General features: G+C 48.5%; 1 protein-coding gene across 1 annotated transcript; it reads left to right on the top strand.

Annotated features, from left to right (window-relative positions):
- Positions 1-23,772: 23,772 nt before the first annotated feature.
- Positions 23,773-56,782, top strand: Marco (macrophage receptor with collagenous structure). The gene is given in 18 exon segments (XM_037211473.1): positions 23,773-23,957; positions 34,578-34,679; positions 35,307-35,519; positions 35,920-35,955; positions 39,079-39,123; positions 41,947-41,991; positions 42,489-42,563; positions 42,566-42,595; positions 44,791-44,889; positions 44,991-45,026; positions 45,664-45,762; positions 45,848-45,865; positions 45,868-45,909; positions 51,603-51,647; positions 53,338-53,436; positions 53,881-53,925; positions 54,757-54,933; positions 56,535-56,782. Coding segments are annotated over 18 exon segments (1,446 nt in total). The 5' UTR covers positions 23,773-23,848; the 3' UTR covers positions 56,666-56,782.
- The last annotated feature ends 15,100 nt before the right edge of the window (positions 56,783-71,882 follow it).

Genomic DNA, 71,882 nt, shown 5'->3' on the forward strand with positions numbered 1-71,882 from the left:
GAGAGTGGAGGGGGGTGCTGTGAAATGTTGTCTTCTGGATGTGGCGTGCCTGCTGTATTCACAAACGCACAGCTCTCTGCTGAAGACCAGCATGTGAGTGTGAGCCCGTGTGCATGCACATGGAGAGCAGGGATTTACTGGGAAGACAGGAGTCGGCGAGAGTGGAGAGGGTTAGGAGAGGGTAAGAGGGTGGATACAATCATGATACAGTCTAGACACGTATGCAATGGTCAAACAATCAAGAAGGGTGGGCGAGACGGCACCGCAGATAAAGGTCATGTCTGATGACCTGAATTTGATCTCTGGAACCCACATACAGGGTAGAACCAACACCACAAGGTTCTCCTTCGGCCACTACAAACACCACGGCACATACACTCCTCACACACATCATGCACACAGACACAAAAAAAAATCAAATAACAATAAATTCATTCAAAATTTTAAAATACTTTAGGAGGGAGTTCTCTAAGCAAAACAAAAATCTTGAATTTTTTTTTTTTTAGCATGTCTGATTAGTTGAATGCTAGTATTTGTTATTTAAAAACATTTGGCAGAACATCCTGTCAAACTTAGGGGGTGGATTCGTAGAAATGAAAGTGATGGGGGGAAAACAAGCCAAGTATTACAGGAAAACTTGTGCGAGAGAGGAGAGACCGTCCCAGCAAACACTCGCCCCGGGCTGAGCTGTGTACACAGGTGTGTGGCGAGCGTAACCTCGGCGCTGACTGCAGATTTATAAACGAGTCACCCGTTGGTAAAGCAGGAAAAGGAGAAGTGAGTGGTCCACAGCTTCATCTTCCATCACTTTCTCTTTTTACCACAAAGGGACCAGGAATGGAACTTTACCTGCCTCCTTGTTTTTTGAGACAATCTCTCACTAGCCTGGCGCTCACATGGTAGGCTCGGCTGGCAGACGAGTGAGCTCAGGAATCTGCCCGTCTGCACATCCCCAGCACTGGGATTACATGTGTGCATCACCTCTTCAGGCTTTTTTACGTGGGTGCTGGGGACGGAACTCAGTTCTCCATGCTCGATCACATGAGCAATCACCTCAGCTGCTGTGGACGTTTCTTCCTCTGCAAACCAGTGACATCCCAGGGCGTAGGTTTGCAGTGAAGAATCTGGGTCCGGCCTGGCCCCCGCCAGTGCTGACTTGTAGCTGCCCCCTTCCTTGTCCTGGGGGACTGACTCTCAAACCGTGTTTCAGAATGAGCACACGGAAACGCACTGACTTCAGCTCCCTCCACCCAGCTCTTCAAAAGTCTGCATCAGGACTTTCTGCTTCCCTCCTTATCTGCAGCCAGTTTGCACAACCGCCGTCAACTCACTCCATTCTGCCATCGGAGATGGCACAAGAGAGATAATAATAGCCTGGGAACTTTGTAGACTAGCAACAACAGAACTCTTTGCTTGTGGGTTTTCCATGGTTTCGCCATCCTCAGTGCAGTTCCCAGAATGGTGAGTCTCCAGACTTCAGTCTCATACAAGAGAAAGCAGGGTCAGGCCAGATGATGGAAGGGATCAAGCCGGTGTGTGTGTGTGTGGTGTGTGTGTGTGTGTGTGTGTGTGGTGTGTACGCAGGTGCATGCATGCATTCATGTGGAAGCAGACAACAGCCTTGGGGAGTCTCTTCAGATGCCGTTCATCTTGTTTCTTTGAATCAGTGGCTCTCACTGGCCTGAGTTTGCCCAAGACTAAGGCTGGCTGGTTACTAACCCCCAGTGACCTGCCTCCTCTGCTTCCCCAGTGCTTGGATTGCAGGGACACATGCTACACCCGGCATTTTTATGTGTGCTCTGGGGATTGAACTCAGGGCCTTGTGCTTGCAAGAGAAGCGCTTTACCAACTGAGCCATTTCTCTAGCTCCCTTGGTTGTTTATTGTACATTTCCCACTCAGAAATGTTTAAAATGGGGAGTCAAGGGTGCGGGCTGGCTTTGAATGGCTGTAAGAGCCTGTCTGTATGTATTTGATTTCCCTACAGGGCAGAGGAGTGAGGAGGTATATCCTCTGTCATGGCTGTCAGACCCTCATCCTTCTCCTGCATTAATTTAATGAGTTGATAGTCCAGGTTCCCTATGAAAGTGTGCGATTCTTGTGTGTATGTCTGTGTATGTCGGTGTGTGTGTGTGTGGGGGGGGTGCCCGCACATGTGTGCATGTGTGTGGAGGTCAGAGGACAATTCAGCGGTCGTTCCTCAGGTGCCAGCCACCTTGCGTTTCCAGACAGCATCTCTCCTAAACCTTGAGCTTACATTTTCCAGCTAAAATGTCTGGTCAGCAAGCCCAGGAGATGTTCCTATCTCCAGTTCCCCAGTCCTGGGGTTACAAATGCTCACCTACACCCAGGAGTTTTTTTGGTTTTGGTTTTGGTTTTTGTTTTTATAAACACTGGTTCTGGGTCGAACTTGGGTCCTCCTGTTCATGCAGCGAGTACTTTACTGACTCAGCCATCCCTTACAGCCAGGGAAAGTATGTGGTTTTGAGCCACCACATGTTTCCTTACAGTCTTCAAGAGATCACATTTTCTTCAACTTAGAAAAAAGGTTTTTATTTATTTATTTGAGTGTCTATGTGTCTGTGTGAGGATATGTACTTATGTGTGTGTGTGGGGGGGGGTGCTACTCTCCCCAAAAGAGGACGACAAACCTCCTCCTCTACCACACTCTGCCTAGTCCTTTGAGGCAGAAAACCTTGGGCTTGGGTTTTCTTAACTAGTCTGGAAGCTTATAACCCCTAATGGTCCTCCAGCTCTGCTCCCCATCAGAGCTGAGGTTACAGGCATTTTCAGGACCACCTGGATTGTTGTGTAAGTGCAGAGACCTGAACCCCAGTCCTCAGGGTGGTGGAGCAATCACTCTTAACTGCTGAGTGTCTCCCCAGCCCTGGGGATCATCTTTGTGTTGGACTAAAACAGAGCTCAGGTCTCCGGAATGCCCATCTGTTTTTCTCTGTGAGACTGGCTTTTTTTTTCTTGTTTTTTTTGACAAAGTCTCACTATTTAGACAAGATTGGCCTCAAATCGTCCTCCCCAGTGCTGGCATTAAAGGTGAATGTTATCACACCCAGCCCAGAACACCCTTCTGGTTTGTCTCAGCAGTCGGTAAGAGACTAAGTGGGACTCCCCTTTCCTCCTCCTGCCCTTTACACCGGGCATACACAATCTGGGGCCACTAGAAAGTTTCATGGTGGCTGCTTCTTGGAACTTGGATATTTCTCAATTATTTCTTAGCTCTGCAGTTCTGCCTGAACTAGAGTAAAGTCCTGAAGTTTGTACTTCAGCTTGTCTGTGGGGAGCTCACAGTTTAGTAGGGAGCCCTGAAAATACCAGCACAGGGTTGCTTGTCCTGAGGAATCTGGGCACAGCACACACATCTGAGCAGGTCAGGGCACAGAGCTGCTCCTACTATGAGGTGGGTGGCATGCAAGAGGCCTTGGAATGAGGCTTAAAGATTATATGATAGATCTAATCTTCTGACATTGAAAAAGACTTTATCTTCCACAACACTGACTTGAGACATGCAATTGAGCTTAAAAAAAAAATCACACAGAGTCTCACTGTCTTAAGTAAATTTACGGTTTTGCACTAAGGAGAAATTCTTAGCTCTCTCAAGGTACAAGTGCCTTGGGGCAGTGGCTGGACATGCATGTAAGACTGAGGAATGGAGTCTTTGTGCTGGTTAGTTTCTGTCCACTTGACACAAACCTAGACAAACCTGGGAAGAGGGAGTCTCAGCTCAGGAACCGCTGCATCAGATTGGCCTGTCACCATGTCTGTGGGGAGTTTTCTTGATTAATGATTGATGTGGGGGGGGTTCTCCCCTCCCCTCTCCTTTATTTCCCTCTGTTGCAAGATATTTTGTTATACTATGGAGATATGTCACTGTGATTGGTTTAATAAAAAGCTAAATGGCCAATAGGTAGGCAGGGGGAGGTTAGGCAGGACTTCCAGGCAGAGAGAAGAAGAGATGAATCTAGGCATGGGAGAGACACCAGAGGACAGGAAACAGGAAACAGGAAGTGTAAGATGGAAGAGAGGTGTAAAAAAAAGCCCACAAGGCAAAACATAGATTAATATAAATGGGTTAATTTAAATTATAAGAGCTAATGAGACAAGCTTAAGCTTTCGTGATTAGTAGTAAGTCTTCATGTCATTTTTTTGTGAACTGGCAGCTGAAAGAAAAAAACATCTACACATGGCATCCAACATAGGGGTTCAAATATCCAAACATAAGACCCGAGGAAGCTAAGAAAGGTTCTGGACAAGGAGCAGATGTAGCTTCCTAGTCCTGCAGTCTCTCAGGTGGGTTGGTGCTCAGAGGCATACAGAGGCATGGCTACTGGTGGCTACCTGCAGGCTGGAGTTAGCTGCCAGTGCCATTCACTAAGCTGATATTGTTTCACATAGTCAGAGAACGCTGCAGGTACTTAGTAAAGAGGTTCAGACCAAGAAAACCTTTAAACAGATACAGTAAAAAAAAAATGAGTACAGATAATCAAAGAAAAGTAAATAGTTTAAAAATAATAGTAAATTCTTTAAAGAGACAATAAAGTAATAAAAACAATAAGCCACACAAAGACGGGAAATACACAGAGTACCTGGACCCTGGATGGTGCTTTGTTGACTTTGAATTTTTTGAACGCTAATGAGCAAATGGCAGCTGCTGAGAGACATTGTATTATGATGGGACTGCTGAATTAAATCAGCCTATATTCTTTAGAGATGTCTAGGCTTCAAATTGGAAGAAAAAAAATCTTGTGTTGGGAGAGAGGTTGTGCTTTTGTTTTCGTAAGAAATGAAAAGCTGTGGACTCCTTCAAAGTTAACCAAAATTAGATTTGACTGGAGTAGACCTCCTGAAAATCTAGGCTACATACATTAAAAGAAAAGAAAGGAAAAGAAAAAAAGAAAAACTACAAGACAGGTGATGTATATTTTACCTGCTCAAACATAAAACAAACAAAAAAAATCATCTTTGACCAGCTTGTGTACAATGCACAGTCTGTACTTGTGTTAATGCAGATTATGTATGTTACCTTTGAAAGCTTGTGTGTTTTCAGAGCAAGGGGACCAGACACCAATGAAAATGGGTGGCCCAGGTGATCCAGCCTCTCAGAGTGCCTTTGTTGCAGTTTCCTCAGAGTTCTGTATCCAGAACAGCTTCACAGCTGCTGACTGAGATGGTCCAGCCTTACAGACTATTCTAGACAGGACTGCAGAAAAGCCTTGTGCTTTCCCATTGAACAGAGACTGGACGACAAATATTATGGCTAACTCTCCCAGGATGTGACCATTATCCTAATTTTCTCAGGGTTCCCCTGTGGGAGCCCATTCTCGGGTTCCTCGTGGCTTTACCCAGCAGGTCCACATAGAGGATGATTAGGACCACAGGCCTGAGTGCAGGTGTCTGAGATGGTCTGCACTTGGCTGTGCTGGGGGAGGAGGTCTTTTGCTCCACCCCTTGGTGTCTCTATAAAAACCCTGGGGCAGAGACAGTCGGGCCGTTGGAATAGGTTCCAGGCCCTCTTGAGGCTATCTTTATTTTCTATCTGTTTCTCTCCGCAATATTCTCCACAATAAATCCTTCTATCTAATATTTCTTGCTGCTCACACTCAAGAAAACTCTGGGAAGCTGTGGGGTTGGTGGGTAAACGCCCCACAGAATGGCGCCATGAACAGGGACTAAAGAAAAAAGAAAACTCTGGGAAGCTGTGGGGTTGGTGGGTAAACGCCCACATTCCCCAAAGATGCCATTGCCCCCAGACAACAGGAAACAATCTAGAGAACTCAAGGCTCACATTCCCAAGAGATGGGGTGGATGATTTTTGGTTATTCGATAGGTTATGAATGTTTGCCATCATTTAGGGGGGTTGGTTACAAATTGTTACTGGTCATGGTCAGGGAGAAAGCTGAACAAAGGAGATTAGATTCAGGGATCTCTTTCTAAAGAGAAAAGGGGAGAATATAGTACAGAAATGATGGGATAAAAGAGTGGATTGTCAACTCTACTTTTGAACAACAACTATTCTCACATTTTACATTGGTATGGATTTTTTTATATTGATATAAATTTAAGGTTATTTTTGTTATACTGTATATATGTTTCTATTCCTGTTTAAGGTATTATTACTTAAAAATGTAATGTATAATTAAGAAATACAGGTTAGTAGTCAGTCATCTATAATAATCAAACCTGTAGTCATGGTAGGTATGTTTTCAGGGTCAAACAGATGTATTTTAAATAGATGGTCTTCAAACACTTCAAAGACCTACAGAATATGGCATTTAAAATGTTTTAATAACATAAGACTTTTCATAACAGTGAGACATGTCTGCTCCTGGTAGCACCAATTTACCTCAAAAAAAGGATGGTGGGCATTGAAGAATCTCCACATGGAGTTTGCTTTTATTGTGGCAAAGTTAGTCACTGGGCAAAGAAACTGCCCTTGCCTTGACTGCTGACAGGATGCTGTCCAAACTGAACAAGCAAGACACAAAAAAAGTGACTGCCAAGACAAGGTGGGACAGTCCTTCAAAGTTCCTGCTTTACAGAAAAGTCTGCCAGATATTCTAGGCCCATAGGCCAAAGATGGATGTCCCAATGTCACAGAGGAACCTTGGGTGACTGTCTAGGCAGCCAGCTGTTTCAGTCATTTCTATAGTTTTGGAAGTTGTTTGCTCTGCACTTTCTGTTTACTCAGGTACATCCTTCTCAGGTCTCTGATGGAGATGAAGATGAGATACTTATAGTTACAGTTTTCTTCATTACCAAATTCAAAAAAGAAACTCACATAATAGGTATAAAGTGTATAAGGTTAAGAGACATAAAAGCTTAAGTTGTTTATCTAGAAAATGTTTTGAGGTCTTAAAAGATAGTTTTGGGTTGGTAATACAAGTTATGATAAAAAAAATGGTTTACATGTAAAACTTAGAAAGATAAGATAGATAATAGAGCAATTTCTTCAAATTTGCCAAATACAAATGGACTGGATATTAAAAATGTAATTTTCACCTAATAACTGTTCTTATTGTATATAGTTTTACTATGTTAGAGCTAAAACCATTTCCTTTTTATTTAGACAAAAAGAGAAATGTTGCGAGATATTTTATTATACTGTGTAAAGATATGTCACTGTGATTGGTTTAATAAAAAGCTAAATGGCCAATAGCTAGGCAGGAGGTATCGACGGGACTTCCAGGCAGAGGGAGAGGAAGAGGAAATGAACCTAGGCACAGAGGCACCAGAGGACACAGAGAAAACAGATTCCAGTACAAAATGGAAGAAAGGGGAAAAAAAAACACGAGGCAAAACAGATTAATATAAATGGGCTGATTTAAGTTATAAGAGCTAGTGGGACAAGCCTAAGCTTTAGGCTGAGCTTTCATAATTAATAAGTCTCTGTGTCATTTTTTTTGTGAGCTGGCAGTCAAAAGAAAAATTCATCTACACTCCTCCTCTCCTCTCCTCTCCTCTCCTCTCCCCTCCCCTCCTCTTCTCTTCCTCCCTCCTCTCCCCTCCTCTCCTCTCCTCTCTCCTGATTGCCTCTCCTCTTTCTCCCACCCTCTCCTCTCCTCCTCTCCCCTCCCTCCTCTCCTCTCCCCTCCTCTCCCTCCCCTCCTCTTCTCTTCCTCCCCTCCTCTCCCCTCTCTCCTCTCCTTCTCTCCCTCTCCTCTCCCTCCCTCCTCTCCCCCTCCCTCCCCTCCTCCCCCTCCCCTCCCCTCCCCTTCCTCCCCTCCCTCCCTCCCTCCCCTCCTCTCCTTCCTCTCCTCCCCTCCCCTCCCCTCCTCTCCTCCCTCCTCTCCCTCCTCTCCTCCTCCCTCCTCCTCTCTCCCCTCCCTCCTCTCCCTCTCCTCCCTCCTCCCTCCCCTCCTCTCCCTCCCCTCCTCTCCTTCCTCCTCCTCTCTCCCTCCTTCCCTCCCCTCCTCTCCTCCTCCCCTCCCCTCCCCTCCTCTCCCCTCCTCCCTCCCTCCTCTCCTCTCCTCCCCTCCCCTCCCCTCCTCTCCTCTCCTCCCCTCCCCTCCCTCCTCTCCTCTCCTCTCCTTCTCCCCTCCCTCCGTTCCCCTCCATTCTCCTTTCCTCTTGCCCTTTTCTTTCTGCAGTGCTAAAGACAGAAGCCAGGTTCTCACCTGCCTGGGGCAAGCACTCTACCACCACACTATACCTTCCAGTCTTACTCGCTGTGGCTCTCATGTGCTGGTCTGCAAGACATTGTGAATAACATCTGCAGGAATTAATATGAGAAGGAAATGACCAGAAGATCATTGGGAACTCTCAGAAATTCCAGTCAAATTGGGAAACAGGCATGGGAAAAGGTGCCAAAAGCATGCAGGACCCACATTCTGTGGCTGCCATTCCCACTACCTGTGCCTGAGGAGTGGATGGGACCCCCTGAGGAGTGGATGGACCCCCTGAGGAGTGGATGGACCCCCTGAGGAGTGGATGGGACCCTGAGGAGTGGATGGACCCCTGAGGAGTGGATGGACCCCCTGAGGAGTGGATGGACCCCCCTGAGGGGTGGATGGGACCAATCTGCTGCCCCCTTTCTTGGTGTGTGGCAATTCCTGCTTCTCCTTTAAAGGAGCAGGATGTTTCTAGTGGCAACAGGCCCCACTTATTAACAAGGGATGCTGGGAACAACATTCCTTTTGCTTCTATTGGCCCTCCAGAGGTGAGGAAGATCCAAGATATAGGAATGTGTCTTAATGATTATCTATCTATCTATCTATTTATTTATTTATTTATTTATTTATTTATTTATTTATGAGAACACTCTCTGTATGTCTTCATGCATGCCAGAAGAAGGAATCAGATTCCATTTATTTATGTATTTATTTGTTTATTGGTTGATTTATTTATTTATGAGAGCACTGTCTAAATGTCTTCATGCAGGCCAAAAGAAGGAATCAGTTTCCCATTATAGATGATTGTGAGCCACCATGTAGTTGCTGGGAATTGAACTTAGGACCTTTGGAAGAGCAGCCAGTGCTCTTAACCACTGAGCCATCTCTCCAGCCTTAGGAATGGGACTTAAATCCAGGTCAGTCACCCCTAATGCCCACCTATTGTGGAAACAAGCAGAAAAAAACCCATTGGGGACCTTTGGAGTATTCTTGGCTTGACACATCTCTGAAGAGAGAAAGGGGGCTGTCTTTGAAGCTCGCCTCAGGGTTCTTGGGGAGGTGACCCTTCATCCATCCCCCTTTGATATTTGTTCCTGATATTGTTGTCTTCTTAAAAGGTTTGTGTTGTTGTTGTTAACTGTTCTACTATTAGAACAAAACGAAAAACCTTACTAGGCTAAGAGACGGCTTGGCTGATAAAGTGCTTGCCTTGCAAGCGTGAGGACCTGAGTTCAGTTCCCCAGAGCCCACATTTGAAAATTGGCGCATGCTTGTAATCCTGCTGCTGAGGAAGAAGAGAAAAGCAGATCCCTGGGCTTGCTGGCCAGCCAGCCTAGCCCACGTGGTAAGCTCCAAGCCAGTGAGAGATGCTGTCTTCAAACACAATATGAATGGTACCTAAGGAATGACACCTGAGGCCGTCCTCTGACTTCCGCTCACAAACATACATGTACCTAAAGACACATGAACATGCAAACACACACACACACATTCATTTCAGAAACTGGGAACAGTTAGAAAAGGATCAATAATGTTGAGCTTTGAACTGGGTAGTTAATAAAATTCCTGGGGAGTGAGTCAACATACTTGTTCAGTACTCTGAGCCCCACCTCCTGGTAGAGGGGTTTCCTTAGACAAAGCCAAGGGAAGTCCAGAGTCACCAGGCATGTGGGCCTAAGAGGTGAACAGGAAGAGAGAGGGCTCAAGACCCTGGAAGCCCTCAAGCCGAGGGAGAGGGCTTCGTGTTCTCCAGCTCCGTGCAGTAGAAACGAAGTTTAGCCAACTTGACAGAAGGAAATGACTGCGATCATTTCTGGGGACTTCCACGTGACAGAAAGAACCGAGCTTAGGAAGGACAGAAGCAGGTCACAGCCGAGGGCAGGAAGCCAGGCAGCCCAAGGTCCGGTGCAGGCTGCTCGGAAAGAGAGCTTTGAGAACGCTGTCTGTGGAGGGGGTTAACACTGGCAAGGAGTCACATTAGCAAAGCTCTGCTTGCTGGGCCAGTTCTGATTCCTCCCAGGGCTGTCATAGACTGAGTGACAGTAAGGAAGATGGGCTGATGCTCTTGCTCTCGCTCTCTCACTCTCTCACTCTCTCTTCCTCCTCCCTCCCTCCCTCCTTCCCTTTCTTGAAATAGAGTTCCATGTAACCAAAACTAGCCTTGCTATGTGGGAGTACAGACATGCCCCAACACATCCAGTTAACGCGGTGCTGTGAGCTGACCTGAGGACCTTGTGCATGCTAGGCAAGCCCCACTGAGCGATATCCCCAGTCAAGAAGAGGCAATCCTCATCAAGGAAGTTAGGAGAGTCTTAGAAGGGGAGACGGATGCTGGGAAGCTCCCAGATCCTGTGCTGTCAGCTGTTTTGCAGCAGCCCTGGGAAAGGATACAATCCCATCTTCATCTGTTTTGGAAGCCTGAGCACTTCTTCATCCACCTCTGAGCTTTCTCAGGTCAACTGCCCAGTGAGCATTGGTCTCTCGACTTCAGCTGGCCTCATCCTGGAGCTCCCAGAGCCACCCAGGCCCCTGCCTCAGCCAACACGAAGACAGTGTGATCTCCGGTTTCTCTTTACCATAATGCTGATCACAAAGCTGCACTAACCGTTGGTCACGTGATGTACAGCTGGCCGTCCTTCCCTTCAGTCCCCCAGTGCTCACTAGGCACCCTCATCTCGTTTCTCTTGCTGTGAGAAGAGATCATGCCTGAAAGCAGCTTAGGAGAGAAGAGGGTTGACTTGGCCTATGATTCTAAGATACAGTGCGTCATTGTGGGGAAGTCAAGGCAGGAACTCTAGCAGCTAGCCACATCACATCCACAGCCAAGTGCAGAAAGAAATGGACGTACCCATGCCCCCGCCTGCTTGGTCCCAGCCAACTTTCTCTACTCTTACACAGCCCATCAGGGGCTGGAGAGATGGCTCAGTGGTCGAGAGGGCTTTTCGCTCTTTAAGAGGATCTGAGTTCAGTTTCCAGCACCAACATTGGTGAGTTCACAAATATAACTCCAACCCCAAGGGATCCAACACCCTCTTCTGGACTTCGTGGGCATCTGCACACCTACTCACATAAAATAAATTTTCCACGGTACAGGGCTTAGCCTGTGAAATGTTGCTATTCACATTCAGGATGAGTTTTCTCGCCTCGATTAACCCAACTAAGAAAGTCCCTCTCAGGCAGACACAGGCCAACCTCATCTAGATAATTCTGAAATTGGGAGCCTCGTCTCAGGTGCTTCTGGCTTATGGCAAGCTGACACATGAAACCAACCAGCACACCACATCTCCGTGAGCCTGCAGTGAACTCTTCTATACACTGCGCTTCTGCTCACACTACCTCAGCCCTCACACTGCCGGGGCTCCCTGCTAGCAGTGTCCCGAGCTGAAAGGAGAAGCCACCCTGGGCAAGACTTGCAGCCCCGGGTCCGCTTTCACAAGCATCACTTCCACGTTTGAGGTTAAGACCACTCTCTTCATCCCTAGAGTCATATGACACCAAACAGCTAGTGAATGAACTCTGCTCTTCCCCCAAGGGAGTGTCCCTCTCAACCCAGACTTCATGGAGATGTGGGCAGAGAAAAGAGGAAGACAGATTCTTCTCGCCCTCCATATTATCTGAGGTTAAAGACCTGCTGCTCAGTAAGGAATGGTAAGAGAGAGGCCATATTGGTCAATGTCACTTGTGGTGTGTGTGTGTGTGTGTGTGTGTGTGTGTGTGTGTGTGTGTGTGTGTGATGTCAGCTATCTTCTTCAACCACTTTCCACCTTGTTTATTGAGATAGGGTCTCTCAATGAACCTGGGGCTCACTCATTCAGCCAGACTGACAGGCCAGAAAGCCCCAAGGATCCTCTCATCTCCATCTCCCCAGTGCTGGGATTACAGATGGGTGCTGCCTCCTTCAGCCTTTTGCATAGATGGTGGGCATCGGAACTCAGGTCTCCATGCTTGGGCAGCAAGTACTTTACCAACTGAGCCATCTACCCAGCACTACACACACACACACACACACACACACACACACACACACACACACAATTATAATCACCCTCCCTTCGATACACACATACACATACATATATGTGTGTAATATATATATATATATATATATATATATATTATTGTAGCAAAATAGACATGATGTCATAGTTGAACTCTAACCACTTGTAAGTGTGTGTAAGCTTTGGCGTGTTGTAATTTTGACTTTACTCATCTCTCAGTGTTTTCTAGTATCTCATGTAACTTTTTTCTTCAACGTAATTCTTTAGGAGTACGTCCACACACTTAAGATTTTTCCAGTTTTCACCTTGTGATAGAAGACCTTTGGCTTATCTACTTTGTAAAACCAATTGAGACCAAGTTTGCAGCTTTTTGTGACATCTCTCAGGGACGTCCCTCACTCTGTTGAATAGAGTGTGTGTTCCGTCGCTGTGTGTAGAGCTTCTGCGTGGTTCTGCCAGGCCTGGTTGGCTTACTGTGCTGTTCAGATCCTGAATTTCTTTACATTCTGTGCTGGCTAGCTGTAACTGTCAATGTGACACAACCTTGAATCACCCAGGAGGAGGCTCAGTGAGGGACTCTATGCAGGACTGCCCTGTGGGCGTGTCTGTGGAAAGATCCAGCCCAGTGTGGGAGGTGCCATTCCCTAGGTCAGGGGTCTTGAGAACGGAGAAATGGAGCTGAGCACAAGCACAAAAGTGACCATGCGTATATCCCTCCCTCTCTCTGTCTCTCTCTCTCCTTCCCCTCCCTCCCTCCCTCTCCTCCCTCCCTCCCTCCTTCCTCCTCCTCTCAACCTCAGGTGCGATGCGGCTCCCGTCATTACAACTTCCCCACAATGATGGGCTGTAACTTGGAGCTGTGAGCTGGAATGAACGCTTTCTCCCTGAATTTCTTTGCAGGGTATTTTATCACAGCAGCAGCGGAAGCTAGGACACTCGCCGTCTCTCTGACTGACCTGCTGCTGAAAGCAGTGAGCGGAAAGACCCATTTTCCCTTCAGTTCTGTCAGGTTTTGCTTCACACACACACACGCTTTTCTTTCCTGTTTAAAAATTATTTAATTAATTTATTTTGCAGTCTCCCCTCTGTAGCACGAATCTTAAAAGTTCTTATTAATAAGATCAAACCTGGAGCCAGGTATTGGGGTGAACGCTGGAAGATCAGAGAAGCAGAACAAGCCACAGCCGCCTCACCTCACCAGTTCTTCTCAGCTGATCCTGTTTCCTCAGACTGGAAGCCTCTGAGTCCTCATCCAAATGGATCTCAGCTGAACTGCTGCTAAAAGCCTAAAAGCTTAACCAGCTCTAGTTGCTGGTCCTCACGCCTTATATACCTTTCTGCTTTCTGCCATCGCTTCCTGGGATTAAAGGTGTGAGTTACCATGCCTGGCTGTTTCTAGTGTGGCTTTGAACTCACAGAGATCAGGATGGATCTCTGCCTCCCAAGTGATAGAATTAAAGGTGTGTGTGCCACCATCTTCTGGCCTCTATATCTAGTGGCTGTTCTGTTCTCTGACCCCAGATAAGTTTATTAGGGTGCACAATATTTTGGGGAACACATTGTCACCATACCCCTCCCTCCTCTCCTCCCACTCCCCCCCTCTCCTCCCCTCTGCCCCCCCTACCAATCCAACCCTCCTCTGTAATGACTCAGAAAGGGGCCAGCCTCCCATGGGCAAAGCATGGCACATCAAGTTGCCATAAGACCAAGCACCTCTCCCTGTATTCAGGCTGGGCAAGGCACTCCAGCATGAGGAATAGGTTCCCAAGAGCCAGCCAAAGCACCAGGGACAGCCCCTGCTCCCATTGCAGTGAGTCCCACATATAAACAAACCTACACAACTATCACATGTTCAGAGGGCCTAGGTTGGTCCCACGCAGGCTCCCTGGTTGTTGGTTCAGACTGTGAGTTCCCATGAGGCAGGCTATTGGTTTCTGTGGGTTTTCCTGCCACGTTCCTGATACCCCAGGCTCCCGAAATCCCTCTTCCCTCTCCTCATCAGGACTCCCAAAAGGCAGCCCAGTGTTTGGCCCTGGGTCTCTGAACCTGCCTCCATCAGTCACTGGATGAAGGCTCTCCAGTGACAACCGGGTAGTCCCCAGTCTGGTCACAGAAGACGGCCAGTTCAGGCTGCGCATCCACTGCTGCCAGGAGTCTTAGCTGGGGCTACCCTGTAGACTTGTGGCAGTTTCCCTTGCGTCAGGCCTCCACCCAACTCCATGAAGCCCCCCTTTCCAGTCATCTCCCTCAGCACTGCCCCCCTCCCCCACCCAATCATCCTCAGTGAGACAACGCAGACCCAGAAAGACCAGCTTTCTATGCACTCACTCGTAAGTGGATATTAACTGTAAAGTAAAGGCTCACCATGCTACAATCCACAGACCCAGAGAGGCTAGGTAACAAGGGGGGCCCAAGTGGAGACACATCGATCTCCCTGAGAAGGGGAAATAGAGGAGGTCACATATATATTTTTAAACTTTATTTTTATGTGTGTGTGTGTGTGTGTGTGTGTGTGTGTGTGTGTGTGTGTTATATGTGTGGTATGGGTGTGCATACAATCATGGCTGAGCATGTACCACTACCCCCACCCAGCCTGTTAGTTTTTATTTGTTTGTTTTTAATGCATTTTCAGGGGTCAAATGCAGGTCACACTTTCCTGACTGAGCCCTCTCCTCAGCCCTCAGCCTGACTCTCCTTGTACGTGAGCCATATGTGCAAATGTAGGAGGGTGTGCCCGCCCTTTCCTGTGCATGCAGGGACAGAGGGTGGCATCAGGTGTCCTGCATGTCCTTGCACCTTACACACCAACATACAGCCAGCCACAGCAGCTGGCTGTAAAGAAATGTGGAGCCACCCACGGAGAGTCTGCCTGTGACTCCCCTACTTCAGGCTCTGGATCTAGGAGGACATCAGGCTCCATTTTCACTTCCCCAAGAAAGTTCACAGATCTCAGGTTGCCAGACTCCTGGGTTCCATCCCCAGCACCACATAATCCAGGCATGGTGACATGTGCTTACAGTCTCAGGACTCGGGAGATGAAGCAGAAGGATCAGAATCTCCCTAGTCATCCTCACTTCCATAGCGAGTTCAAGTCTAGCCCAGGATGCATGAGTCCCTGTCCCCTAACCCCCACAAAAAAGTAATAATATAAAATAACAATATAATAATATAATAAAATGAATGGAGAAAGATCAGTAGGGTTGGAAGACTGTCAAAAAATACTGTCCTTGGAAGTAACTAAAAAGGTTTCTCAAGGAGGAGAGTAACCACCGGCACACAGTGCCTCTGCTGAGGAGTGAGTCATGAACGCTGCCCGAAGAGTCCTTTGCTGTATCGGCAAAGGCGGTCTCAGCCGAATGATGGTGAGACACCCCTTTGCAGTTGACAGACAGGCGTACAGGAGCAGAGGACTTGGCTCTAGTGGGACAGGTGACTTTTGAAGATGTTTACTAGAAAGGAGAGCAAAAATTGGGTGTTAGGTTATAGGGAAGTAGGCCAGGGACTGATGCGTCAGGATGGAAGAAATATCAGGGTCTGTGCTCTGCGATCGGGAGTGCTCCAGCTGAGATCGGGAGTGCTCCAGCTGAGATCGGGAGTGCTCCAGCTGAGGTCGGGAGTGCTCCAGCTGAGGTCGGGAGTGCTCCAGCTGAGGTCGGGAGTGCTCCAGCTGAGGTCGGGGGTGCTCCAGCTGAGGTCGGGAGTGCTCCAGCTGAGATCGTAAACCCAAATAGAGGAAAGAAAAACCCACACCACTGAGGAGGTGATGGGGACCAGTGAGGAGAGCACCCTGAGGGCTAGGTCTTAAGGGAAGCCTGGAAATTTTCACAAAATTTTAGAACAGTAGGTAGGATCCTTGGATCAGAGGCCAATGGAGAGAGTGTGGAGAAGTTCTTTCCTTGGTGCCTGGGACTGTCCCAGCAAAGGAGGGCATGGTGTGCAGCAGGGAGAAAAGACCAGTACAGAAGAGGGCACGGAGTCTGGGAAGACAGTTCAGTCAGCAGAGCACTGGCCTTGCAAGCATGTCTTGATTCCAGCCCAGAATGCGAGTTTTATAAAGCCATGTGTGGTGATGTGTGCTGGGGAAGAGGTGACATGAGGGTCCCTGAGGCTCACTGGCCGGCCAGTCTAGCCTCGTCACTGACTTCCAGGCCAGTGAAAGGACCTGTCTCAAAAGAGGCAGGTGTGGTCAGAGGAATAACACCCTAGCTTGTCCTCTGGGTCCACACAATACACATACATATGTGTGTAACTGCCCCCCTGCGCACACACACACACACACACACACACACACAGAGAGAGAGAGAGAGAGAGAGAGAGAGAGAGAGAGAGAGAGAGAGAGAGAGAGAGAGAGAGAGAGAATTATAAGGGATCATGAGACTCTATGAGCATGTAGCTGGTGGCTACTGTTTCCCACACCGTGTTTCCCACAATTTCCTAAACCTGCTCCAGGGAAAAGTCAATGTTTTTCATGGAATTACTTGTCAGTGCCTCATTTTGCTCTCTTACAGATGGAAATCCATTTTGACACCAATTGACACCATTTGGTCAGCCATGAAGACATCAAGGGTTCCAGTAATGAAGGGTGTGGTATGTGGGCTCAGGAGAGCTTGTGTCTCTGAAATCAGCGTGGGAGGAGCTGCCTTCCTGAGTATTCTAGTTTCATTTCTGTTGCTGTGATAAAATGTTCTGACCAAATGCAACCTAAGGGAAAAAGAGTTTAATTGACCTACAGTTTCAGGTTACAGCCCATCATGGTAGAGAAGTCAAAGCAGGAATATGAAGCACCCAGTCACGTCACATCCACAGCCAGGAAGAGAGATAATGAATGTGTGCAGGTTTGCTTGTGATCGGCCCCCTCTCTGCATTTACCCAGTCCCTGGATGCCTGCCTAGAGAATGGTAACACCCACAGCGGACTGAGTCATCCCACATCAATTAACTATCAAAATCATCACCCACAGACTTGCCATCAGACCAATCAGATCTAGATGATCCGTCATTGAAATTCTCTTCCCTGGTGACTCCAAGTTTTATCAAGTTAACAGAAACATCACACTGGCCTTGCCCTGGGGCAGCCCTAGTTGGAAACCTGCACAGGGAGAGTCTCCACAGAGAGCAGTTTAATTCTTCTTTCTTTATTATTTAAATTTTATTTTAAAATTCTTATACAAGTGTACGCTACTGTGTTGAGCATATTCCTCTGGTCCCTCTCCTCTTCCCTTCTCATACCTTCACCCTCCCTTTAGCATCCTTCACTCCCTAGGCAGTCTCACTTCTCTGTTCATGTCCTAATACACACATACATAATTTTATACATCTCTATAAAATACTCGAGCCACAAATTGCATACTGTTTCAGGCATAAAGTTCAATGTATTTTAAAACTAGCACCTTAATCATACAGCATATCTTTATCACATAAGACACTCTTTGTGCTGTCAGCATCCCATCAAAAGCAGGGCTCTGTTTTCAGATACCGAAAATGAGTTTGGCTTGTTCTGGAACCTTCTAGGAATGGAATCATACCCTAGGTCGCCTTTGAGTTCTAGCTCCTGTCACAGAACATGACACATTTGGAGATTTATCCCTGTTGGGTCTTATCCCATAGTGTTTGGATGTGGATATAACTCGGTGTATTCACTGTCCATGGCTGATTGTGTGGCTGTTTTTTTTTTTTCTTTTTCAACATTTCTTTTCGAAAGACAGGATCTCATGGAGCCCTGGTGGCCTGGAACTCAGGAGTAGCACAGAATGACTTTGAATTTCTGGCCCCACCTCCACCTCCTGAGCTCTAGGATTGCAGGCGTGCCCCACCATACTCCATTTTATGCTCTGCTGGGGACAGAACCCAGCTTTTCACTGTTAGGCCGGCACTCGGGCAGCAGAGCCACATCCTTAGCCCCTGGGGAGAAGTTTCAGACGTGTATTTCCCGTGTATGTTTTTCAGCCAAGCAGGTCCTGTCGCCTGCTCTATTGGTGGCCTGAGACAAATGACAGGACAAGTGGGGTGACGGTGGAGAAGAGATGAAGGGACATGGGGTCAGTACAGAGGCGTTGTGTACCCACCGGCTGAGGGCTTGGTCTCTTTGGACCATTAGTTGGGTGGGGTGATTCTTACACTGAAATATCCCAGTCAAGAAAGATGCAGACTACCATGATAACTAAGCCAATCAAGAGGCCAAGAGTGCTTTGATTTTGGCCAGTGATCAAGAGCAGGGTAATGCCTCAGAGTCGCTTTGCTTCAAAGCTCAGGGGACAGCGCTTTTCAAGCAAAAATCACAATGATATCAACATCAGATGAAGGTCAGAGTAGCCTTGCAACATTTGTTTAGGCAGAATACAGTTATTTCAGACACAGCATGACAACTAATTTAGATTTATACCCTTTTCAGTTATGCTTGGTTCATACAAACAGTACTTATTTTGATTAACACATCTGGACCATGGTCAGGGTCACGGGAATCCCAAACATGTTGCCAAGGCAGGTGTGGCTGTTGGGAGATAGAGGGCTGAGGAGTGTCTAAGCAGACACAAAATGGAATCAAGACAAAATGGCGTTACCCTAGTCATTTCCACACTGCATCATCACTTCATTTTCAGTCTAGAATAAGGAAGCCCCAGGACTCTTTTTGTTGGACACACAGCCAGTTCACCAAGGAACAAATCTGGGACCCACTCAGCAGTGGGATGTTGAGCTCTGCAGAGCCCTGCGAGAGTGGGGTCACACCTGCCTGGGGTCCTCCTTCCTCATTCCTCCCATCTTACAGAGGAGTTCACTGTCACTTCTGAGAACATCAGAAAACTGGCCATAACTCCATTGAGGCCTCTTGGAATGCATTGCAACACTCCAGTCCAATTAGATGCACTCTGCCTGGAAAGTAAAGCCCCACCCTGGACATCTTGAACAAGTCAGTCCCCAGATATGAACAGGCCACTTCATCTGCAGAAGAATCAGCCAGACCTGTGTTCCTGGACAAAAAAAGTGTTTGAGTGGAGCATGGGAAGAGACTGTACCTACCCCTGGAACCATGTGCTCTGTGCCTAATGGGAGATATCAAGGATTGTGAAGGGTACTTCTGGCAAGGTATGAAGTACCCCTTGCAGCCTGGCTCGACAGGTGATGCCAGCCTCTGCAGAGTGCTCCCTTTACAGATGTGCCGCCCAGTCATCAGCCCCTCTGATCCTCACCTCAGCCTACAGGCACACAGGACACCTTTGGGAGCGCCCTGTAATGAAGATGTTAAAACCCAGGGCTTCTATGGGGCCAGGGCCAGAGCCCACAGGGACTGAGCTGCTCAGTACTGGGCCAGGCTGCTGTTATTTAAATGGCGGCAATTTGCCGGTGGCATACATACAGTTGGATTTTTTAAATATTGCATTCAAATATTATTTGGGCTCAGCGGTTAAGAGCATATGCTGAGCCGGGCAGTGGTGGCACACGCCTTTAATCCCAGCTCTCGGGAGGCAGAGGCAGGTGGATATCTGTGAGTTCGAGGCCAGCCTGGGCTACCACGTGAGTTCCAGGAAAGGCGCAAAGCTACACAGAGAAACCCTGTCTTGAAAAACCAAAAAAAACCAAACAAACAAAAAAAAAAAACCAAAAAAAAAAAAAAGCATTTGCTGTACAATGATGAGGACATGAACTTGGAGCTCAACGTTCACATAACAAGAAACGCATCCTGCGCATGCCTACAAGAGGGGGTGGGTGGGGCCGGAAGGACCACTAGGAGTTACTGGATTCTAGACTAGCTGGGAAAACTGGAGCCCCAGGTTCAGGGAGAAACCTCACCTAAAGCAATAGGCAGAAAGTGATAGAGAAGGATACCCAGTGCACTCTTCTGGCCTCCGATCACATGCACACATGTGTGCATCTACACTCACAGCAGACAGGCATGCACACACACATAAATAAGCAAACAAATCTTTATAAGAATGCTATTCATCTTAGGGCTGGGGAGACAGTTGGATTAATAAAGGTTAATAATAGGTGTGAGAACATGAGTTCAGAACCCACCTTACACCCCCCCCACACACACACCCCCCGCTTCCCCAAATCAGGCACAGTGGCATGTGCTTGCAATCCCAGGGCTGAGAAGGAGGAGTCAGCTGTCTTTCTGGCACTCACTGGCCAGCCAGCCTAGCCTACTTGGGGACCTGTAGGCCAGAAAAGGTCCTGTCTCTCAGGACAGTACCTGAGAAATGACAGCCAAGGTTGTCCTCTGGCACATCACACACACACACATACACACACACACACACAACCGTACAGAATCCAGTCACTGTGAGTATAAAGCCACACATGCGAGTTTCTTAGTGGATTCCATCAACTAAGGAATCCACACAGGATGGAGGTGCTGGGACACCCCCAACCCCACCCTCTGTATGGGAACCCTCTAGGATTCTGCTCAATGAGCCTCAACTTTTTGCTCTTAGGTTCAACCTGGGAACTCATGGGGGACCAGGGCTTAAGGCTCCTGCTGGAGAACCGGTGCGTCTGGCTTAAACAGGCTATAGGAGCAGAGTTCTGAGTGGAAATCAGACACCTTCTTGGTACCTGCGTGACAGGCAGCTTGCATGCTGTGGGTGATGAGTCCTGTCTCGATAACAAATCTTGCGGAAGTGCTCAAGGAGCTACAGCTTTGTGCTGGGCTCAGAGAGGGTAAGCAGGTCAGTTGAAATTGCACAGCGAGTTCGTGAGAGAGGTGTTCTTCACATTTAGTTTCGTTTTGTGTGTGTTATACGTATATTTGTGTGTGCACATGTATGCATACAAGCATGTGGGGGGGGGGGGGACAGTTCAGGAGTCAGTTCCCTCTTTCTACCATGTGTGTCCTGGGGACCAAATCCAGGCCATCCGGCTTAGCAGCAAGTGCCTTTTACCTGCGAAGCCTTTCTGCCCTTCCCACTTTATTTTTGAGTCAGGATCTCTCATGGAACCCGAGCTCACCAAAGAGGTTAGGCTAGCTGGCCTGCAAACCCCAGGGGTTCACCAGTCTCCACCTGTTAGATACGGAGTTACAGCTACACCACCCCGCCCAGCTTTCTACGTGGGCACCGAGGACCCAAACCCACGTCTTCATGCATGTACAGCTACACTCCACCCTTTGCCACTGCCCTGGCTGGCAGACGTGGCTCTGCCCGGCTCTGTAGCTACAGCGGACACGGGAACACTTGACATTCTTTATGTGGTCCCTCTAAGCACAGGGCTTGGTGCTTTACACAGCATTCCGCCTGAGCCCCAACCCGCTGCTGAAAGGACAGCGCCGAGCCAGGGAAAGGCAGGGGCACGGGCAGTCCAGGAACGGGCCTCTCTGCTTCCGGAATTCCTCTCCTGTGGGAGGGCCCCACCCCCTGCCACACAGTCTGACAGCCCCTGGCTTCCGGTTGGAGCTGCTAGCGAGATTCCTCCACATGGCCCAGTCCTCTTCTTTAACTCCTTCTATCCCAACTATCTTAGTGTGCATGGGGGTACATGTGTGTTCAGAGGCCAGAGGACAAGCTCAGCCGTTACCCCTCGGGCACCATCCATCCGTCTTGTTCTTTACACAGGCTCTTTGCCTGGTCTGGTGCTCCCCAAGAGGGCCAGGCTGGCTGGCTAATGAGCGTCAGAGACCCACTGGTCTCTCTGTCTCTCAGCACTGGGATTTAAGGCACACCATGACACCCAGCCTATTTATGTGGGTGCTGGGGATTGAACTTAGGTCCTGACACTTGCAGGACAGTGTAGAACAAGATACTCTGAGCATAGGACCAACATCTCCATCGGATCAGCTGTTCCTGCTTGCAGGAGACCCTCCTTATTGCCCAGCCCTGAGCTCACGTGATTTGATTCAGAAATACAGCAGTTATCAGTGTCTCCCTTATTATGCGAATGTGGAGGGGAAGGTAGGCACAGCTTGAGTGACGTTTCTACCATCCCACAGCTGCCATGAGGACCAAGTGGGGTGTGCAGCAAACACCGGACCCCTCCATCTGCATCTTAATAACCGTGACCTGCCACAGGTTCAACCGAGACAAGAGGAGAGGGCTTAGGCCTCACTGGGGTGCAGTGAGCATGCATGTGCACACACACACACAGAGAGAGAGAGAGAGAGAGAGAGAGAGAGAGAGAGAGAGAGAGAGAGAGAGAGACATGCATGCACATACACAGAGTGCACAGAAAAGCATAGCATGCATGTGCATGCACATGTACACACACACACACACACACACACACACACAGAGAAGAGAGAGAGAGACATGCATGTACATACACAGAGTGCACAGAAAAGCATAGCATGCATGTGCATGCACATGTACACACACACACACACAGACAGAGAGAGAGAGAGAAGAGAGAGAGAGAGACATGCATGCACATACACAGAGTGCACAGAAAAGCATAGCATGCATGTGCATGCACATGTACACACACACACACACACACACACACACACACACACACAGGAGTGTGGTATGGAAAGCTTGGACAGAAACCTTACTGGTATGCTATAGAAAGGTACCTCCAAGGTGATTGTAAAAGTGTTTTAACTTTGTGTGTGTTGTGTATGTGGGTTCACTTATGTGTGGTGGTACGCATACATGTGTGGAGGCCAGACGATAGTTTGAGGGGGTCGGTTCTCCCCTCACCATGCGGATCCTGGGAATCAAATTCAAGTTGCCAGGTTTTGCTACAAGGGCCTTTACCTGCTGAGCCGTCTCTCTGGCCCTCCACCTTACTGTTTAAAGCAGGCTCTCTCTCTCTCTCTCTCTCTCTCTCTCTCTCTCTCTCTCTCTCTCTCTCTCTCTCTCTCTCTCTCTCTCTCTCACTGATTGGCTAGACTGTGGGCCAGGGACACCTGTCTCTATCTTACCATCTCTGGAGTCACAGACATGGTAAGCACACCTGATTTTTATTGTTGTTGCTTTTGTTTTTGTTTTTGTTTGTTTATTGTTGTTGTTTGGTTTTTCGAGACAGGGTTTCTCTGTGTAGCTTTGCACCTTTCCTAGAACTCACTTGGTAGCCAGGCTGGCCTCAAACTCACAGAGATCCGCCTGGCTCTGCCTCCCGAGTGCTGGGATTAAAGGCGTGTGCCGCTGCCACCCGGCTGCTTTTGTTTTTTAATTGGTTCTGGTGATCTGAATTCATGTCCCCATGCTTGCCCAGCAGGCACTTTAATCTTTTCAGCCCGTTTTCTAAACGTTAGTGTGCTATAAACCACACGGGGACCTTATTAAACTATAGGTTTGCATTCAGTCTGTGTCCCAAACCGTGGTCCTGTGGCGGATCCAGGGCCCCATTATGTCTAAGGATGAACTCAGCCTGAAGTGGGTCAGAAGAGGGTTCCAGTGTGGGCCAGAGAAGTCCTGGGATAGGTAGCTGGTTCTGTGTGAATGCAGGGGTTAGGAATGCAGAAGGAAGGAAGAGAACAGCTCCTTAGGTGTCACCTAGGGTCCTGAGGACAAGGAGGGTCTTCCCCAAGCCTCTTCAGTTCCCCTACACGGTCGGTCAGCTTCCCCACATAACCGCTCCACATGTCTACAGCCTGGTTTTTTAAGCAAAAATCAACTATACTCTAAGGAACAGCCTCATCCCCATAGTCAGGAAACATTGTGCAAATCAAGGAATCCTTGCCAAAGGGAAGTCGAGCGGTCCTCCAGCTAGCTGCCGCAGTTAAATGGGAGCCCTGCTTCCTCTTGGGGAAGCATTTCTGCTGCCTCCAGGGCTTTGGCCACCTATAAAACGTAGCAATGGGAAATAAAGAAACCCTCAAGGAGGAAGCCTTCTTGGGAAGCACAGAAGAAGGAGCGGATTTTGATCAAGCCATGTGCCCTATGATGGAGACCTTCGAAATCAACGGTAAAGTACGACTGTCTGGTAATGCGATCGCACAGAACCTTAATCTCTGGTGGTGGGAAGCTGCAAGAGACCCAACTGCAGGAGCTGCGGGCTTGTGACCCGGTGCCTTTTGCATCTGACTCTCACTAGTGAGACCGCATCGGGCTGCAATTCCTGGGAAGCCGAGCACAGATGCTGTGCCCTTGGTGTAGAGTCGATTTTTGCTTGAAGTCTGGTCCTTTTAAAAAGCCACATTTAGATATTTTCTCTGGTGTAAATGCCGATGTTTATTAAGGAAATGTCCCTTCTTTAGTGAGTGTCTCAGGAGGACACACTCTGTGTGTGTGGAGATGGTGCTGCAGGTCGAAGGATGTGAAGGAGTCCCACGGGGCCTGAGATGCAGCTCGGACAGTGGTGGGCTGACCTAGCAGGCAGGAAGCCCCGAGTTTGATCCCCAGCACATAAACGAGTGATGCCTGCCTGTGACCTCAGCTCCAGAGAGGCAGAGGCAGAAGGGTGAGGAGTTCAAGGCCACCTCTGGCTATGCAGTTTGGGGCTAACCTGGACTATGTGAAGCTCTGTTTCAAAAAGAAAATCCACAGCGCTGAAACCAAAGCTGTGTATATATTTGGGTGGAAGTCCTTTAATATCCCTCAAGGGGCTTCTGTGATGGCCGATGTGCTGACCTGGGAACACATTCTTCCTTTCCTGTCAGTTTCTCTAGCTTCGTCACTAGTTTGACTTGGATGGAGCACAACTTTCAAATATTTAAAAAAAAAAATTTTATTCCGTATTTGTGTGTGTGTGTGTGTGTGTGTGTGTGTGTGTTGCATGTGCTAAGGTGAATGAATGGAAGTCAGAGAACAATTTTAAGAGTGAGTCCTCTCCTTCTATCCCGTGGAATTCTGGGATAGAACTCAATTGTTCAATCTTGGTGGTAAAGTGCCTTTAACCACTGAATTATGCCACTGCCCTCTAAAGATGTTTTAAATGGTCTCTCAGCACTATATAGTTGAGGTATCTTTTATATCTTCAGGAATTTGTAGCATTTCAAGTCAGGGGTGGACTTGTTTGCCACTGGAGAGCTCTGATTTCCCATTCTAGAACATTCCATGAGAATCATCTTTCACAGTCATCAGCTGGAGTGAAAGGGGGTTGTGAGCCACCTGATGTGGGTGCTGGAACCCGAACTCAGGTCCTCTGAGAGTTCAGTAAGTGCTGTTGACCACGGAGCCTCCTCTGCAGCCTCTGTGCCTGGCTTCCCAATGGGCTCTGGGGATAAAACCCAGGTCCTCATCTTGCTAGGCAAAGACTTCACTGACAATCGAATCTCATATCCTCACCCTCTGGATTGTTTTTTTTTTTTTTTTGGGGGGGGGGTTCGAGAGACAGGGTTTCTCTGTGTAGCTTTGCACCTTTCCTGGGACTCACTTGGTAGTCCGGGCTGGCCTAGAACTCACAGAGATCTGCCTGGCTCTGCCTCCTGAGTGCTGGGATTAAAGGCATGTGCCACCATCGCCCGGCTTCTGGATTGTTTTTTAAGATACACTGTTCTAGAAAATTCAGCTGATCAGATACATTCAGTGCCTACTACCTTCTGGACACCACGCCGGGCACAGAGAAAGGTACTTGATGAACAGGGCAGCCGGCCTTCGGGAAAACACACTGAGGTGGGGAGAGCAAGCCTTGCCTCAGCTGGCCTTTCTAAACAACACTGGCTGAGGCTGAAAACTTCACAGGACATCACGGATGCAACCTGGGAGGGGGCCTGAGGTCGGAGCTGATGTCGCTCTGAAAGCTGAAAGGATGGTAGAAACTGGGCACAGAAATGAGACAGTGGGGGGCTGGGGAGGGATGACACGTGTCTAGGTCTCTCTCTCTCTCTCTCTCTCTCTCTCTCTCTCTCTCTCTCTCACACACACACACACACACACACACACACACACACACACTCACTCGAGGAGTGCCCTTAGAAATCTAAAAAGCTCCATGCAGTGGGATTGAGGGTGGGATGGAGGACTTTGAAGCCTCCCCTGAGGTTAGTGAGAGGCTGGAGGACTGCATAGAGGTTGAATACATCGTTCTGCAGCTGGGGTTGCTCACTGTGGTGGGTGGGAGACAGGTGGAGAGAGCAGGTGAGAGCCAGGGTACTTGGCAGCAAGAATGACGGGGCAGTGGAGGTGGCTGAGCAGGTTAAGTGCCCGCCGCACAACCTGAGGACCTGAGTTCAGATCTCCAGCGCCCAGGTAAAAAGCTGGGCAGCGTTGCACAGTCTGTACCCAGCACTGGGGGTGGGTGGAGACAGGAGGATCCCCGGAGCTCCCAGGTCAGCTAGCCTAGCCAACCAGTGAGCTTTGGGTTAGATGAGCACTCTCATCTCAGAACATAAGGTGAAGATTGACTGAGGAAGATACCTGATGTCAACTCCTGCTTCCACTTACATCTGCCCACATGCATGTACACACATCCTACAAACGGGAGCATACACAAAACCAGGACATCTTGTATGTGGGGGGAGGGGGAGGAGGGGAGAGATGGGAGAGAGAGGGGAGAAGAGGAGGGGGAGAGAGGGGGGAGAAAAGGGAGGGAGACAAGGTGGGGGGAAGAAGGAGGGAGAGGGATAAAAGAGAGGTGGAGAGAGAGTGAGATCACACAGGAGTCTGCTATGAAGCTCGTGCTGTGTAAGCAAAAGGACCTGAGTTCAAATTCCTAGAACTCACATGTATACCTGTGCCTACAACACACACACACACACACACACACACACACACACACACACACACACACACTCAAATACTGTGTGTGTGTTGGGTGTGACACTCACCCTCAGGTGTTGGTCCCTGCCTTCCATTCTGTTGGATACAGGCCCTGTTGTTCTCATGGTTCCATGCCAGCTGGTCACAGCTGTCAGAGATTTCCTAGCGTCCCCTCCATCTCTCTGTCGGGGTACTGGGCTCACAGGTGTATGCTCTGATTGTCCTGTTTGAAGTGGGTTCTGAGGATCTGAACGCAGGTACTCAGACTTGCCCAGCAAGCACTCTACCAACTGGGCCTTCTCCCGGTCTCCACATTTTTCTTGACAGAGAGAACCGACCCCAAATGCTAATAGAGAAGTAAAGGGCTTTGTAATTGTTTGTCATAATACTCACCTTTGACCCCCAGCAGCAACCCCCAGATGCCCCTTCTTCCTGATCTAAAGATAACCTAAGATACCTTGAGGCCTTCTCCTGACACATCTTCACTTTAAGTTAACCAGAGTCCCTTTAAGTTCAGCTCTGGTGATGGGGCTGCTGTGGTTTTACAGTCATTCTATGCTCTCCCCCTCTCTTTCTCTCTCTCTCTGTCTCTGTCTCTCTGTCTCTCTCCCCCTCCCTCCCTCCTCCCCCCCCCTTTTTTTTTTTTTTTTTTTGAGACAGGGTTTCTCTGTGTAGCCCTGACTGTCCTGGAACAAACTCTGTGGAACAGGCTGGCCTTGAACTCACAGAGCTCCTCCTCCCTCTCCTCCCGAGTGCTGGGACTAAGGTGTGTGCCGCCACATCTGGTCGTTCTGTCTTCAAGTCTTGAAACATCTGTCTTTACCATAGAGGCTTAGAAAAAGAAACTTTTTGTTGTGAAATAATTATTTAGAGTCACAGAGAGTAAGGAAATACGTCCCAGGAGGCCTTTTGTGACCTTTCACCCAGTTCCTTTCAGGCACGGCTTCTTACACAGTTTTTGGTACAAACCCGCAATCGGACACTGACACATGGCCCCAGCTGCGGGCAGACTCGTACATATGTACTTACACTCTGCACTAGGCTTTAAGTCACAGGTAGTCCTCAGCCCCTCACAAGCAATCATTCACTCTGCCAAGGCCAACCAACTCCATCTCTACACTTGTGTTCATTTGGGGACATCAGACAAATGGCATCATATTGCAACCCCATTTCACTTAAAAAAAATGTTCATTGGTGTTTTGCCATGGGCATTGGATCCCCTGGAACTGGAGTTACAGACAGTTGTGAGCTACCATGTGGGTGCTGGGATTCGAACCTGGGTCCTCTGGAAGAGCAGCCATCTCTCCTGCCCCCTTATATAACTCTCTAAAGACTGGTTTTGAGGTCAGCAGGACAGCTCAGTAGGTAAAGGTAGTTGCTGCCAAGCCTGATGACCTGGGTTCAAACTCCAGGGTCCACATGGTGGAAGGAGAGAACTGACTCCGACAAGTTGTTCTCCACATGTGTGCCATGGCAGGTTCATGTGTGTGTGTGTGTGTGTGTGTATGTGTGTGTGTGTGTGTGTGTGTGTGTAACACATACACAAAAATGTAATAAGATTTGCTTTTATTTTTTTCTGTTTTTTGCATGTATAATGTGTGGGATGTATGTGTGTGCATTCGTGTATGTTATATATGCACGTGTGTGCATGCGTGTATGTTATACACGCATGTGCACATGCCATGCCATGCAAGTGGAGGTCAAGTGACAGCCTCAGGTGTCAGGTCTCAGCCTCTGTCTTGTTTGAGATGGGGTCGCTCATTCTGCAGCTGGCCTTGAACTTCTCGGGGTTCCCCTGTATTCTCCTCCCCTCTCACCGTAGAAGCCCCGGGTCACACCTGTGTGCTACTGCAGCCACCGTGAGGTGGACTCGAGGGTCTGAGTCAAATCCTCGCAGTTTCACAGCAAGTGTCCGCTCCACTAAGCCATCTCCCCCACCAGAACTTCCAATTTTATCACACAGTGTAATGCCCCCGAGAGCCTTCAGGCAGCCGGATCCGGGTCGATGGTTCTTCTGAATAAGTAGTGACCCACAGTACGAAGGCACCACAGTTCAAATGTTTCCTCTTTGGGTTCCTACAAGTAAAGTTGCTACAGCTATTCAAGAAAATTTTTCATGTGAATCCGCATCTCATTTCCACAGCATCTGAGGATAGACTGTTTTAGTGCTGACATGCTGTCTTTGCTTTCCATCATCAATGTTATGTGAGAACAGACTGACATGTCACATGCACACCAAAACCAGGTAACCAACATACCAGTTCTCAGATCTCACACAGGGGCTTTAGGTGGTGCTTGTTGGCATTGTGTGACATGGTGGCATGCTCAGGTAAGTCATGTGGCCAAGTCACACCACGCAACAATGACAACCCTACCAGACACACTGTGGGTTCATAACATGATTTTGAATTAAGTCTTGGACACTGAGCACTGAGAAACCTCTTGCTGATGCTGATATGTGTGTTCCCCCACAGTCAATAGGGTCATATAGACCACAAATTAAAAACCCATGTATTTCATGATCTTGGACACAAAAGTCTTGGAAAAATATTCACAAAACATATCAAGCAATAGACAAAAAGAGTCACATGCTACCACAAAGTGGGCTTTATTCTCAGCATGCAAGGAAGGTTCAACAATGGTTCTTGTGTTCTATGACTAGCCCTCTCCCAAGTCCACCCTGTTCTTACATTCCAATCTTCACAAGACTGTTGTAGTTATTCTATAACCTGACCTTTCCACATACACTTCAGCATTAGCTTGTCTATTACTACATAAAAATCTTGCTTCAGTATTGGTAGGAATTGTGTTACACCTATAAATGAATGTATGAATAATTACAGGTTTAACCTATGAACATAGTATATCTCTTCACTTCTTGATTTTATTTTTCCAAAGTAGAATTTTGTAATTTCCAGCATACAAATCTTACATCTGTTTTGTTAGATTTACATCTGAATATTTTATTTTCTTTGGCCTAAACAAAAGTATTACCATAGGGGGTTGTTAATTTTTAAATTAAAAAATTAAATTTTATTATTTTAAATTACATTCTAAATTAAATTTAATTAAAAATTTAAATTAAAATAATAAGATTTTAAATTAAAATGATAAAAATTATTTTGTTTTATTTATGCATGTGTGTGTGCATGTTTACATGCTTGCAGGTGCCTGTGGAGGCTGAAAGAGGGCACCTGATCCCCTGGAGAGGAGTTCCAGGTGCTTGTGAGCCTTCTGATGGAGATGATGGGTTCTGAGCTCTGACCCTCAGGAAGAGCAGCCAGTCTTCTTAACTGCTGAGCCATGATCTCTCCAGCCCAATACTATGCTTAATTTTGGTTACCAACTGCTTTTTATTAGGATATAGGAATATCATTGAATTTTATATGTTGATTGTGTATCTTACAGTTTTGATGAGTTACTTATTAGTTCTATGGATTTCTTTTCAAGATTATTAGGGGTTTGTTGTATTGACACTTGCTTCTGCAAATAGGAACATTTTTGTTCCTTTCCAAGCTGTGTCTCTCAGTTCCTTGTTGTTCTTTATTGCATTGGAAGGCTCCATGACTGTACTGAATAAGAGGTCAGGAATGGACTTCTGCTTCTTCCGAGTCTCAAGGGAGAAACACTGTGTCGCTCACAATTAGCTTTAGACATATGGAGATGCCTTAATATTATTAATTAATTATTAAAAATATTTATTTCATCTTTGTATGTGTGTGTGTGTGTGTGTGTGTGTGTGTGTGTGTGTTCCTGTGTATGTATGCACACATCTGTGCACACAGCATCCAGAAAAGAACATCAGATTATCTGGAGTCGGAGGTGGCTGTGAGTCACCCGCTGTGGGTGCTGGGAACTGAACGCAGGTCCTCTGGAAGAGCAGCTAGTGCTCTTGATGGTTGAGAACAACTCTCCAGTCCCCGTTGTTTGGAAGTCTCTCACTGAACTTGGAGTTTATAGATTCACCCAGACTGACTGGTGAGAGGAGTCCTCCGTCTGTCTCCCCGGCGCTGGGATTACGGAAAATCGTCACTGCACCTGGCTTTTTACCTGGGTTCTCGTGATCTGAATTCAGAGGTTCATGTTTGTGCATCAAGCATTTTACTGACTGAGCCTTCTCCCAGCCCCCAGCCTCCTTTTCTTCACATCTTATTGAGGTCTGTTTTTGACCCGAGATGTGATCAATCTTGGTGAATAAACGTTCTCTGTGTGATGAAGAAGCATGTGCCTTTGGCTGTTATTGGATGGAGTGTTTTGTAAATGTTCATTGGGTGTTCATTGATGGTGTCCCATCCTTCTGTGTCGTTGCTGGGTTTTATCAGTTGTTGAGAGCAAAGTACTAAAATTAAAATCTCCAGTTGTATTTATCGATTGTGTCTTCCTCCTTTTAGCTATATCAGGTTTTTTTCCTGTAGTTTTAAGTTCTGCTATGTGGTTTCTTCTGGATAATATGTGGTTGTGTCATGTTGTGTGACTCAGCTTGCCAATGTGTGTGCTCAGATTGGTAGACTTGGACCGTTTACAGATATACCAGTTATCCATATGTTAGGGCTTCAACAGACCATCCTATTATACAGTTTCTGTTTTGTCCTTTACCTATTTTCCTTTCTTACTTTCTGGTTTTTCTTTCTTTCCAATGAATTATTTGAATTTTTTTTAAAATTCCATTTGAATGTGTCACTTGGAGTGCTTTTTGTCTTGACTACTTCTTCCTTGCTGTGATAAAATTCCCTGACAAAAGCCACTTAGGGGAGAGAGAGTTTATTTTGGCTTAGAATTCCAGAGGGATAGAGTCACCACAACTGGAAAAACATGGCGGCAGGAGCGGAAGGTGGCTGGCTGTTCACATTACATCCATGCTCAGGAAGCGCAGAGTCAATAGGAAGTAGGGAAAGGCTGTTAAGTCTCAAGGCCCGCCCCCGGTGACTCACTTCCTCCAGCCAGGCTCCACCTCCTAAAGGATCTACAGTATTCCAGAACAGCATCACCAGCCTGAGAGCAGGTGCTCACACATGTGAGCCAATGGGGCACATGGCACGTTTAAACCACAGTAGTTTATTTAGGGGTTCTCTGGGCATTGTAATATACTTACAGAACATGCCACTGTCTGTTGGGATTAGTATTTTTCCCACTTAAGGGCATGTATAGAAATTTTATTTCCATTTATACCTTTCTACACTTTAAAAATACAATTATCTTAAGAATTTCCTTGCCATGCATTGCACACAATGTAAGAAGACAGTGTATTTGTTTCAACCATGAAGTGAGATTTTTAGAAACTCGAAGATTGTGTATATGTGTGTGTATGTCTCTCTGTGTGTGTCCTTGTTTCTAACCACTCCATTATTATTCTCTTTCTGTTTTAAAGCCATAGGCCTTCTGTTCTCATTTCCTGTTTGGAGAAGTTCCTTTAAATTCTCCTGGTCTCCCTTCATCTGAGATTGTCTGTATTTCCCATTCATTCCTGAAGTTATTTTCATTCACAAGAGAATTCTAGGTTCACAAGTCTTTCCTTTCAGCGCAGAGAACACAGTGTGCCACTTAGGTCTGATCTCCATGGTTTCACGTAGAGAGTCAGCTGTCACTCAGATCAGTGTGTCTTTGCAGACAATGTGTCCTTCCTAACTGCTCTCGGTCCCTTCTCTTTAGCTTTTAGATGTCCTCTGCCTCAAACTTCTCATATCTGCATGTGTGTTTGCATGTGCAGTGTGTTCCTGTGTGCACGAATGTGTGTGTGCGTGTGTTTGTGTGTGTGTGTGTGCGTGTGCATGTGCGTGCGTGTGTTGCACTCGCGTGCGTGTGCGTGTGCGTGTGTGCGTGCGTGCGTGCGTGCGTGCGTGCGTGTTCATGGATACAGAGCTATCAGACATCAACCCCTGGAATTGTCGTTCTTCAGGCACTGACCACCTTTTACAGACAGGGTCCCTCACTTTACTGAACCCATAAAGTATACTGTCACAGTCTGAAATGTCTCCCTGAAATTTCTGCCCGTCTCCATCCTTTACCCTAGAGAAGGCCCTGAGGGTCCACCAGAGGCTCTTTTTAGTCTCTCAACTAGGGAAGTTCTTTCTCAGGAGCCAAAGTCACACAGCAGAGACATTTACTTTGTATTTCTTCCACCTTCCAAGAGTTGAACAAGTAAATGTGAGCATAAGCACTCCATCAGCCCCTCTACTGTGTATAGAGTGATTTGGACACACCTACAAACCAAGTCCCTAGGCCTGTCTCTAGCCCAGATGGAAACTCTGAATTCTTTTTGGCATGTTTTTTTTGGGGGGAGTGCATGTGTGTATGCATATTCACATGTATGTGGTTGCACGTGGGAAGTGTATGTGGACACCAAAGGTTAATACTGACACCTTCCTCAATTGCTTTGTACTTTATTAACTGAGACAGGGTCTTTCACAGAACTGAGAACTCTGAATCAGCTGGTCACTGTCTCCCCAGTACTGACATTGCAGATGGGGGTAACCACACCCAACCAACATTTATGTGGGTTCCGGGATCCAAACTCTAGTCCTCACACTTGCAGGACAAAACTTGTCATAGGATTCTAAAGCATCAGCACCCATGACCATTCCCACAGTGACATTCTGTCAGTTCTTTGGTTCTGTTCAGTTCACCTTCTCTCCAAGGGTCCCCTCCATGCTCCTGTAACATACCATTTTTCATGACTGCTCTTATTGTCCCCACCCTGATTTCTGATGTCTGGGACACCGGCACAGCTTACTTCCCATCCATCAAATGCACTCTTGCACAGGACTGTGTGCATCTAAAAAATCCACTTCATATTGTACAAAGGACTCAATTGTAGACGAACGAATTTCTCCCACCCACCTGTTCCCGAATAACCAGTCAGAGGCTTAATATCAATTACAAACTGTTTGGTCTATGGCTCAGGCTTATTGCTAGCTAGCTCTGACATCTTAAATTTCTATTCATCTATGTTTTGCACGTCGCATGGCATTACTGGTCTACTGGCATCTTGCTCCTTGGTGCTGATGGTGTCTGCTCTGACTCTGTTTTTTCCTTCTTGTATCTTTGTTGGATTTCCCTCCTGTCTCTAAGCTGTCTTTCCATAGGCCAAAGCAGCTTCTGTTTTAACAATTGCTTAGTTCCAAGCCATTGTTCTGTTTAGCATGCAAGCAAATGTATGTTTCACATGCTACATAAACAACACACCACTGATTATAGAGCAGCATCATGACTTACATGTTCAGTTTATGCTGTTCCAAGCATGTTAGCACACAGAGACAGAAAAGACAGATAGACAGACAGACACACACACACACACACACACACACACACACACACACACACACACACACAACAACAAAACCAAAGATCAGGGAAGTAAAGCCATGAACTGCACACCTGCATCTTATGTCCTAGTAAATCGCTCAGTTCCCTGAGCCTCACAAGTGTTTAGGAAACAGAAATAAACTTCTTCGTCATCCCAGACTCTGTAAATGAAACCTGTAGCTTCAGCGGCTTATTGTGTAAGCACTAGTGACTCCAGCACAGAGCAGCCATCACACTGATGTTCAAGACTGAGCAAGATCTATCCATCTAGTTATCCGCATGTGAGCATGAGGCCAGCAGGCAACCCCAGGTGTTCTCCACAGACGCTCGGCACCAAGGCTGGCTGGCCAGCAAGCCCTGGAGACCTGCTCATCTCTACCTCACGGCTGAGGAACTTCTTGCCTTGTGGCAAAACTTCTTGCCTTTGGCCAAAAAAAAAAGAAGGAAGGAAGGAAGAAATGAGAAAGATTTCAATGCCTTTCCTACTTTCCAAGGAAAGTCCCCGCTGCCCTGCATGTGACCTGGCACAGGCTGGCTCCTTCTCTGCAGCCCTGAAACCACCACTTCTCTTCTTGTATTCCAGATCCAGCACCCAAGAAGAGAAATGGGGGGACCATTTGCATGGCAGTCATGGCCATCTACCTGACGCTGCTCACAGCAGGTACCACCCTGCTGTTCCTTCAAGGTGAGGTGCTCCTGGTCCTGGTCCTGATCCTGTGGGTTCTTTACAGAGTGGCCACCTAAGCTCCTTGGGTGCAGAGTTCAGGCTGAGTGGAGGCATCTTGAGAGTACATTTGCCCTCCTGCTAGGGCACAGTGGTTAGACCCACCAAGGTAATGGAAGAGTGAAGGTGTGTTTGTGAATGTGTGCACGTCTGTGTGTGTGTGTGTGTGTGTGTGTGTGTGTGTGTGTGTGTGTGTGCATATGGAAGCCAGATGACAGTTTTGGGCTGTTCCTCACTTCCTCTCCATGTGCATATGTGTAGGAGGTATACATACACAGGTATGCACATGTGTGTGGAGGACAGAGGACAAGCTTGAAGATCATGCATCAGGCATTGTCCATTTTGAGTCAGGGTCTCTTTCTGGCTTGGAGTTCACCAGATGGCTAGGCTGACTGACCAAAAAGTCCCAGGGATCCACTACTGTGGGGAGTCCATCCTGTCTCCTTTTCCCCACAGTACACAGAGTTTGTATTTGAAATCCCATGCCCTACAGAAGTCATGTATGTGTGACACAGAACACCAGGAACCTGCCCCAATGTCTCAGGCTTCAGTGAGGCCCCTAAATGACGTATTGGGTTGGGGTCCCAGCTCTCAATCTGCAGAGGCGGCTCCAGATCCTGGAGATGTACTTAGACAATGGAACCCTGGCTCCTGAGGACAGGCCATTGTTCTCGCTGCAGCTGGCACATCCCAAAACACACCCGGTACCAGGAGCACTGGGGCTGCAAGTCCTGCAGGCCCAGCTCATTCAGGTCCGCACCAGCCAGGAGCAACTGCTTCACAACCTCACTCAGAATCCAGGTACCACCACACCTGTTTCTGTGTGCTGGGGGTGGAACCCAGGGCTTTCATGCGTGCTGGGTGGGCACTCTACCAACCAAGCTCCATGCCCAGCCTGCAAAAGAGTCCTTTTGACCAACACAGACAGGCTCTCCCCTAACCACGGGAACCTCTGCAAACTGAATTGGGGCAATCTGAATATTTCTGTACTCCTCGACTTCCAGGGATCCAGTTACTGGTCTCTGGAAGCTTACTTTCCTAAACAAATTCAGGTGTTGTTCAAACCTCCAAGGTGGGAAGACCCATGGGGACCCAGCCTTCCAAGGCAGAGTCTGTGAGCTCTCTGTGGGGGCGCAGGAGCAAACCCAAGCTCCACTCCACACCCTGGCTCAGCCTGCCACCCTCTCTCTTTCATTCACAGAGCTGTTCCGGATTAAAGGTGAACAAGGCTCCCCAGGTATGTTCGTTTCCTGTCTGACCTACATTGCCATTCTCTGGAAGGCGCCTTAGCTGGGAGCCCTCTATGTATTTTCTGTGTTCAGCTCATCCTCCAGTGATCTGCTCAGTCCTGTGCCGCCTCCTTCATGGGACCACCTCTCTACCACATGAAGTGAGGACCCCCAGCTTTGGACCTCTTCCTTCCCCCTTGTCCCAGATGATTGCCTCCTCTCTCCAACATCCAAACCTTGCCATCTTCCCGGGACAGTCCACCAGCTCCTCCTCCCATCTTCCCCAAATGTCCCAGGCTTCCAGAACCTTCTTTGCCTCCCAGAAGCACTCCCATGAAGTGCCTTTGACTTACTTGTGTTAGCCTCTGCTCTCCCAGAGGGTTGTGATGACGACAGCGTTGTGTGTGGTTGACTCGACCCGCACACCAAAGGGAAAAAGAGATGGTTTATTCTGAAACCAAATATAAATGGCTGTGGCCTGTGAGCGGGGACTCGGGTGGCCTCACATACCATGCTCCAGTGTGATAAGTTTCCTGAAATTTTGATAGTAACAGAGCAAAAGAAAATCATAAATCAAGGTGCTTTAAAAAAGATGTAACTGCGAACATCAGGTAGGTGGGTAGGTTACTGCAAAGCAGCAAAACTCCTGCTTCAGGCCTCAGACACTATTTGATGACATGCTTAGCCTTTGGGCTGACAGAAACTTAGGAGTCTGCCAGTCCATTCCAGAAGCCTTTTACCTAATAGTCACACGATGTTAAACTAAACACAGAGATGGGTAATAAATGGCTCTTATGGGGTTAAAGATAATTGAGGGTAATTTGGCTCTGGACTTGCAGCATTCCACCTCTCCACAACCATGTGTGTTCTAATTGGTCAACAGCCTTGTGGAATATTCACCATAGGTGTGGCTTATTTCTGAACTTCAGCTCCCACTTTACGAGCTAAGCAGTGCTGCTGGGAGCCAGAGCTGTGGGAGTCTGGGCTTGTCAGGTCCCATCCATCAGGCTACCATCTCTCTCCCTTACTTCACGGTTTGCCTTGCATGGTCAAGACCCCCACCTCCCCACCGAAGGCTCATTTGACAGCTACTGAGGGCAGGGGAGAGGCATGGGGCTCAGAACTCCTGGCTTTACCTCAGGTATAGGCAGTTGTTACCAGCAGCAAGCATCTCTTCCCAAAGCCACAGACTTCCCGACATAGATACGGGACACAGCCTCCCAGCCAGGCCTGAGCGGTACTTGAAGCCATGTCTTTGAGGCTGAGCCTCCCTCAGACATCATCTACACTGTTGTTTTTCATTTCTTCCTCGTCTCCCAGACCACATACTTCTCGAGGAAAGCAGTATCACCCAGGTTTTTTGTTTGTTTGTTTGTTTCCTTCATGGGCTAGTCTGCCCTTGAGGCTCAGTGGCCATTTGCTGGGAGGCTGAGTGAATACATCGCCATCTACTGCTGCTCGACTAGTTGTTATCCCTGTTCTTCATCCTCCAGGTCCAAAAGGGGCCCCAGGTGTGCCTGGGATCCCTGGCCTGCCTGGGCCACCTGCCCAGAAGGGAGCAACAGGGGTTGCGGGTTCGTGATGGAACCCCAGGCTCAGCCTCCGCTTTTCGACCTTGTGTTCTTCCCCTTCTCCTCCAAGCTATACTCTGAATCTTCTTCCCTCTGTCACGAATGGAGAGATGTCTCCCTCTGAGTCCCCTCTCATCCCAGTCATAGCAGGAAGAATAAATCACACCAGGACACTGGTAGAGTGAGTGGCCAACGTTTATTTTTACCAAGCCAGGGAGGAGAAAGGGGGTCTGAGGGCAGGCGCAGCAGTCAGAGAGCTGGTGCTCTTGCAGAGGACCCAGGTTTGGTTCCCAGCACCCAGGTCGAGCGGCTCACAACTGCCTGTGGCCGCAGCTCCAGAGGACCCAGCACCCTCTCCTGGCCCCACATGTACCCTACATGTGGTGTACACTCACGCAGACAAACACACAGACACATAAGGATTTTTTAAGGGAGAAAACAAAATACACCCTCAAGAGGAGAGAGCTGTCCCAGCCATGGGCACTAGCCACTGGCCACTCCTATGTCTGGACTTAGAGTCTCAGTCTATCATTTCCCCCTCTGTGCCTCCCTGGGTGCCCCGGGGTGTTCCTTTTCCTGAGATGGGTAAAGAATTGCTTTTAAAAAACAGAGGTGTAGCTAGAGGTTTTCTGGTCCTGCCTGGCCCACAGTCAGGACAAATCTCTCATCCGCCAGTCCCGCAGCAGCTCAGACCCAACCAAGTAAACACACAGAGACTTATATTGCTTACAGACTGTATGGCTGTGGCAGGCTTCTTGCTAACTGTTTTTATATTTTATATTAATTCATTTCTATAAATCTATACCTTGCCACGTGGCTCATGGCTTACCAGCATCTTCACATGCTGCTTGTCATGGTGGTGGCTGGCAATGTCTCCTCCACCTTCCTGTTCTCTCAATTCTCCTCTCTGTTAGTCCCACTATTTTTCCTGCCTGACCACTGGCCAATCAATATTTTATTTATTGACCAATCAGAGCAATTTGACATACAGACCATCCCACAGCACAGAGGTTTTTATTATTATTATTATTATTATTATTATTATTATTGGTTTGATAAGTTTTGTTTTTCTGGTGGTATGTATGAGTGTGTAGAGGGGTATGCACATGTGAATGCTGTACTGGAAGGAGCCAGATAGATGCCCTGGAGCTGGGGATACAGACTTCTGTGCCCAACATGGGTGCCAGGAACTGACCTCAGATCCTCTGCAAGAGCATCTTAACTGCCGAGCCATCTCCCAGCCCTGGAGGTGGAGTTTGCTGCAGTTAGCTGTGTTAGCTGTAGAAAATGTGTTTCGAGGTGTACTCACTCGTGAAGTTGAGAAGTTCATTAGGGCAAAGGGCATTGGCACCTTGTGTGTGAACTTCGAGGAAGGATTCTCAAATCACCCTCAGGGGAAGCAATCCAGGTCCTGCTGAGACCAGCTCTGTGGCTTTTGGTTTTCCCAGAATCCCGTTCTCCCTGTTAACTGCTCAACTTGTTTGTCTTGTACCCAGCCAAACCCTCATATTTATCTTCCCCTGGGTTCCTAACTTCATGTTTTAACCCTAACATCTCCAGGTGTCCAAGGACCCCGGGGCCCACCAGGCATCAAGGGAGAGGCAGGTGAGTAGACGTCACCGTGGGCTTTCTCAGTGACAGAGACCCACACCAAACTCTAAACCCCATGGGATGGGTCTGCACAACGGGAGACGGCTTGTATGAGACATGGGGTGGGTTCAGAGGTGTGGAGGGGTCACAAACAGGAGTACTGCCCAATGGTGCCTCAGCCTGGACAGGCTGTAGTGTGTGGGCAGCTCCGTTGAATCTTCTTTGCTGAGGACTGCAAGGCTGTAGCCTACTGGGAAAAGTGCAGCTCCATGATCCAGCAGGGGCTGAGACATCCACACAGATCTTGCCTTTGCGACCTTGCCTCCCTCACCTCCATGCACCTCGGTTTCTTTATACGTAAGATGGAGTTGAGACTTCTGCGAGGTGCTGTTATAGCACATTCTTCTCTCCCTATCTCTGCCTCTCTCTCTCGTCTCTCTGTCTCTCTGTCTCTCTCTCTCTGCACACATGCACACATGTGTTGTGTTCTGGTACACATGTGTCCATGTAGATGCCAGAGCCGACCTTGGCAGCTCGCCTCAGGTGCCGTCCACCTTGTTTTTTTTTATTTTTGACTTGTTTTGAGACAAGGTCCCTCAGTGGCCTGTAACTTACTAAATAGATTAGGTTAGCTAGTCCGTGAGCCCCAGGGATCCACCTGCCTCTCTATATTGAGACTACAAGTACACGTCACCACTCCCAGCTGTTTTTACGTGTGTTTGAGGAGTCAGACTCAAGTCCTTGGGCTTGTGCTTGCTTACTGAGTGAGTAGTCATCCCAACCCATTGTTGTTTGGGCCCAGCAATGACCCAGCCTGTCACTGAACTCCCAATCCTCCTGCCTCAGCCTCCTGAGCCCTGAGCTTACAGGCAATCATCACCACATCAGCTTCCAGATAACGGCTGAAAGTCCGCGATTGCTGCTAGGCCATGGATTAGCTTCTGTTTTTCAGGGTGAGGCTGAGACCACGTCTCCGTCAGAGTAGTAGACTCAGAGCTCTCTCTCCATGAGGCAAAAGCCCAGGGAGGTGACTGTCAGCCTTTGCAGAACTCTCCCAGTACCCCATGGCTGGGCCTGCTGCAGAGAGTAATCTAGAATCCTAAGACCTTTTAACAGCGGGTAAGCAGAGCCAGCTGGTTTAGCTCAAAGGAGAATTAAAGAGCAGGCTTCCCCCTCCAGAGCCCCAGCAGCCACAGAAGGGTCTGGTGAGCAGAGAGAGCTACTTCTAGGAACTGCTCCATTAGGAAGGCGTTAACAGGGTCCCGGGAACCCACTGCTCTCTGTCTGGGTAGGGCTTCTTGCAAGAGGCTTTAAACACTGGAAAAGAAGATTATGGTGTGGTGAGGACCATGGGCAGGCACTCACACCCCACACACTCTGCTCCACCACATGCTCTCACACACTCACACACATTCATTTGTAAGCACGTGTCTACACACATCATTGTGTCTTCACACTCATATGCTACACACACACAGAGCCATACACTCTCTCATGCACACATGTGAACACTGGGGCCTGCACATGCATGCATCTTCACACTCACACCACACACTCTCAGAGCCACATATTCATGCACATGTGTGAACACATGTGTATGTACACATGAATACTCACACCATACATTCATGCACTCATGCATGTATAGACACACATTTTGGCATACATGCATCCTCACACTACGCAATCACGGAATTACACGCTCACATACATATTCATGCACACGTGTGAGCACACATGTATACACACACATACCTCCTCACAGTCAGGTGCTCACACACTCATGCACACGTGTAGGATTCTGCACATACTCTAGTGCTCACACATATTCACAGTATACTGGTACTCATGAGTGTGCACCTGCAGATACTCACAGGCTCTATGCACAAACAGCCTCACACTCACACAGCAGGCAGGCCACTCAGAGGGGATCCAGTCTCCCTCTTCTCACCCAGAGAGAAAGGGGAATGGAGTAGGTTCCCCAGATCCCAGAGACTGCAGCCAACCAGGCCACTTGGAAAGACAGGCCCAGGCCATCCATGGAGGCATTCTGGAGGTCCACTCTTCCTCTGCAGAGTGCAGGAGGAAGCTGGGCAGTCTCACTGGCTCTCCGCACTCCTTTCAGGCTCCCTGGAACCCACAAACCCAACAGGAGGGGATGCTGGCACACGTGATGGTGGCATGGAGATCATGAGCCGAGAGCAGCTGGCACCCCAGGGAAAGCTAGAGCTCAGGCACCCCAGGGAGCTGTCTCCACACCTTGCCCTGCAGCCCCACTTCCCCCTTCCCTTCCTCACCCACCCTCCAGGGTCTCTCCATTTCTCTTTGTGCTCACAATCCTGCCCCAGTCCACTCCGCCTAGGAATGGCCTGCTCTTGGGGCTGTGTCCTGCATGCTCACCTATAACATACCTCAGTGTCCCCAGCAGGCACGTTATTTCCCAATGCCATTTTTGTCCTGGGCACAGGAGCATTAGCGAGGCACCTGCAGAGAGTCCAGTCATCACCAGCCCCATTTTACAAATGAGAGTGTTGAGGCAAGGGATACTGAGGTGTCTGTTCTAAGGTCATTTACCTTGCTTGGAAAGACAGCTGTGATTCAAACCGACTTGCCATCTTCTAGAACCTTCTTTCCGTGGCCAAGCACTGACCCCAAGCCTTTGGAAAAACAGTCACCTCCATCTGAACCTGCCTGGTACTCTACCACATACGCTTGCTTGTGCATTTGTGTATAGAGTATACAGAGCTTATGCTGGGGTGCCTGTACCACTGCAGGGCCCCTAGGATGTCAGCTAACTGAAGAAACCACAGTGACTGAGTCCTTCTTTCCATCTCACAGGCCTCCAGGGACTTCCTGGTGCACCAGGGAAGCAAGGAGCAACTGGTAACTTGGGCTTCCTCTCCTGGGGCCAGCCATGCATTGCCAATTCTCATAGGGCCACTGCACCCATGTGACTTCCTCTCCTGGGGCCAGCCATGCATTGCCAATTCCCATAGGGCGACTGCACCCATGTGACTTCATCCCCTGGGGCCAGCCATGCATTGCCATTTCCCATAGGGCCACTGCACCCATGTGACTTCCTCTCCTGGGCAGCCAGCATTGCCATTCCTAGGCATGCACCATGTGATTCTCCTGGGCCAGCCATGCATTGACATTTCCCATAGGGCAGCTGTCCCCACATGCTGTCTCTACAGCCCTGCCCTGCCCTCTTTTTTGTCTCAAGTCTTCAAAGAGCTCGCCACGACCATCAAAGAGACGAGCTAATGAATGTGTCCCCCGGTTTTCCCCAGAGATCCCTTCCCTTCCCACTCTGTTCCGTCTCCAGGAGCCCATCCCCAGTGGGACAGTCGGATCCTACCTCATTCCTGTTCTTGTCACAGGTGCCCCAGGACCTCAAGGAGAGAAGGGCAGTAAAGGTGACAAGGGTCTCACTGGCCCCAAGGGGGAACACGGCACCAAGGAGACAAAGGGGACCTAGGCCTTCCAGGTAAGAGTCATGTTGAGGTGTTGGCATTCATGGGAAAGCTGGAGGGGGCGAGGAGCCTGTGTCTACCTGCTCTATCTGAGAACAGGGCTCAAGAACTTCCTGTCCAGCTGTTTAAGAGAAGCCTCGACTGTACTCCAGTTCTTTCCAAAAGGAATTAATTGATTTCAATTGATTCATAATTATTCGTGTTTGTGGGTGACAGTGTGATACGTATACTATACGCTGATTGACCCAAGATAGTTGGCTTATCTGTGACCCATACATTTTTATTTCTGTGTGGTGATAGCCTTCAAGGTGCTTTTTTTCATGGAACGGTTTGAACTCATAAGGCAAGGACACCCGAGTGTCTCCTGCTCCCTGCTGGTGTCTTAGTGCACATGGAACTCAGTCCTTAATTAGCACTTGATGTCCCATCAGGAAACAGCCTTCTTTTTTTTATGTATGTGTGATGTATCGTGTTTATGGGTGTGCACATGTTTGTACATGTGTTGCTACTGAGTGTCTTCCTCCATCACTTTGCACCTTTTTTCTTTCTTTCTTTTTGTCTTTTTGTTTTGTTTTTTATTGAAAATATATGTTTTCATGCAACACATTTTCATTATGGTTTGCTTCTTGAGATAGGGTCTTTCACTGAACCTGGAGCTCACTCACTGGCTGAACAGCCAGTCCCAGGGATCTCCGGCTTTCTGCCCCCAAACTCTAGGATTACAAGCATTTACTGCCATGCCTAGCTTTTTATATGGGTACTATGATTCAAACTCAGAACCTCGGGCTTATACAACAGGTACTTTACCCATGGTACCATCTCCCTGGTCCCAGGAAACATTCATTCTTTACGTCTAATCATCCCAAGCCTTGAACTAGTCTTACTCAGACCCAGGGAGGCTGGTTCTTGCTCTAGCTATCCTCTTCAGAGTCATTCACTAATTAATCAGGACTCCATTCTGGCTTGACTGGGAGGAAGTTGGTGTGCCCCTGAGTCCTCTCTAAGCCCTTGTCAAAATAATAGCATAGAAAGTTGGAGAGATGGCTCCCTTGGTGAGGTACTTGTTGTGCAAGTTCAAAGGTGTGAGCTTGATCTCCAGAACCTATGTGGGAATGCCAGGCACAGTAGTGTATGCTCATAACCCCAGTGCCGGCGAAGCAGAGACAGGCAGATCCCTGGGACTAACTGGCCAGCCTATCTGCTGAGTTCGAAGGCCAGTGAGAGACCTACCTCCAAAAAAAAAAAAAAAAATCAAGGTAGATGACAACTGAGGAACAATACCCAAGGTCCTCTAGCTTCCAAACTCATGTCCACAAGCACCACACATACATGTGCACCCACACACTTGAACATGCATACACAGTACACACTTCACAAAACCGGTGCATTTCAATATTAGAGAATAGAACTATAATTTTTTTTTTTTAGCAAAATTTCTGCCACCCGGTCTAGTAGAGAGCAGAAAAGGTTGCTTTGGGGTGACAGTCCTCTTTAAGACCTTCACCCCATGTTGGTCCCAGTAGAAACAGAGCTGGGTGTCCACACCCAGTCAACCACGTGACCTCAGTGGCTCTCAGAGCGGCTACCACTGAGCAAGTCCATTGTGCAGCCCACCGCCTGACTGACCTGCCCTTCAGGAAGGTGGCTGCCCTCCATTGATATGCACCAGATACTAAGGGAAAGGAGGAGGGCGAGACAGAGGACTCAGGAGAGGACTAGCTGGATGAGTTCCGAATGCTGATGATGAGTGGAAAATTTGAAATCTTGGGTGCCAGAGAAGCCCTTGTCTGCGCCGCAGGCGGGCACAGAAATCACTGCATTGTTTTTCTCTTTCCCAACGACCTTTGCTATTCTCAGCATCTGGAAGATGCTTTCTAGAACATTCCAATTTCAGTCTGAGAGGCTATGAAAGATAACCCCCAAAATGGAGAGAGTAAAATGAGCCCCCAAAGTACTGGGTAACCCCAGACTGTGATCCTTCTCTCTGGGGTGGGGGTTCTGACTGGGATCCCGGCAGCCCAGCTGTCTCTGGTGTCAGGTCATCTGGCCAATCTATCATGAGTTCATGCCCTGTCACTGGGGAAGGGGCTCATTCCTGGAGGGCTGTGACCAGACGTTCCACCTCTGGCACAGGGCATTAGTTTGGAGTTTGGGTAAGATGGCAAATGCCATGTCCAACTTTGATTTCTTTTTTGTTTGTTTGTTGCAGGAAGCAAAGGGGACATGGGCATGAAGGGAGACACAGGGGTCATAGGTCTCCCTGGAATACAGGGAAATAAAGGCGACCCTGGGAAACCAGGCCTACCAGGTAAGAGGTTGTACTGTAGGTGCTGCAGACCTGGAGGCCTTGCCCTTCTCTCTTGTAGCCCTTAGAGTGACAGCATCCTTAGGAGTCCTTGTCCATTGCAGGTTTGGCTGGGTCTCCTGGAGCCAAAGGTGATCAAGGTAGGCACTGTGGGCATCTGGGCAGAGTGGCTGCGGTCCCCAGAGAGAGTCAAATAGGGAAAGTTACCCATTGTCTTTCTCCCTCCCTTCCTTCCTCCTTCCCTCCCTGCCTCCCTCCTCTCTCTCTCCTTGCTTCCTTATTTTCTTTCTAACAGGGTCTCATGTAGCCCAGGCTAGCCTAAAGCTTACTACTTATCTAAGGATAATTTGAACTTCTGATTCTCGAGCTCCCAAGTGCTGGGATCACAGGCGTGTACCACCATGCCAGGTTCCATCTCATCATAGCGTTAGCCCAGAGAACTCCAGGGGCTTAGAAACCTGACCGTTCCTAAAAGGAAGAGGTCAGCAGGTAGAGCACAGACTCTAATGATAACCCTCTCCACATGTGTACCTCCTGGGCTGCTGAGGAGCAGAGCTCGGTGTCCCCCCCCCCCCAAGTTCCCAATCTGTCTACCATCTTAGATCCCACAGCTGTGACGGAGGAGACCAGTCTGTGGCGTTGCTTCTCTCTCACCCATAGGGCAGCAGATGACTTCTCAAGATGGCGGCTGGATAGTGTTAGGAGATGTATGGCACAGAGGGTAGGGAGCCCTTGTGCCACTCACCCCTAGCCCCGCCCTCACCATTTACCTTCTAGGACCACCTGGAGCGCGGGGTGCGCCAGGTCTTTCTGGTGCAGCAGGATCTTCAGGTGCCAAGGGTGAGCCAGGCCGCACTGGTCCTCCTGGGCCACAAGGTGAGGCCCTTTATCCCTGCCTAGGAGAGGTATTCCAACGTCTGTCCAGCCCAATCCTTATACCCATGTGGTGTCTGTTGTCTAGGACCTCCAGGGACCCCGGGATTCCAGGGGCTGCAGGCGTGAAGGGAAGCAAGGGAGACCCAGGTGAGTGGGTGTGGAGAGGAGGGGAGTGGAGTTGCTGGATATTCTGGATGGACAGGGAGGAGGATTGCCCTCCAGCACCCCACAAGGGGCAGAGATTTTCCTGTTCTCTGGCCCCAGATGCTCCTGATAAAGGAAAGTAATTTCCTCCATTAAGTCTCCTTGAGCCCAAGGTCTCTGGATTGTTCTTTGCTGCCTATGTTTCCCAGAGAGCCTTGAATGCCACAACCAAACCTGAAGCATCACAGAAGGAAGCTGAAACCCTGTCCTAGCTGGGCTCACCTGTGGTGACATCAGCACCTAGGATTAGAACAGGGGGCAAAACTTTTCCCTTGTGTTCTCTTCTGGGAACAGCTGGGAACACTGATCCAATCAGGGAACTCATGGAAGCTAGTTCACAAGCCTTTATACAGCTTAGTTGAAGCTGTCCATACACAGTGGGTCTGGAAGTATGTCCTGAAGTCTGGTCCCAAAGATCCTTTTTTCCAGATTCTGTCATGTAGACTAACACAGTCATTCTATTCTGTCATGTAGACTAACACAGTCATTCTATTCTGTCGTGTAGATTACAGACATTCTATTCTGCCATGTAGACTAACATGAAGTCATTCTATTCTATTGTATATACTAACAGACTTAGTCTAGTCTCCTGTCTAGACTAATATCGAGTCTTTCTATTTTGTGGCTGGGTTGTAAACAACTTGCCAGTTTTGTCTGTCACATGGCCTCTCATCAGTGCTCAGTCCCTGAGATAATCTGTTTGATCTCTGATGTCAGGCTTCTACATTATGCTCACCTAGTCTAGACCGTTCAGGCCACTGCATTGGGCAGAGTGGCAATGATATGTCTGTGGGTGGACGCAGTAGACAGACTACAGACATGTTCCAAGTGCAGGCTCTCTAAATGCCAGTTGGAAAGCCCTGTGCAGTCTTGAGAGTTCTGTGAGGATGGAGGACAGAGTAGTGAGACTAGGCTCCTGTCTCCCAAAGTGTCCAAGGACCCTCTGCCAGAGAATAAGGTTGAACAGGGTCAAACAATTTGGATGTCCTTGCCTCTGGCAGGGCTATGGACACACATAAAAGCTGGCCCATCCCAGTTTCTACTGGTCACGTAGTTGGCTGACGCATTCATTCATTCACTAACTCATGCATCAGTACCTCATAGCAAGCCTTGGACTCTGAGTGAATGATCTTTGTGACTTTCCTGAAGGCAGTTAGGAGCCATGACCTCACCCGTATTTTTCCTGTCCTTTGAGTCTCTCCAGACCCAGACTCCCCCAATACCTCTCACCAGGGTTGGGGAGACAGCTCAGTGGATAAAATGTTTGCCTAGCAAGCTCAAGGACCTAAATTCAGTCCCCAGAACTCATGTCAAAGTACAACAAGCTTGGTGGTACTTGCTTTTAATCCCAGTTCTGTAGAGGTGGAGACAGGTGGCTCCCTGGGTTCACTGGCCAGCCCGCTTTGTCTACTCAGCAAGTTTCAGGATAGTGGGAGACACTGTCTCAAAAATCAAGGTAGGAAGCATCTGAGGAACAACAGCTGATGTCTTTTGTCTGCCACATGCATACATGTGTACTCACACACAGGACCCCACACTAACTTTATACACAAGTACCCACATACATACATGCACCTGCACATATACAAGACCCCATGCCAATTTTATTACAGACATTTTAGTCTGTGGCTCATTGGTCTTCAAGAGCCTGGTAAACATCTTCATGTGGTGTCTTTATGTGTGTGTACATCCATTTTTCATCCAGGTGGTAAATACCATCAGTCCAATCTGATGGGTCACCCATTAAGTGTGGCTCCCTAGGTAAAAAGGATGAGTTATATATTCAATTTACAATGTCTGATGATCACCACTTGGGTTGGCAGTTCACCCAAGGCTGAAGCTTGCTTTAGTGCAGCATCTGCTGGCTTATGTGAGCCTCCCACAGACCTCCCAGAATTCTGTGGGCTAATGAATGGCTGCATAGATTAGATTTGGTGATTTCTGGGATGGTTTTCCAGAGGAGTAGGTGGCAGATGTGATCCAGATGTCATCCTCATGTTTGAGGACAGCATCCTCTTTGCCAGGAGGTTAGTAATTCCCAAGCTAGAGCTTCAGTGGCAATTATCCAGTTTTGATAGAGCATTCCAGGTTTCCAAAGCCATGACCTTCCCATTTTGTAAATAAAGCTATGAATCTCTCACGCAACTATGTAGCTGATTCGGATGAAGACGTAGGAATGACATTGCCTTGGCTTGGCCTGAGTTTCACTATTATGGGTTAATGATAAGCAAGGAGAGGTCTGTTTGCTGAGCTTGGAACTTTACCCCCACACTCTTGATCTATCAACCCCCAATTCTGAGTTTTATCTTCTATGCCTAGCAGTCAGGAAGTGATGGGGCTGGGGAGATGGCTCAGTCTGTAAGGCGCTGCACCAACATGAGGACCTGAGTTCGGATCCCCATAATCTATGTAAAAGCCAGACTGGCATAGAGGCCACCTGTAATTCCAGCCCTCCGAAGACAGAGGCAGAATCTCCAGGGCAGCCAGGCTAGCTCCACTAGCCTGAGCTGGTGAGCTTGGTTCAGCCAGAGGCTCCCTTGATTAAGAGGAGAGTGATCAAGAGGAACCCTGGACATAAACGGTGGATCTTCACATGGACACTCCACGAACATATGTGCCCACATGTTGGTGCGCATTATGCAGAGGCTCAGAGAGACTAAACCCCTCACTAAACATAGGCTGCTAGTGCCCAGTGGATCCGAGAGTCCATCCCAATGTCTGATCCCAAAGATATGCCGACTTTGTTATATGGGGTAACATAGATTGTAACCCAAGAGAAATCAGGTTGCCCTTGTTTAGGCGTGCCACATTAAGAGGGGCCCTGAACCATTGGACTGCCACCCCAGTCCCACTTAATCAGCATCTCTGAATGGACCTAGTAAGATGCTTTTGTGTGAGTACTGTGTGTGTGTGTGTGTGTATGGGTGCCCTTGTGAGCATGGGTGTAAATGTTGCTTATATGGATATTGGTCCTAATATGTGTATATGTGTGTATGTGTAGTGTGGGGGCGTGTTCATGTATATGGGAGCCCTTGTGGGCATGGATGTTAATAGTGCTTATATAGATGTTGGTCCTCGTGTGTGTGTGTGTGTGTGTGTGTGTGTGTGTGTGTGTGTGTGTGTGTGTGTATAGAAGCCACCAGAGGAGCTTGTCAGGTAACTTCCCATATCACTCCCAGACTTTTTTTTTTCTTTTGAGACAGAGTCTGTGATTGAGCCAGAAGCTTGCTGTTTCAGCCAGACTTTCTGCTGGCAGATCATCTACCAGGATCTGCCTACTTCCATTTCCCAACACAGGGTTACAGCCATGCACAGCCATGCACAGTCCATGCCTGGCTCTTACATGAGAGCTGGGGATTTGTACTCAGGTTTTCATGCTTCCATAGGAATTGTTCTCATCCAGTGAACCATCTCCTAGCCCCACACAAGCCACATGCAGGGGACTCTGAGACACATTGAAGTTAGACAGTGATATCATTCATGGGAGCCTGGAGAGGTCATTGAGACCAAGCTAAGTGACACTCGAGGAAAGGGCAAGCTTTGCTCACTTGTGGACAAAGACAGCTCAGGGCACAGTGGGAGCTGGAGTCTGGGGAACTGCCAGATGACACTGTTCACTCCTCTGTGACCTTGAATAGGTCACCTCATGTCCCTGAGAGTCATCGGTAAACTCCATCCTCTGGGAGGCCGGGCAACAGCAGGGACCCTCAGAGGAGCGAATGAGGAAGGAAGGCAGAGCTGGGCTGTGAGCTCTGTTGGTAAAGTTCTTGAGGACTTGAGTTGGATTCCCAAAACCCAGGTAGAAACACGCTGGGCTTGGTGATACCTGTTTGTAATCTCAACACAGGGAAGGCAGAGACAGGAGATCCCTGGGGCCCAAAGGCCAGCCTGAATCAGGGGCCCAAAGGCCAGCCTGAATCAGGGGCCCAAAGGCCAGCCTGAATCAGGGGCCCAAAGGCCAGCCTGAATCAGGGGCCCAAAGGCCAGCCGGAATCATGGGCCCAAAGGCCAGCTAGAATCAGGGGCCCAAATGCCAGCCTGAATCAGGGGCCCAAAGCCCAGCCTGAATCAGTGAGTGAGTTCTGGGCCAGTCAGGGACTTGCTACTGACCAACACTTCCCTCAGGAATCCCTTCAAGAGGCCACCCCAGCCCCTCTCCTGCTCCCCTTGCTGGCACAGCGTGAGGTCTGAAAATTCAAGCAGAGCGGTGGTGGGGTGGTCAGGAAGGAACTTCCCTCAGGCCACTGCAAGGAGGCGATGGCCCCACATGGTTTCTGGTGATGCAGTAGGGTGGCCTGTGGAAAGGCTGCCTTATGTCACAGGTGGGGACCTGTCAGGCACAGGTGGCTATTAATAGCAGTTGTATCATCTGCTCCTTCTCAATGGCCCACAGTAAGCTTGCACACCCCCAGGCATGCTTACAGAACTGCCTGGGAGAGGCCCGCTGATTTGAAAGAAACCAGTATGGGCTCTTAGAGTGCTAAAGGAACAGAGTATGACCCACCATGGGGATGCTTGAAGGGTGCTGGAGACAGTGGGGTCTTCTTTGAAAGGCTAGTTCATAGAGGAATGAGGGAGAGGAGGGGAGGGGAGTAAAGAAGGGAGGGGAGCAGTGAGATGGTTTATGGGTAGTTTCGTTGGCTGCCAAGCCAAACAATCTGAGTTTTATCCCAGGCCTCATGTGGCAGAGAGAACTGACTCCTGAAAGTTGTCCTTCGGTCTACACACACACACACACACACACACACACACTAAAAAAAGGTGGATAGAATAGATGGAAGAGCCAGAGAGAGGACCTCTCACTTCAACCTCAAAGGGAATAATCACCAATGGTTGCTATATTATTTTTTTGTTTTCTGAACATTGAGACTCCTTTTCCGTTGTGGATCTTTACACCTCTTGGAGATACAGTGAGTAATCCAAGATTAGTTAATAGGTGCTGGCCTTGCATATCATGAGGACCTGATTTTGACCCCCCCAGAATCCACACTAAAAATTAGGCAGGCATGGTGTTGTGTTCTTGTAAATAGAGATGGGGGTGTAGAAATAGAAGGCTCCCCAGGGCTCACTGGCTGACAAGCCTAAACTACTTTGAGTGTTCTAGGTCCTGGTGAGAGATCCTGTCTCGAAATACAAGATGGGACACTAAAAGTTGTCCCCCTGGCCTCCATACGCACAAACACAAACACACAAATTATGTTGACCCATCTACAATAGGTGATGACCTCCAAAAATCTGGGTGGCCACTCCACAGTCTTTGGAACCAAAATGTTCATTTACAAAATATTTCCGGTCTTTCGTCTGCAAATCTCATGAAAGATAAAACAGTAAGGACAAGGGTTGGCTTCACAGTCAAATCAGGTCACTGATGGGGAGGGAAGGCAGACCAGGGAATCCGGAGTCTGTGTGCCTCAGACTTCCACACAACACATCGCCTCCTCAGCCCAGCACGCTGGTCTTCATCGGTCTGCAGCCTGTCTCCCCTTCCGCCCCACTGTGAAGTTCAAAGCAATCAGGGAGAGCGGTGTACCCTTCCGTCTGCATTAATCAGACAAAGGTAGAGGCTGTCTAAGATTAAAAGTGTCTAATATCTAAGTTTTATTATCCTCTCCCCCTTCCCTGTGTTTCCATCTTAGGAATTCAAGGACAGAAAGGCACAAAAGGAGAATCAGGAGTCCCAGGTAAAGGGCTGGCTTTATTTTAATTTCTCAGGCTGATGGCTGCGGAGGCCTGCTTGTGTGGAAGTAAAAACCTTATTGACTTGGAACACCGCGACATTACCCCTCAAAGTTGAGGCAGAGACTCTGAGGTTTGACACCCAAGCCGCCATTCCTGCCCTGGAAGATCTGGGGGAAATGGCCGGAACTCGGTATTCTAAAACGGTTAGGAAGTGAGGCAGAGCCCGGGGAGGGTGGGCAATGCACATACCCATGCCAGGCCATGCTGCCACCAAAGAACTGGGTGATCTCCTCTCCTCTTAGGGGTTAAGGCTCCCCCATCCCTGCCTTGGTCTGTTTGCCCTTCTTGGCTCCCCAAGTCCCTCCTCCCCTCCTGCTGCTACTTCTCATTTGGATATCATGATCATCATCTTCTTCTTCATCACCATCACCATAATGCCCAAAGCAGACACAAACAAGTAAATGGAGGATCACGGTACAGCCGCCAACACCCAGGTTCATGTTGCCTGTCACCAAACACACCAATGAGCGAAGATAAGAACTGAATCTCATTTTGTTTATCTGCTGATTTGTTTTGATTTGGTTTTCTTGTTTGTTTGGTTTAGTTTGTTTTTGTTTTTTTGTTTTGTTTTGTTTTCTCTTGAGATAGGGTCTCACTATGTAGCCCTGCTGGACTAGAACTTGCTATGTAGAGCAGGTTAGCCTCAAATCCACAAGAGATCTGCCTCCCAACTGCTGTAACTGAATCTTTAAGCTGATTGAAGTTTACTCAGCCAGCCAGCAAGCTGGGAACATAGGGAACATCATCCTAAAGGCCTTGTTCTCCCCGCTCTGTCATCTCCAGCTAGCAAACTTTGTAGAGCACGGGAGGAATTGCGGTCAGTCCAAAGTTCAGCGCCGCCCCTCTAGCCAGGAGGCCAGCCTCGTCTCTGAGAACCGTGGTGCCGATGCCTCTGTCCCATCATCACTGTCTGTGCAGCTAGGTGGCCTGCCACCGCTGCCGCCAAGCTGTTCACAGTGTTTTCGGGGATTCCTTTCTACAAGGATGCAAGCATGCTCTTCTCATGTGATGCCTAAAAGGCCACTAGCCATCTGAACCATTGTCTATCAGTGGGAGCTCAAGCAGGACGGGAAGCTGGAGAAGCAGGGCCCCAGGCTTTCTTCTGCAGATGGTGCCCTCACATGGCCTGGAGGACTTCCCGCCATGCCCATGTCCTCTTAACACCCCTTGCCTGAGGCTTCATCTCCCAACACAAGAACCTTACTTAGTTGGGTGTGTGCAAACCATGCCCACACCACAGCAAGCGCCACATCAGAACTCAGACGGACTCCTAGAGTGAGGTTTCTTCCATGTGAGCTACATAGTCTATTGCAGTCTTAATTTACTAATCAGACACAGGGACCTAGAAACATTCTAGCAAATTCTCACAGAAAGACTGAAACTTCCACATAATTACGTCATTCTCTGAGGGCTCTACCAGCCATATCTTCCTGTGCATTCTCAATGGCATTAAGGTGGAAGACCAGATAACCAGAATAGCCCTCCGCTGGACCAAAACCTTGGCTACATTTTGCATAGCCCATTACTCGGGGATGTGATGGTCAAGGGTCACTCATCTATTAATCATCAAGGCCCTTATATTTACCTGGGGAGCAGAGTAGGCCATCTATGGGGCTAACTATCTCCTCTCAGGCCTTGCAGGCAGAAAGGGAGACACTGGAAACCCTGGGCTGGTAGGCCCCAAAGGAGAACCTGGACGGCCCGGCCTGAAGGGAGATGCTGGGATGAGAGGTAGGTACTGCCTTTGACAAGGACTTAAAGGTTAGGGGTCTTCAGAACCGAGCCTGGTGGAGGCATCTTTATTGAGCTGTCAATTTGCGTACTAGCACGCACAACCAAGTTTCCCCAATAAGCACACGGCCTCCCGCCTGCGCTGGGCCACCTCAGGCAGCCCCACAGCCATTCTGCCCCAAGCCTCGCTGCTCACTAAATGTCTGGCCCTAACCTAACGCCCAGCCCTTAGCCACATCTGAGGCCTGTGTCCTCTTACCCAACCAATGGTGCGCATGACGCAGACAGCTAGCTGTTCCCAGAGTTGCCAGGTCACAGGCAGAGCTGGGGGAGGGTAACTGACCCCTCATCCCTCTCTGTATGTTCTGATGTGGGGAAAAAAGGGTGAGGGAGATCTTGAATCAAATTGTATGTTTTTTTTTTTTTTTCTTTTCTTCATGACAGGGTCTCCCGGCCAGCCAGGACAAACAGGAGAAAAGGGTCAGAAAGGTAATTGGTATTTTTATTGGCTTTTCCTTGTCTTTTAGAGTCGATTCAGTGTTGCAAAATCTTGGAGATGGGGTGCTTATCTTCCAAGGACTTCTATATCTCTGACCTGAACCTGTGTGTGGCCAGAGTTCCAGATAGCACCCCTCCCTCCCTTCTTCCCCATCCTTTCTCCCTCCCCCTCCTCGTTCCGATCCCCTTTCTTTCTTCTTCTTCTTCTTCTTCTTCTTCTTCTTCTTCTTCTTCTTCTTCTTCTTCTTCTTCTTCTTCTTCTTCTTCTTCCTCCTCCTCATCCTCCTCCTCCTCCTCTTCCTCCTCCTCCTCCTTCTTCTTCCTTCTTCCTTCTTCTTTTTCTCCTCTTCTTCCTCCTTCTTCTTCTTCTTTTTCTTCTCCTCCTCCTCTTCCTCCTCCTTCTCCTTCTTCCACTCTCCCATATCTCCCTCTCCCACTGTGTTTCTCTCCACCCCCCTCACTTCTTTCCTTCTTTTTTCTCATCTTCTCATTTCTCTCTCTCTTTCTATTCAACTCATCTCTCCATGGTCTCCTTCTGTCCCATTTATCAACCTTTTTTTCCCTTTCCACAACACATGGCAAGACATAGTCCCATAGAGGCATCTGCCCCTGTGACTTGTTACCTCTAGGCCAGAATGAAGGAGAGCTGTACCCCAGAAAGTGTTGGTGCTAAAGGTGGGATTCTTACCAGCTCCGATGGCAAGATCGTACAAGCAGGGTTCGCCCTCCTCCGAAGCTGTAGACCCTCTAAGAGCAGCAGAAAAATGCACCCCAATGCTGGCTAGCATTCACCTCACCTTACACACATGTGTTCTTGTGCAGGCGAATCCTTCCTAATGGTCCGGATTGCAGGTGGCACCAATCGAGGCCGAGCTGAGGTTTACTATAACAATGTCTGGGGGACAATCTGCGATGACAGTTGGGATAATAACGACGCCACTGTCTTCTGCCGCATGCTCGGTTACTCCAGCGGTAAAGGTCTCGCCAGATTCGGAGGTGGTAAGTGACTCTGCAGCCAGGGACTTTTTTTCCTAGACATGTCCAAGTGACCCTGTGGTGAAGTGATGTAGTATGGCTGGGGCTGAAGAAAACCATTGGTTCAAGGAACTGGCAAGTCCTGCAGCTTAGCTTGCGTCGAGTAGCTGCAGCTCTGGGCTCTGGGTTTACCCCTTTCCGCTTGGCCACCTGTCTGAAGGACACTGTTGCATTCCCAGCAGGGACAGCAAAGGCTTTAAAGGGCTCTGGATACTGCATGAGTCACTGTCTATCCAGACTTGGAGTCCAAATGCCATGTGGCCAGAATTGTTTATGGAATGGGGACAAGTGTGACTTTTGAAAGCTGAGGGAGAAGATGGAACCATAGCAAAGGCAGATGTTCATTTCCACATCTGGAAACCCAAACCAGTAGCTGCCAGAGGTCTTAGCCTTGAAGATGCCCCCACCTCTGTGTGTGTACACATGTGTGCACATACACGTGCATGTGTCTTCATGTGGGTGAGCATGCATGTGTGTGCACACGTGTGTGGAAGATAGAGGATGGCCTCAGATGTTTCTCGGTCCTTGTTTTCTTGTGACAGGGTCTCTCACAAGCCTACACCACCATGTCCTGTTTCTGTTTTTGTTTGTTTGTTTTGTTTTGTTTTTGACATGGATTCTGGCTTGAGTGGCAGCACTATACCCACTGAGCCCTCCCCAGGTTCTGTGAAGATCTTTTTAAAGAATACATGAGAAGTTAGGTATGGTGGCAAGCACCTGTTACTCCAGCTCTTACCAGGCAGAGACAGGGTGATGGAGAGTTCGAGGCCATTATGGGGCTCTGGGCTACATAGCTGAGCTCTGTCTTAAATAAAACCAAAAGCAGAGAATGAGAAGAAAGAAAAATCATGGCAAGACTTACTATTCTCAATTCAGGGGAGCTGCCCTGGGGCACTCAGAATGAGTTTACACACCCCCTACTCCCGCCTCAGAAAAGACCCCCTCTGGACAGCAGAGCACAAGGCCTGGCTCCCCTTGTTCCTCTTCTCGGGTGTTCTCTGCTTTACCCCATCCCAAAGCACAGACCTTCTGCTCATGCAGAGGCCACTGCCTGCCTTATTCCTTTGAGACAAGGTCTCACTGCACCCGGGGCCGGGCTGTCAGCCCTTTTATGTGGGTGCTGGTTCTCCCACTTTTACAACAAGCTCTCTGTACACACCGAGCCATCTCCCTGGTTTCATACTTGCCTTTCAAGAAAGGTCTAGCTGGCCTCAGAAACGATCTGGTTTCGATCCTATCGGAGGGAGGGGAGCTGGCAGAGGCAGGGCTGCCTTAGACCCTGCAGAAATACAGATGTGAGGGAGCTGAGCTGCTTGGGAGACAATGGAAGGCTGTGTGCACACACACACAGTGTGTGGATTAAGTAGTAAATATTTGCATGAGGCTTTCACTATGTGGTTGAGGTGGGAGAAGAATCGGAGATACTGTAAAAGATACTATAAGATCCTTAGAGCCCCGGGCTCAACTGGCCTCTCACCCTGGCTGGGAGCTCCTGAGAACTGGCAAGCCATCCTGACCTCTCACCTAACACCCTTCCTTTCTCTCTCCTGCTTCCGCTGTCTCAGGCTCTGGGAACATCTGGCTGGATGATGTAGCTTGCCTGGGGACAGAGAGAGATTTGTGGAGCTGCCGGAAGAGCGCCTGGGGTTCTCACAACTGCAACCATGACGAAGATGCTGGCGTGGAGTGCCGCTGACTTGGGCAGAGGGCACCGCTGTGGCCCCGGGTGTCTTCAGACTCCGCCCACATGGAGATCTGTGGGCTCCTTAACTCTGTTGGGGGGATTAATAAAGCTCAACGGGGATCTGCTGTGTCTGAGTGTCACTGAGCTAGTACCCCTGTTCTTTATAGCTATGTCCTCTCAAACTGCACACGCTAGGCTCCCGGACATGCCCTTGACTCAGAAGCTGAGGGGAGATGAGGCTGAAGCGTGTGAAAGTTACTGCGGCCATATCTTGTCTTCCCCACCCCTTCAGCCCCTCATCGCCGGTCAGAGCTCCCTCCCTCCGTCACCAGCACATGGCCTTGTCTTTGGCTATCTGCTGCCTAGGGGTTAGCCTGCAGATGGTGCCAGGTCACGGGATACGTGTGAACTATCCTTTTTCATCTGAGGGCTGCTCTGCGCTCCAGAACCATGAGGACCTTGTCAGCACCCCCACCCCCACCCCCAGAGTAGAAACTCTGAAAACACTTATTGAAGGCTAGGGAGATGGGTCAGTGGATAAAAGCACTTACTGTGCTAGTGTGCGGGCCTGAGTGTGAAACCCCAGAACTGGAGAGATGGCTCGCACAGTGATCAAAAGCACTTACTGCTCTTACAGGAGACCCAAGCTCTATGCCTAGCACCCAAGATTAGGTGGTTCACAACTACCTGAAACTGCAGTTCCAGGGGCTCTGATACCCCTTATGGCTTCCACGGGCATCCTCAGAGGCTGGAGAGATGGCTCAGCAGGTGAGAGCATATGCTGATCCTACAAAGGAGCTCCCAGCCATTCCCAGCTCCAGTTCTAAGGAATCTGACTGACATCCTCTTCTGACCCCTCCGCCCCCACACACATTTTAATTCATCAACAGCTGCACAATAAGTCACTGGATCCTAGCTTCCCAGGCTGTAAAATGTTGCTAACAGTTCCTCCTTGTGAGAATAACCCGAAATGGTAAATGAAAAGAAAACACTATTTTAAATAATTTCTGTTCAGTTAGTAGAGTGCCTGCCTAGCATGCACAAAGCCCTGGTTCCATCCCCAGCACCATGTAAACTCAATGTGGTGGTACAGGGTCAGGAGTTCAAGGTCATCCTCCACTACACAGTGAAGGCTAGCCTGGGCTACATCAGACTGTATCTCAATTTTTAGGAAATTCTTAAGACCCAAGTGGAATTGCGCCTCCTTTAGGAAATGATCCACATACCCTCACCCCAAAGAGTAGTTTCCACACTAAATTTCCAAAACCCATTTGCAAGAAGGGAAACGCAATGCTGGGTCTAAGGCTGGACCTGTGCTCGTGGGGTTAGCCGGTGCTAGCATTTGTGGAGTGCAGCATCCACGCACATGGGCCTTCATTCCATGAGTACCTCCAGCTCACAGACTGGCCCAGCACCTGTATCTCGGTCCACTGGACCCAGCTCCCATGCTTGGAATTCTGAGTGAGCACCTTTTCATTTGCACGATGTTGGACTCCAGAAGCATTCAGGAGATTTGCATTGCTGCTAATGAGGGAAACAGGGCCCCGGGCTCTTTGTTAATACCATACACAAACAGAACTCACCTGATGAGGTTATGCTAGGTCTGTGGCAACAGGCAGATGATCACACACATGGGTTTATTCAAACACTTTTCAGTTCCCCTTTGTAATGGGGTAATCAGAAGGAAAAGAGGCCATGCCCCAAGAATACAAATCACCAATTCACACACACAAAAGAACCTACGGGGACTCAATGGTTAAGAGCACTTGCTGCTCTTCCAGGGGTCCCAGCTCCCACATGGTGGCTCACAACTGCCTTTAACTCCAGTTCCAGGGGATCCAACGCCTTCTTCTGGACTCTGTGTGTACTGCATGCATGTGGTACACAGACATATGTAGGTAAAACACCCATATACATAAAATGAAAATAAATCTTTTTTAAAAAGAGCCCATAGGGTAGTAATTATATACACATGTATGTATACATGTTCATCCTTATTTACTGTAAAAGAAATACTAATGAAATAACATACACATACATGTAAAGTTGGCATTAAAACACATCTTGGGTGCTGATTTTGGAGGAGGTAGCAGGTATTATCCATGGTCTAGGGATCTAGATGGAAAGCTGGGGACGTGGCTCAGTTGGTAGAGAGCTTGGCTAGCATGCACAAGGTCCTGGGTTCAACCCCCAGTACTGAATAGATTGTGCTCGGTGGACTTGACTGTAATCTCAGCACTCTGGAGGTGAAGACAGGGCAGTCAGAAGTTTAAAGTCCTCCTTGACTATATAGCAAGTTCAAAGCCAACCTATGACCAAAGAGACCCTGTCTCTGGGGGGAAGCTTCCTTCAAAGACCAACAACTATCATTAGAAGAAAGACACAGTGTGCCGTGTATTTACAGGACCTGTTGATCTTTTTAGGCTTAAATTGCTACTTTCCTTGAATTAGAACTTGCTTTCCAGCCTGAGGAATTTCCTTCCATCCTTTGTTGGATGTAGCCACCAGACCAGATCCCCAGAGCTCCTCTGTCCTCTGAGCTTGAAACAAGTGGCTACCCACAATGGGACAATCTTGGGATAGAGAGTAGCTGTTACCTCAGTGAGCTGAGGGCAGAAACTGTAACTGTGGTGCAACTTCTTCTTAAGTGTGCAGCATGCCGTGTGTGTGTGTGTGTGTGTGTGTGTGTGTGTGTGTGTGTGTGTGTACAAGCAAGGGTTCATGTATGTGGGTGTGTACTTGTGTGTGTGCATGCATGCATTCATGTGTGTGTAGGTGTGTGTGTGTGTGTTCATGCATGTGTGTGAATGGATTATTTACAGTATCTACATGTATAGGGAGAAATCTGTGTCAAAAGAAAAGACAGTATGGTGGTGTAAACCTGCGCCCCAGGGCTGGGCTGGGTGAGATAGACAAGGCATCTCTGAAGCTCCGTGCTTAGCAGTCTAGCCAGAACAAGGAGCTTCTGATTTGCTGACAGACTCTGTATCAATATAAATAAGATGGAGAGTGACTGAGCAGTGACATTTCCATATCAACCTCTGACCTCCACGTATACCAGCACAAAAAAGTGCACCTGCACACACGTATACATATGCCTACAAAACACACACACACACACACACACACACACACACACACACACACATTTGTCTTTGGTGTTTGGATTATGATTGCTTTCCTCCATTGGTGAGTATTTAATGTTTTGCGTTTCTGTTGTTGTTTGTTAGTGTTGTTGCTTTAGACAAGGTGTGTAGCCCTGGCTGACCTGGAACTCACTCTGTAGACCAAGCTGGCTTCCAACTCACAGAAACCTACCTACCTCTGCCTCTTTAGTGCTAGGATTAAAGGTGTGGTCACCAAACCTAGCCCTCTTCCATTTTAAAGTATTTTTCATGGTTCTATAATTGGTTGCTATAATATTTATAAGCAGAATATGTATGTTTATTAAATAGAAATGTATGTATTTATATGTAGAAAAATATTGTTAGTTCAAGTAGACTCTTAACGATATAGTTAGGATCATCAAAAAGGCTAGAATCCTGCCCCTCCTAAGCACAGATTCTCAGTCCTGGTTTCCCTGGGTCTCCTGTGTGTGGCTGACGATAGGCCCCTCAGAGGATGGGAAGAGGACAAGGTCTTGAAAACCCTTGGGTGAAGAGCAGATGGGTTGCAGCTGACCTAGAGGTGGGTGTGGGGAGGGCGTGGCATTTTATAACACAATACAGTAAGTTTTGTTTGTGTGTCGATGAGTAAGAGGGAGGCTCAATTACTAAGGAGAAAGACATCAGTTCTTAGGATTAGAATCCTTCTGAGAAAGAGATAGAAGGCAATTGGAGAGAGCAAGGGCAAAACCGTGAATAAAGATGCAGTATCCAGTAGATCTGGGGCGGGGGCCAGGGAGTTCTCTGGTTCTGTTGTGTCTTCTCAAAGGACAAGAGCCAAGGACAGCAGCCCTGCAGATGGGGAGGGACAGGTGCCAAACGAGGGTGCACTCTCCGCTGTCTTGATTGGAAATGTCAGTAGTCAGGCTCACACTGTCTCCTTCAGTGTGCAGAGGAACCCGCAAGGAAGACGCTGAGGGCACCACCGTACAGCTGGGGAGAGGAAAAGGCAGGGTGTGGGCTCACAGGGTCGCCATGGGGACGTGGGTCCTGGAGAAGATTCCTGGCTGCACCTTCATGCCCTGCCCGCCTCTCATCCTTTCTGGGCACCTCGTCTGGCCACTACCTACCTATCGGGATCAAAACCTCAGGTCCTTGAGCCCTGATGCCTCAGTGACTGGGGACCGTTTAGTGTCTACCCCAAGGGTCCCTCACTAAATTTAATCAGTACCTTATTTCCATTTTCTTTTCCATCTCCCTCGCTGGTTCCCCAACCTGGCTACAGGCTATGGTTTCCCTAAATGTCACCCGGAGCCTGCTGTTCCCTTACTGGCTGAAGACCTCCCTAGGTTTCTTTTTGCAGCGAGCTAGCAAAGGTCAGCTGCCTTCCCTCTCCCAGCACGCGGGGGCGCTGCAGGCCGCGTTCAGCCTCCACGCACTGGCCTGGGTCTCCCTGTTGCGCACCCTCCGCATATCTAACTTGGGGAGGAAAGGAGAGGCTGGGTTCCCGCACTGGTTCTTCTGGAGGCACTGTCGGGCTGTGGATCTTCCACCCGTGAAGAAAAACACCCGTGCGTCTGTATCCAAGCAGGCTTTCCACAAACTCCCTCCTTAGGCTCCCCTCCCCAGGTTCCACAGTTACCTGGACAGGATAGAAAAGGACAGCAAAGGAAATTCCCATTTATGATTAAGCACCAACTGTGACCAGTTTTTCACACACACGAATTCCTCCGAATCATCCCATGAGATTCTACAGTCCCAAGACAAAATGGAAGCTTAGAAGCGAGGCTATTGTCCACAACTCAGTGAGCTGCTCATCAGGCTGATGCCAGTCTGAACCCGAGGCTGACTTCAAACTACGAGTTCCTCTCCCGAGTTGGCATCCCCTTGGCACATCTCTGCTTAAGGTAAGAACATTGGACTGGAAGCTATGACTTCTCCAGGCGGTTGATGGGAGACTGCGAGATCCGTCACCAAGCCCAGACAGTCAGGGCCCAGCTCTAACCCCTACTGCTCCAACAGTGGCTCCTGGTGGCATCCTGGTCTCTTTCCTGCCCAGCCAGCTTCCTCCCATGGTCTTTTTGTTAGGGTTAAAAACAAATCTTGGAGTTAACATGGGAGAGTTGGGACACCAGGGTGGGGTGGGAGGGTAGGGATAGATAGGAGGGATTCCAACTAGCTGAGTAAGATAGACAAAGTGCTGATGGGAGGAAGAGAGCTCTTAGCAAAGCAGCAAAGCCGTCTCCGTGTTCCAGCCGGCTCCCACAAGACCTCTTGAGAAACAGGTGCAAGACGCCACTGCCCTTTCCTCTTGTAAACTTCTCAACTTTATGCATAGTTACATCTTTACACATAGTATTTTTTTTTTTTTTTTTTTTTTGAGACAGGATCTCTAGCCTAACCAGCAAGCCTGCTCTTCTGATTCCATGTGCTGAGATTACAGGCATGCACCACCATGGCCAGTTTATAGAGTTCTGGGGATGGAACTCAGGGTTTTGTGCATCCTAGGCAAGTACTCTACCAACTTAACTACAGCCCCAGCCCATTTCTGCATATTCTTGCATATAATATATCTAATTATAACAGACTGAATTCTGGGTAAGGATGGCTTCTAAGGACACCTTCGCCTTTTTCCAAAAGAAAGCCACCCCAGACCACCCTAGAGGTGGTCAAGGAGGGAAGAAATGTTGGCCAAGACCCTCACATTCATAAATTCAAGAGCTTCCTCATCACTGTGCACGGAGGACTACCTGGCCAGACCTCCTGTGAGTGCTGGCCAGGAAGGATGGAGGAGAGCCAGGAGGAGCCTTCATACAAACTTTCTTGAGGCAACTGCATCTGGAAGTGGGACTGTGGTGCCCAGAGAACAGGAAGTGCCCCTGCCTCAGAGCTGCAAGAGGGAGCAATTGGTCCGAGAAGAGAAAGGAAGTTGCCCCTTTCCCTACCTAATACCCTCACACCCCAGTCACAGGAGACACCCCAGCTTTGCAAGCCCACCCGTCCCTCGACTTGTTTCCTCACACTCTCCTGTGTTTCCAGTCTGTATTTCAACAGATTGTACCTAACACATTCCTCCAGACCATGCCATTCAACAGGTGTTTGACGTGGAATAGGGAGATACGGCTTGAGCCATCCAGATCTTCAAAAGGCTCTTGGTCCAGCTGGCATAAAGGTTTAGTTCAATCCGGAATGGTGGTGTCCACGGACACAGGAAAAGGAAACACAAGAAGCTTCACCTCTTCTCTTTGGTCCAACCCCAGAGGATACTGAAGAGGGGGGGCAGGACTTTACAAGAGCTGCATGACCCAGGCTTGTGGGCTGATTATAGGGGCAAGACCAGCAAGGAGGCAGTGCAACCACCTACCTAAGGCAGAACAAGGGTGGAGCAAGGAGTGTAGGATGGAGGGTTCTCACATGCCTGGAGTGCAGGGGACAGGTCAGGACTGATTGATGATGTACTGGCTAGTGGTCCAGGAGCAGGGCTGTGTGAATCACAAAGCAGAGGATTCCCTGCAGAGGCAGGACAGAGATTAGCTTGGCTTTTACCTGCGGGACCTTGTTATGCAGCAGTTTCCTGAAAAGCAAAGCATTTCCTCCTGGAGGGAAAAGGGAAGCTCATGAGACTCCAGATGAGACTTACACATCTCAGAAGCTCAGACTCACTAGCGTCAAGGTTGCTGGGGGAAGAGACTCTCTAGCCAAACAAGCTGTGAAGGAGGCCCCAAGGATACAGCTTTCACCGTGTCACTCACGGTGAGGCTGGGGCTTTGTTTTTATGAGCGACTCCTCGCCATACTCCTCCAAGGGACCCCAGTAAACTCACTGGCTCACTAAGCTGGACTTGGGTGCCATGAGCGGGTTTTGTCTTATGTTTAGGAGGAGGCTGTCATCAGTGCCCTAGTTAAGGTTAGTATACAGTTATTCGTGTCACCCCAGGAAAAGCCACACAGAACAATGGGCCTGAGAGGAGCTATCCAAAGGCAGGAATAGGAGGGACCCTTTGAGGCTACCTGAACCCACTGAAGAGGTTCTTCTAGGAAGGCTGAAGTGTGGAGAGCTCTCAGAGCTCTTCAAAGCAAGAATCCCAGGCAGGATTCCACAGCATGGACTGTGTCGTGCTGTCATTGATTTTTTTAAAAAAAGGGGGCTGCAATGAATTAAAAACTAGTTTCCTCTCTGCACACTTCATTTATAGGTACTTCCTGCTCTGCCTTTGATGGTCTTTATCTCTCGGATGGATGGAGCCTTCCATCTCCAGAACTTCATGGATGCTCTAGTAGCTCAAGACCCAGTTCCCACTGGGCGAGGGGACAGAGGGGCCACTGTTTTCATCAGTTGCCTAGCCAGCCTCCTCACACTCGTCCATACCCTCATGAGTGGCTCTGCTCCATCAGAAGACAGTCTAGGGATGAGGCTCTGTTGCTCGAGCACTTGCTGTCTTAGTGTCTTGGCCAGGGTTTCTATTGCTGTGAAGAGACACCATGACCACCGCAGCTCTTATAAGAAAAGCATTTCATTGGGACTGGCTTACAGTACCAAAGGTTTAGTCCATTATCGTCATGGCGGGGAGCATTGCAGAGAGCGTGGCGGCTTGCAGGCAGATGTGGTGCTGGAGTAGTAGCTGAGAGTTCTACATCTTGCAGGCAACAGGAAGTCAACTGCGACACTGAGCGAAGTTTAAGCAAAAGACCTCAAAGCCCTCCACAGTGGCACACTTCCTTCAACAAGGCCACACCTACTCCAGCAAAGCCACACCTCCCAATAGTGCCACTCCCTTTGGGGACCATTTTCTTTCAAACCACCACACTTAGTTAAGGTTACCATTGCTGTGATGAAACACCATAACTAAAGCAAGTTGGGAAGGAAAGGGTTTATTAGGCTTACACTTCCACGGAGCTGTTCACCACCAAAGGAAGTCAAGACAAGAACTTAAACAGGGCAGGATCGTGGAGGCAGGAGCTGACGCAGAGTCCATGAAGGGCTGCTGCTAACTAGCTTGCTCCGTTGGCTTTGCTGAGCCTGCTTTCTTATAGAACCCAGGACTGTCAGCCCAGGGATGGTACCACACAGCATGGACAGGGCCCTCCCCCATCAATCATTAATTAAGAAAATGTCTCACAGCTAGATCTTATGGAGGCATTTTTTTCAATTGAGGTTCCCTCCTTTCAGATGACTCTAGCTTGTGTTAAATTGACATAAGGGATTGGGGATTTAGCTCAGTGGTAGAGCACTTGCCTAGCAAGTGCAAGGCCCTGGGTTCAGTCCTCAGCTCCAGAAAAAAAAAAAAATTGACATAAAATTAGCCAGGAAACTTGCCTAGCATGCACAAAACATAGTTCAACCCCTAGTACTATATAAATCAGGCACGGTGGTGCATGCCTATGATCCTAGCACTCTGGAGCTGGAGGCAAGAGTGTCAGAAACACATACACAGTGACTTTGAGGTTAGCCTGTGCTACATGAGACTCTGTCTCTAAATAAAATAAACAAATCAACAGGGGCACATTTTAACCCAAATACTTGTTTCTTTATTGCTTATCACACTTGATGGACCAGCCCTACCTGTGTGTCTCCAGCCATAATGGTCACTCATCCTCCTGTTACCAGAGCTCTCAGGGGCAGAGCCTGGGCCCCGCAGCCCTAACTAGCCAGGCTAGGCCACCATCCTCAACAGGCCAATTAAACATACAAAAGGAGACTGACTCACTGTGGCCCCATGGAGAAGAGGAGCAAAGTTGTCCAGTGACTCCCAAGTCCGTATTCTGGGTCCTGACATGAGATGTAGGTTTAAACAGAAGGCCAGAGTTGGGTTAGAGAGATGGCTCGGTGGTTAAGAGCACTTGCCGCTCTTGGGGAGGACCCAGGTTCCATTCCCATCACACACATGGTGGCTCACAAAGTCCATAACTCCTGTTCCAGGGATTGCAACAGCCTCTTCTGACCTCCTAGGTCGCCAGTGCACAGACATATATGCAAGCATAGCACTTACATACATACAATAAAATAAATAAAAAATGTTTCAATAGGGGGCCAGCTCTATTTATTTATAGCTAAGCAGTCCTGATCAGGGTGTGATCCAGACATCAGTCTGTGCTGCAAGGTGACAAGCTCCCCTCTGGCTGACACCAGGCTTCGGCCTTTCCTTCTTCCAGTATGAGTTTCTTGGGGAGGAAATTCTATTTTCTTAGGGTAACCTCAATTGCCTCGATTGCCTGGTAGCCAAAAGGAGGGGCACAAATGCCTTTTTAGACTAGTTCTGTTCCTGCCAAGAGCATTACACTTGCCCAAAAGGCTTTGGGATAACCCAGGCAGAATATCAGCTTTTCCTTAACATACATGTGTATAATGCTAAGCATGTGGTGCTCAGAAGAGTTGTGTCCCTCAGTGGTCACAGGACACTGAAACACAGGTGTGGCAGAGTCACCCCAGAACTCCTGGTTGGAGGTCCTGGGTTGGTGTCACTGACGTTTTAGCCGTGCTGTTAGGATTGTCCTTGCACAATCTGAAGTTTGTGTGCAGACACACCTGGGGGCTCCCTGCTGGGGGTGGCGCTGTTGCTGGGTTGAGTGGAATGTGGATTGGAAGGCCTGACTAACCTGTTCCCAAATTAACTTCTGAAGAGATGGTATTGCACAGGCCTTCAATCCCTGCCCTCAAGAGGCGGCAGCAGGTGGATGGATCTCTGCAGGTTTGAGTCCAGCCTATTCTACATAGTGAGTTCCAAGACAGCCATAGCTAGAGAGAGAGAGAGAGACCCTGTCTAGAACAACAACAAGGATGGTATCACTGCTCCCAAAGCAGAGGGTGTCTTGTCCGCAGGCCTTGATGTCCCAGGTAAGACCCAGCAGGTTCACATGCCCATAAGAGGTGACTAAAAAAGCCTCATCGCTGTTTAGAATGTGTCTCCGATTGTGTGTTGGGCTCAAGCTGTTTTCCAACTAGCTCTCATCAGTGAGAGCTTCCTGTTCACATCTGCTCATCCAGAGTCTTTTTCTCAATGACTCTTTCAACATAAATTAAAGAAATTGGCCGTTGTTTGTCTTCCGCAGATACCTTTACTCTTTGTCCCCAAGCTCTCTCCTCAGACTTTACTACAGCTTTTACCTTTTTTTATGCGATCAAATGTATCATTCTTTTCCCTTGTGACTTCAGGCTTAAGCTGTTACTTAAATATTTTATAGCTCCCTTGCAGTTCTCGCTTGGATAAAACGTAAGTTGCTCCGAGCATTATCTTCAGGTTCAAACACAATGCCTTATGCTTGTCAAGCATGCCTCCAAGTGGAGACAGACAGAGGACGGTGGTAGACAGACAGAGATAATAGACGTGATAGACCAATAGATAATGACATACACATTAACAGATCAACAGATAAATAGATCAATAGATGATGACATACACTTCAATAGATCAAGAGATAAATAGATCAATGGATGATGACATCACTTCAATAGATCAAGAGATAAATAGATTAATAGATGAACTACATGTAGGTAGGTACCTAGCTAGATGGATAAATCATAGATTTATCTGTAGATGAAGAGAGAGGAAGGTGAAAGAGGAGAGGTGATTGACACTTAACTGCTGTCCCTTTTAAAAAATCCAGGGGTGTGTGTGAGCTGATGTGTGCACATCTATGTGCATGGGTGTTCTTTCTGTTGCTGTGATAAACACCATGATCAAAAGCAACTTTGGATTCTGTCACAAAGAGAAGTCAAGGCAGGAACTTAAGACAGGAACTTGCAGGCGGAAACTGAAGCGGACACCATGAGGAATGTTGTGTAATAGCTTGCTCTCTGTGGCTACTTCAGTTTGCTTTTTTTTTTTTTTTTTTTTTTTTTTTTTTTTTTTCTCGGAGACAGGGTTTCTCTGTATAGCTTTGTGCCTTTCCTGGAACTCACTCTGTAGCCCAGGCTGACCTTGAACTCACAGAGATCGGCTTGGCTCTGCCTCTCAAGTGATGGAATTAAAGGAGTGCGTCACCACCGCCCGGTCTCAGTTTGCTTTCTTACATGGCCAGGACTACCTGCCCCAGGGGCATCGTGATCACAGTGGGTGGGACTTTCCCATGTCCGTCATTAATCAGGAAAACGCACCACAGACTTGCCTGTACACCAGTCTGATGGAGGCATTTTCTCAACTGAGGATCCTTTCTCCCAGATGACTCTAGACTGTATCCGGCTGACAGAAAATGAACCAGAGCAGTGGATACAGGTGACATGTGTGTGCATGCCTATGGAAACGCGAGGCTGACATCAAGCATCTTCAATCATGTTCCACTTTTTCTTTCTTTCTTTATTATTTACAAATAATAATAATAAAACTAAATAATAAAATTATGTTAATGACAAATATTGGTAAAAATTAAATAAAACTATTGAATAATTATTATTAATAAATGTGTGTGTTTATGATGAGGGGTACACATGCCATGGCCTGCACGTTTAGGTCAAAGGTCAACTTTGTGGCGTCAAGTCTCTCCTTCCAACTTTCTTTGGGTTATAGGCATTAAACTCAGTTCTCCTACTTCTGCCTTTACCTGCTAAGCCATCAGGCTGGGCTTAAAAAAAAATATATTTTTTGAGTCAGAGCCTTTTACTGAAACTGAACCTTGTCATTTGCTAGTTGACCAGCAAGCCCCAATGATCCACCCGTCCCCACCTTCCCAGGATAGGGATTACAGGCATGTGCCACCATGCCTGGCATTTTCACATGGGTCCTGGGGATCAAACTCACGTCCAAATGCTTGTGCAGCACACACTTTATCAACTGAGCCATCTCCCCGGCCCCACTCCCAGCAATGGTTTAAACTCAAAATGTTTTCTGAAATACCCGTTCTCCTTGATTTTTCTGGCTCTGTCTTGGAGGCTTTCGTTCGCTTCCTAGCCCTGGCTTCCTCTTTGGTTCCTTCCTCTCTTCTGCCCCTTAACAATGACATCAGTCCACCTCCTCTCTCTTCACTGTTCCCCACATCCCCAGCAGGGATGGTACCCGAGGAGGATGGGTGGTTTCCCTCAGCTTTACTTCCCCTCAAAGACAGGAGAGAGGACGAATGGAAAAATAAACAGAGCGTGTGCTTTCTTGTTCTTGAGTAAAGCTTGCATTAAAAAGTGTCTTTTGAAGGCTGCTCTGGTTTCCTTTGTGTTACTGTGATGGGGACAAAAATGCAGCTTGGGGAAGAAGAGGGTTTGCTTCCAATTCCTGGCTGCAGCCCATCGTGGCTGGCGAGTCACAGAGGCAGAGGGCTGCTCACACTAGAGCCCCCGTCAAGGGCAGAGAGGAACGAATAAACCCATGCTGCCTGCTTGCTTTCTCAGCACTCAGCTAGATTTCTCTACTGAAACAGTCCAGAGCCCAGCCCATGAAATGGTGGCCTCCACATTCAGGGCATCGTCCCACCTCAGTTAACAGTCACGACAGTCCCTCCACGTGCCTACAGGACACTGGCCAAATCTAGACACCTCCTCATTAAGACTGTTCCCGGGTGATTCAGCACAGAGAGACTTTGCTATTTCTGCTGACGTCATCCAAGCAGAAAGAGGTCATTGTCCATGTTCATGCAGCCTGGAGCTGAGCAACGGGACCTCTCACTGCCATTGCTTCTGGTAACTTTCCTGTAACTGAACACTGTCCACCTTGTGTAGCGATGTGGCCTCACCATCCTCTGAATACCACACACACACACCCAACACACACCTTCAAGCCGAGACCATTCCTTCTCATTCATATATCTCCTCTCTTCCTTGAAGATGATTGGTTCATAAAAACTCAGATAGGAAACCAAGGGACTCCGTCTTCTTCCTCCAGTGCTTCTGGTTCTGTGACCAGATTCTGCTGAGATCATTTCCTGTTCCTAGAAGCCATTGTCTCAATCCAGACCTCTGTCCCCTCTCAGCCCAACCACCCTCCAGCTGGTCCAGGAGAACCCCTGGAATCGCTCTGCTCCTCTGTAGCTGGAGTTTTCCAAAGCCTTACCTGGGTATCATGGCTCCTTCACCCAGCTCAGGGCCGAGCAGAGCGTGGTCACCCGTGTTGAAAGGTGTGAACCTGCAGGTGTGTCCATTGACACTGACCATTTAACACTGTCACCTGCAGAGTTCACACTCAAGGACCATGCCATCGAGTTACAAAACCAAATCGTAAGATGCAATCTCATAATTCTTTAAATACATTTTCAGCCTTGTGTCGGGCTGTGTTCATATCTATTCTGAGGTGTATGTGGCCTGTGGGCCACGGGTTGAGCAGGCCCGGCTGTGAAGCTCTAAAGGGATATGGGCTTCAGGAAACGCTCTTCCCCACTCCAGGGACTCCAAGCTCTGCCTCCCAGGGCCACCTATCACTGCTGCCTGCCTGGGTTTGTTGAACAACAGATGAATAGATACCTGGTCCCTGGGCACCTAGGAGGAGAGGTCCCTGGTGGAAGAGAATCTTTTATAAACAGGGTCTTCAGGCGTGCTGGTGTGACTATTAATCTTGATTGCCAACTGATGGGATCTAGACTCTGCAAGCATCTCTGCAAGGCAGAGTTTCTAGATCTGGTTCACTGAGGACAGAAGACTCCCCCTGAATGTGGGCAGCTCCATCCCATGGGCTGGGGTCCTGGACTGTGTAAAAGGGGAAAAGCGTACTGAGCTCCAACATGCATTATTCTCTGCCTGCCCACGTGTGATCAGCTGCTTCACACCGCTGTAGTCACACTTCCCCCACCTTGATGACTGGACCCTGGAAGGTGAGCCCAAACAAACCCCGCCTCCCGAGGGCTGCTTTCTGTCAGGCATTTTGTCAGAACTGCGGGGGGGGGGGGGGGACACGACAGTGAATACAGTGGGCTGCATAAAGCTCAGAGGCCAAATTCCTTCGTTGCAAAAGTGATTCTCACACAGGGATAGACTGAGAAGGGTCGGCCTTGCCCTGCTCACTTGCTTCACTCACAAGCTCAGACTCCACGAAAGGTTCCAATGAGTCTTTCCAGATGTGTTCGGTTCACATAAAGGCATAGGTGCCTACCTTTCCGTGCTTTCCATCAGCTCAGAATTCAGCTTGTCACATTGCCACTTAGTACAGTGCCTGGGTGGAGGCACAGGCTGCATGCCCCTGCACCTGACATTCTAGCAAATGGGTGTGTCATAGCAAGCTTCAAGTCCATCAGTAACGAACAGGCCTTTGGGGCCGGGAGATGGCTTTATTGGTAAAGTGCTTACCTTGAAAGCATGAGGACCTGAGTTCAAGTCTCAGATCCTATGTGAAAACAAAGCTGATGGTAAGTGCTTGTAATCTCAGCACTGTGGAGGCAGAAACAGGACACCTAATAAACTGGGTGTGTGGTGACAAATCTGTAATCCCAGCATTCAGAGGCTGAGACAGGAAGAATTGCAAATTCCAGGCTAGCCTGGGCTACCTAGTGAGACCCTGTCTCAAGACACACACACACACACACACACACACACAGAGAGAGAGACAGAGACAGAGACAGAGAGAGACAGAGAGACAGACACAGACAGACAGAGAGACAGCAACAGAGAGGGAAACAGAAAGAGAAAAGCAGAAAGGCCAGCAGGCTGGTTGTAAATGTAGCTCAGTGGAGGTTGCTTGCCTCGCTTGCAAAAGCCTTGGGTTCAGTTCCCAGAACTGCAAAAAACAAAATGGAATTTAAAAACTAAAAATTAAGTGCCATTTGGTAAATATTGCCACAGCACCACCAGAGAGACTCATTTGACTGACAGCCCATTAACAGCCTCCATGGTGTCGCCTCCCGCTCCCCTCACCCACCGTTCACTGTCATCATTACTTTGCAAATAAACTTATGGAAAGTGCGTGTCTCTATGAAGCTGTGCCTCCAGTGATGAGCTGGAAGGAGCCTCTTTCGTATGTTTATTGACTGTCCCCGTCCCTAATTGAGAGCTGCCCACATGTGTTCATTTTTTATTGATTCTAAATTGATGCATTGTTCTTCGTTATTAATTTCTAAGTGCCCCCCCCCTCCGCTTCCAATGGCACGGATATGAATATGTAAAGCTGGTTCCTGGCTTTGTCCTTCTGTTTCCTTTCTGCTACCAGAAGAATGGCAGTCTCATTTGACAAAGGCCTCGGGAAAAGGGTGCTCATCCTGGCTAGGCAGCGAGGAGGG

The sequence above is a fragment of the Peromyscus leucopus genome, chromosome 15 (assembly GCF_004664715.2).
Source record: "Peromyscus leucopus breed LL Stock chromosome 15, UCI_PerLeu_2.1, whole genome shotgun sequence".
In the NCBI taxonomy this organism is placed as follows: Eukaryota; Metazoa; Chordata; class Mammalia; order Rodentia; family Cricetidae; genus Peromyscus; species Peromyscus leucopus.